The 60,948-nt window shown below is 40.9% G+C and overlaps 2 protein-coding genes across 4 annotated transcripts; both read left to right on the forward strand.

Moving 5' to 3' along the window:
* Positions 1 to 2,971: 2,971 nt before the first annotated feature.
* On the forward strand, positions 2,972 to 31,558 carry cep350 (centrosomal protein 350). 3 transcript variants are annotated; one of them, XM_028402902.1, is made up of 38 exons: positions 2,972 to 3,303; positions 4,865 to 4,953; positions 5,084 to 5,127; positions 5,274 to 5,382; positions 5,482 to 5,647; positions 6,038 to 6,642; positions 6,758 to 6,871; positions 7,320 to 7,448; positions 8,856 to 8,975; positions 10,294 to 11,021; positions 11,148 to 11,266; positions 12,267 to 13,228; positions 13,324 to 13,477; positions 13,789 to 13,955; positions 14,141 to 14,315; positions 15,976 to 16,127; positions 16,220 to 16,383; positions 16,563 to 16,673; positions 16,783 to 16,923; positions 17,101 to 17,240; positions 17,358 to 17,465; positions 17,582 to 17,799; positions 18,037 to 18,254; positions 18,365 to 18,643; positions 18,747 to 18,896; positions 19,070 to 19,230; positions 20,353 to 20,475; positions 21,969 to 22,222; positions 22,355 to 22,548; positions 22,834 to 22,978; positions 23,549 to 23,709; positions 23,822 to 23,949; positions 24,026 to 24,087; positions 24,178 to 25,997; positions 26,515 to 27,036; positions 27,299 to 27,445; positions 27,854 to 27,976; positions 28,200 to 31,558. In XM_028402902.1, the coding sequence occupies exons 2-38, from the start codon at positions 4,869 to 4,871 to the stop codon at positions 28,365 to 28,367; spliced, it is 9,366 nt and encodes a 3,121-aa protein (XP_028258703.1). In that variant the 5' UTR covers positions 2,972 to 3,303; positions 4,865 to 4,868; the 3' UTR covers positions 28,368 to 31,558. The 3 variants fall into 3 exon arrangements, with proteins under 3 accessions (XP_028258703.1, XP_028258704.1, XP_028258705.1); XM_028402903.1 differs by having other exon boundaries at positions 13,798 to 13,955; XM_028402904.1 differs by lacking the exon at positions 20,353 to 20,475.
* A 913-nt stretch (positions 31,559 to 32,471) lies between these two features.
* qsox1 (quiescin Q6 sulfhydryl oxidase 1) lies at positions 32,472 to 54,481 on the forward strand. The gene is made up of 13 exons (XM_028404420.1): positions 32,472 to 32,963; positions 33,708 to 33,808; positions 34,748 to 34,796; positions 35,056 to 35,158; positions 36,287 to 36,377; positions 36,509 to 36,654; positions 39,316 to 39,450; positions 39,538 to 39,667; positions 45,284 to 45,406; positions 47,027 to 47,165; positions 48,238 to 48,414; positions 52,622 to 52,783; positions 52,905 to 54,481. Exons 1-13 carry the CDS (start codon positions 32,672 to 32,674, stop codon positions 53,729 to 53,731), a joined length of 2,475 nt encoding a protein of 824 aa, XP_028260221.1. The 5' UTR covers positions 32,472 to 32,671; the 3' UTR covers positions 53,732 to 54,481.
* The last annotated feature ends 6,467 nt before the right edge of the window (positions 54,482 to 60,948 follow it).

Raw genomic sequence — 60,948 nt, forward strand, 5'->3', positions numbered from 1 at the left:
ATGAAAATATGTGTGGTATAAACTGCAGCAAACTTTTTACAAGTAATTAATAATGGCACATTAAGGAAATAGCTTGGCTTTGATGGATTGTACCATTATTACATAATTTATCAGATACCAAAGGAAATATTTCAACATGAAGCCTAAGTTGGTCACTGAAATGTAAAAGATGGCTGCAATTACCTGTTGCATACATTGATGAGATCCAAACTCAGGCCAAGCCATGACAGAAATATGGTACTTTATGCTTATAGTGACATTTCAGAGTTAGGAAAACCACAGGTAGATCAGAGGAGGGTGTGGCTACTCTGAGGTACTGCCATAAAAGTGACAGTAACAGTCTGAAGACAGCCACAGTTATAATATGTTTTGTTTTCATGTATTATCACTGAGTATCTAAGCTTCAGCCAACTACACCTTATGACCAGCACTTGTGCTATTCATTTATTTAAGTAATTAAAGTCTTCATTGCACAGCTTATTTTTCTATAAGAACGAGTTCAAGAGGAGCAGTTTCAATTTTGTATCAAGCAGAGGCACTAATTTATACACCATGAAAAGCAATTTACACCCAGTGGTGTTATTCAAACAGGACAATCAGAGCACTTGACAAGAAAAGATTAACAAAAGGCATCAACAGGAAATATATAGGCAAGACTGGAGGCGGTAAGAAGCGCTAGTATGGTGGTAAAATAATTAACAAGACAATCAGGAGGAGAAGAATTGATCTGAGAAAAGGCTGCTCATTTGCTCTTATTCATATATAGATCATTTGATCAATTCTAGCTGATTGAACTAGCAGGAGGTAACCGGATGAACGGCTGCAATTTAAGGCTTCAGCTCAGGACAAAAAGAAGATGTGAAGTGGTGGAGTCAACTGCCACTGCAGCATTCCTGTCATCTAAAACACAAACCCTGAATATTCAATCTGCCTCTCCCTTCACTGTCAAACTCTCATGACTCTGAGAAAACAGACTGATGGGTTTTTCTGATTATTGGAATACGTCACTGAAGGCCTCTATGATGGCTCATTCTTTAAGATAATAGTAAGAAATAGTGGGCCATAGAAATGTAAGGTCTGGGACATCTTTACTTATTTTCTCCCTCACTGACGTGATGATGGCTGCCTCCTGCAACCTCACAGACTGAGATGCAAGGATTTCCTTTCCCATGTAGGAACTCATTAGACTCAGTTAGTAATTAGCAGGTCCTGATTCAAGTTCTAATACTGACACCTGCTCTGTGACTCTGTGAATAGGAAGATTTGAATCTTGTTAGAGGTTTGTGGGACTAATGAGGCACTCCTTTCTGTTGCACCCATAAAAATGATCAAAACAGAAAGAAAGTTAAGAGCTAATGTTTCTGTAGAATAAACATGCACAGTGAGTGATGGGTGGTGGCACAGGATGAAAAACAATTATCAGCTACCCCTACAAAAAAGTTAAATACTGTTTAACTGTAACATAAAAATAGCTTTAATATCACAACCCTGTACTTATTATTGATTTGCATTATCAATGAAGACAGCAGAGGGACTCATCATTGTGGATTTTTTCACCATGTTTTATGCTTGGCTCACAAATAGCCCCCCCCCCCAACAAAAAAAATAAGGTTGTCTCCCCTATAGTTGTCAGATACATGCTCCATTCTATCGCTTAGTGATTTAATTAACGCTCATTTGACGTGATATAAAAACGAGATTTCTTACCTGAAAATAAAGAACTCCTTTCCATTTCGTTTCCTTCTCCACAGAAAATGAAAAATGTAGCGGCAGACACGTCCGCTGTGTACTGCCTCCCTGCCAGTCCGGGGGGAGAGAGAGAGAGAGAGAGAGAGAGAGACAGAGAGGGAGACGGTGGCAGGTTATTTGCCAGGGGGGAATCGGAGCAGCTGCCAGTTACAACACATTTTTATTGAAAAGACGCAAAATGCATGTAAAGCCAATATTCCAGTGTGCATGACACGCTGAACCACATATGACATAACAAGCTACATAATGCTGGGTGTCATCACAGGTAACCTACTTGTTGCATTCTGCATAATCAAACATAGCAGCCCTAACCTGCAAACCTGAATCTATCCATGGACTGCTCTGCACTTTATGTATTCACGGCTCACATGTTAACAGCTTTCATTAAAATATGTATTCTCTTTTTTTTACAGTCAATTTGTTGTCATAGACACTGACACATATCTACCCAGATAGAATCAATCGGAAAAATTAACCAATTTCTTGTTATGGAAATGGCTTTAAAAGTAGTGTTGGGTTTAGTGAGTTTTTGTTTTTATCGGAGCATTATGAGGTTGCAGAAGTTAACGTGTCTGTTTGTAATACACAATCAGCCCACACGAGGGCGCTAATTTCCTAGAAATCTGTGGATGCTCACATTAAAAAAACTTGCTTTTACATAGGGACACTTCAGCAAAATGACGAGCCCAGTGAAAGGCTTTTTAACAGATAAAACTATTTAAAATTCGAAGCCCACCAGTCTTTCTTTGACATAATAAAAGTTTAATTTGCGTTGTATTGCTCGTTTTAATCTCTTATACCTTTATCTAGGACATGCACAGGTCAAGCGTGTGTGAGTCTACAGAAATTAAGTGTCATCGCCTTTGCATACTGCAATAGATTACTGACACTTTTGCGATAACATTTACATGTATTATCGCCTGTACCTTAATCTCCTGGTGATGAAGTCAAGCATTACTGCCACTGAATGAATGAATTATTTCATTTATAAGTTAAGTTAAAAAAAAATACAGTAGAACAACTAAACAAACAACAAATTATCTTTTTCTTAGATTTCATTCTTTATTTATTTTATGTATTTTTTATGTAATAAAGGTATTTGTACCGTATATTGCACCCGCGTATTGACCATTGGTATTGACGGAGGTGGGGCTTCCCAGCGCATGACGTGTCCTAATCTCGCGATACTTAGTTCTCAGTTACCTGCCTGGATGCTCTTGTTTCACCGTTGGAAACATCAACATAGCAACCCGGGAAAGGCGACCTTTGAGGCGGGTGACGATATATTTTTCAAACAATCTCTTGGTTAACCTGGAAGTGTGGTCATCCGGACAAACACCAGAATAATGAATAGATGTCGCTACAAAAAGTTCCCTGCTTAGTTGGAACAACTGCTAGCTAACATTGGTTTGCTAACATTAGCCGGCTAACGCTAACGTTAGCAAACAGACAGCTCAACGAAACTGAAGTAGTCCAGAGACGTTCGGTTTTTCTGATCATGAAGACGTCAGTGTGAATGTGGACATCTTGACACAACGGATCATTTCACTAAAGGTATAAATCATATGTCTTCAAAGAGTTGTTTAGCTAAGTTATTCGTGGTTTTCCGGTCAGCTAGCGTTAACACTAACTCTCTGGAGTAGGCGGCTCCGACTAATACCTGGACCGAAAACATTCCGAAATAAGTTATATTAAAGTTAGACTTTTCAATGATTTAGAAACACGTTTTTGAACGTGTAACAATTATAGAGGAAACGCAACACAGATGTTGATAAGCTGAAGATGTTATAACAAATGATTTATTTAGAAAAAAAAGGTTATATCCTAGTTGCTTGCTCACACCCTAAAGTAGATTAAAGATGCCTTGAGTTGGATCATTGCACAGGCGACTAATTCCTGGATATTTATTAGTTATACTAAGAGTTATAATAAGATTGACCGAGATCTTGTTATTTAAACATAGAACTCTTAGTTTTTGTTGCATTTATAATATGTTTGAAATAAAAAAAAAACCCAGTCATTAACAAATGTTTGATTGGTCTTATAACATTTCAGATCCTGACTGTGATACAAAAAGTGTTGAAAGTACGAGTACAGTCCGTGATCAGCCCGGCGTATAAATGTGATAACATTTGGGTTAAAGCAAAAACACGACTTACTACAGTTGTGTGAATGAGATTTACTTTAAATTCACAATGTCAGGCTGCATTCAAATGGCCAAATTCAGTATGCCAGTACACTTAAGCGTTCCGCAATCAACACTTCTTCTTTTTTCTTTTAGCACATCCCCCTAATATTACATGAGTGTGCATGTATTGTAGATGCAATAGGCATGTCACAACATGGCAGCTTGAACTTTGGCCCTGTTTGTCACATAATATAGTACTGTAAATTAAATTGTTGTGCTGCATTTGTTTTAGTAATAGTTTGACCGGCAGCCATAGTTTGTTTGATCTTAATTTTTAGCTGCAGTAGATGGCTCCTCTACCATTTAGTTTAAGTCTTCTCTAGATTCAACTAACAGGGAGGACTCGGATCACAGTGAAAATATTCAGGTCTTACAGTTTTAATTTAAAGGGTCCTACTAATTTCACATTGTCACTTGATTGTTGGAGGGAAAAGCTTGAGGAACTTGTTATGGCTCAGTGTTAAACAAGAGCAAAACCTCACTACTAACTATGCTCAACTTGCCATTTGTCAAAGTCAAGACAAAACGGTTACATAATTGTATTGACTTGATGATAGGAGTGCCTAGGTGAAAGCAGATATGTGACTAGGTATTACAGGTGTTTTAAGTAAACATCACATGGCTGATGTGTAAGGTGTGCTTACCTTTGAGGAATGTGCTGTTGTAAAACCAGTTTTTAATGGCAGGTTGACATTAATATGTGCTGACAAGCTGTAGTGTTACATACATATACTCTCAGGAATTAAACAGGATATACACCATACTATTTAATGCGCATTTCAGTTTGTTAAGGTACTGGCATGGACTACAATTATGAGCTTCTAATTGTCTTATTCATTTCTATGGTTATTCTTACCTACAGTATATTACCTTTAACTTTTTTAGGGTTTGTTTTTATCATGTGCCTTTGTCTAATTTTGGTTGCAGGTGAATGAGAGAGATGAGGAGCAGCAGGAGGACTGAGGTGTCTTTTAAAAGCTCCTCTCAAGAACTTACTGATCGTAATATTGGCACAGGTATGAAGAATAATTTCTGTCTATTGGTTTGTCTTAAAATATTTTAAAAAATAGTCTTTAATTATATCATATTTGTTGTTTATTATTTATTTATTTGTTTGTCCTAATTATGGATTTTACGTTTTCTTAGACTTGACTTCTGCATGGAAAAGTTTGGCTCAGTCCAAAGCTGCTGTAAGTAAACTTGAAACACATTTTGCTGAATAGCCATTTTTTGTCAACTTTTCACAAATGACTGCCAATTTGTCGGAGCAGTAAATGCCATGTGCAGTATGATGACAGAATATGAAGTATCTGACACTTGTATTCCCTCTTTGTAGCTGCGGCACATAGAAAACCGTATAGAGGCCACTCCAGGAGCAGGAGTCCTCCTGGAGTCTGTCATTGACCTCCCCAAAAAGAAATCCTCCAGGACTGTTAGCAGCAAGGGTCAGTTATTAAATATGTATTATATGTATATATATATTATATGTGTATATAAAGCAAAGAAATTTTATTGTGATTATAACATTGCTTTCTTCACCACAGATGGACGACAAGTTGATGACTTTGGAGGGTCTTCAAAGTCCACGAGTGGAAGTCACCAGAGTCCAGAAAAGAGCAGCTCACGTAGCCCTTTGAGAAATACCACCCACAATAGCAATGTCAGAAAGAGTAACAGTGTGGAGTTCAGGGAACCACTGGCCTCATACAGGTACAAATAATGCTCTGAAACACTTTCATTAAACACTCTTATGCCCTTTCTAAACTCTACTCCTATATTTTTGTATTTCTGTTTGCAAAAGTAGATGTATTCAGCATTCCACAATATGCAGTACACTTTGCATTTTAATGTTTTTTTACTAAAGAGAGATATCTGTGATTCTATTCTGCAGTCAGAGAGGGGCTGCAAATGATTTGAAATACCCTATATTAAAAATGGAAGATCCTCACTTCATTTTCATTTAATAAACATTTCGATTAAACACATTCACTTCTCTTTCTATAGACTATAGTCACCCATAAGTGTTTTCATCTGTGAGCAGTAAATTAAGAGAAAATCTTGATCCTCTTCCTGATCCCATGTAATCTGGTTTGTGTTCAGAGAGGCCACCCCTCCACCACATCCATCCTCTCAGTTGGAGGCCTACAGTCTGCAATCAGTGCCAGGGTCTTTGCACCCATCCTCTCCACCTCCCTCAGATTCTTTGCCCAGCCAGCTGGTCTACCAGAGAGACAACAGAGACAAACAGACAGACAGGGACCTGGACAGCACACACTCCTCAGCTCTGGAGAGCACTGAGGTGCGCTACCTCAATGACCAGCCAGCCCTGGACACTCTGAGAACTGAGGAAAGCACTTCCAAAGCACAACTTGGCATGGATAGCCCAGATTCAAGCCCACACATAGCTGTTACACCAGGCTCTGTACAGCGAGGGGAGAGCACTCCCTCCACCAGCCCTGGCTCAGTTTCCCAGCGTTTGGAGAACCTAAGGCGACATCAGCCTGATGATAAGCTGGAGAAACTTAAGGAGCGCATTCGAAGACAGAGACAACATCTTGAAGAGACTGCAGAAAGAGAGAAACTGCTGGGTTGTCTGGAACGGCCCATAATGGGATTTTTAGAGAGTAACAATGCTACTAAAAGCAACATGCCCACAGCCAAAATACGCAAAGTAGCAGCCGCACCACCTGCACCAATATACAAAGGTATTTTAATCTTAAGATTGGTCCTGAAATTTCTGACTTTATTTCTTTTGGATTTGTTGTCATGTATTAGGAAACAGGAAACTGCAGATTCACCTTTCTTCTTTCTTATTCTTAGGTTTTAACAGTACAGAGACAAAGATCCGGACTCCAGATGGGAAAGTTTGGAAAGAGGAAGAGTTTCATAACCTTAGCAGAGAAATATACAGAGACCTGTCACGGCAGTTTGCTGGTAAACACAGAGCACACATTTAGATTACTTGGTGTTTGAATTTTCTGCCTTTGCCATGACCTCCCAGATTTGATGTTTATTTTCTACTGAGCTTATAAAAATCCAAATTATGCATGGCGAATGGTAGTGATTGGACATGTTTGAGTTCTTGTATGTTTCTAGGATCTGATCCAACATACAAGACCATTTGGCATTGTGCATGCCTGAAAAACCCATAGAATTAACAGGCTATTGCTTGCACATGATATGTTGTTGGACATTCATCTGCAAGGGATGTTTTTGTTGTGATTGATCAGTCACAACTATTTTGTTATCCTGATTGATCAATCAATTCTGTTGAAATACTTATATGCATTATAGCCATTAGGTTAAATGTTTAAATATGAAATGCTACTGGCAGTGTGTTTTGCAGTGTGTCTTATTCTCTATATGTCTGTTTTGTGTTTAGAGAGCACCAAATCCAGGCATCAGCAGCAGACAGACCAGAGAGCAGGCCGGTCTAAAGAGAGTAGACCCAATAAACCAGTCAGGAAGGTCCACAGAGCTGCCCCTGCGTCTGACCTAAATGCAAAAGCAGGTATAATAATCCTCTTTTATGTGTGAGGGCCAACCCACCCTCTGATCTATTTTTAATTAGTGACAGTAGAAAAGCTAAGCATGTGGAACAGTCTGGCAGGATTTTGTCATGGGTCAGTGCACATGCTGCAAAACCAAGAACCTCAGATGTTGAACCACCTCTTTGGTTATAACATTCTTCTCAGAGCTTAGCTTAGCTTTTCTAATTTGACGGTGGCAGCTGTACTCTTATTTTCTTCTATCTTCTATCTACTTATTATTGTGTTGTTTATTCATGCACAGGGTTTCCGTTTTACTTAACTGAAAACATTTCCATTGGGTGATGTCAGTTAAGTGGTTGTTCATAACATAACCCATGCTTTTGATAGTATGCATACAGGCAATGTAATGCAGCCTCAAAATGTGATCTGTTGACATATGCAAGCAAATCATCAGATAATCCAAATATGACTTGTTCCAGTTAGGGCAGTAAGAACATTAATTGGGATTCAAACCAATCCATCCACCTAAATCTGTAAAAGCCTATGTTATGTACTTTCCAGTTTATGGCTTACATGAGCTTACATGTGTCTGCCCATTCATGATATGTTCTTTAGGTCTGAAGGTATGTAATTTAGAAAAGGTGTCCAAATGTCTAAGAATGAGTCATCTTTACCTTTCAATACAGCTTGCAGTCATTTATGGGGAAGAGTACTAAAGATTTCTCTGCATCAATGGGTCTTGTGACCCTTTTAAGAGCTCTGACAGTATTTTGATGTATTTTGATTTATCTCAAAACATACGTGGGCTTTGTATACTCAGGTAGCACCAATTACTGTAAAATATCTCAGTGCCTCTCAATTTCCTCTGTTCCTGGTGTCTTGTGTTTCTTCCTACTTGTGAGTTGTCACTTAAGTCTGGCTGGTCTCTATTTCATGTTGGCACAGGACCATAACTAGCCTTCTGAAATCTGTGGCCAGGTTCAGTCAGCTCATCCATGTGGCACAAACAGCAGCTGGGTTTGTTGATGCACAGCTACATTACTGTGAACTGTTCTTCACGAGAATGTAGTGATAGTGGAAAGTACTTGGAAATATAATTCCATGTACAGGAATGTTGTGTTGTACTGGGCAGAAAACAAAGCTGAGTAGAAGTTAAACAGAATGATGTTGATGGCAGTATACAAAAAGTCACATATCATTAACTTTTTAAAGCAGACACGATGTCTGGAAGCTAATTCTTTTTTATAATAGTGGTTGATGACTCTCCCACTAAAACTATGTGTCTTGTCTATGAAGCTATATTCCAGTTTTCTATTTTTTGTCTATGCATAGCTATAGTCACAGTGAAAACTGGCACAGTGAATGATGTTTAAAAATGCAGTGCTCTTAAACGACAATAGCTAAAGTGTAAACTTTTTTCTTTGCAGCAATAAGTCCCGCATCTTGGCGGAAGGGCCAGAAGCTAGTAAATATGGTACTGGGTCCAGTTCCTAAGCTTCCTAGAGAGGAGGGCCATTCCTGTTCAACTGACAGAGTGAATCAAACAGGTGGGGCTCAGAATGTGTATATATGTATATATACATAGATATTAGGCATGGGGTGGTTTAGAAAAAAAAATCAGAACCGTTCGGTACACGGTACACCTTCATTGTTGGGCAAATAAAGGTGTTCTCAATCTCAATGACCTTGACCTCAAAACCGTGATATCAGCCGAACTGTGAACTGTCTAAACCGTTCAACCCCTAATAGATATGCATAACACAGTACACCGCCATGTTCATTAAACAGAATGTAATGGTATAGGATGAAAACAGCCATTAACGAGCCTCAGAATGTGTCAGCTTGATGTCAGAAATCCACTGACATCTATAAAAATATAGGAAAACTATCACTAAAGGGTAAATGAAATCTCCACCTTGCCTCACCCCTCCTATCAAACATGTGATTGTGTTTTTCTTGAATTTGCTTTCACTGTTTGCTGTAAACCTTTAATCTCTAAAATGTATAATCCAGGTAATCACATACACTGGTATTGTGTGTGATGGAATTGATCTATGTATTTGGAAGATGTAAGATAAATCATAGGCATGTCTGGACCTTGTACGCAGACAACGAGTCAGACAACAGACCCAGCCAAAGAATATCAATAAATAATTAGTCCATAGTTGCTGCACACTCACAGGCATACTCTCCCACACACACTATGTATACCTCCCTCTGCCTTTGCTACCTGTGCCTGTACTGAGTGCCACTGACCGGAAGGAATAGAGATTGACTGGCTTTTCTGGTTGGATGCACACTAAGACACGGCGTGGGTTTCAGAGGCTGTTGCAAGAGCATGTAGCATTACTGTGGGGAATGGCAGAAAAGGGCACTCACTGCTCACTACTGATATGTACAGAGAACACTGTAAATTAGGTAGTGGTGCCCATCCCTCAAGCTTAATTTGTTATGTGTACACTGTGTGGGTCTGACAATGTATCTCTGGAGATGTCTGGAGTCACTAGATATATATATTGTGTGTGTAGTTTTTTTAACCAGATAAAACCCATTGAGATTAAGATCTCTTTCACAAGGGTGACCTGGCCAAGAGGTCAGCAGCACATGTCAAAAGAACAATTACAAGAAGTGACGATTAAAACACAATTTTACAATTGGAAATGGTGTTTTGGACAAGAAAGTGCAGGAGCTCAACAAGACACAATAAGTTTAACATTTAAAACACAGACATTGTTCAATGGTGCTTTGCACATACTTACCTTTGTGTAGTATTCTGCTGTGTTTTTATTTATGCATCTAGATCATCCATTAACATGGTTAACAATTACTAGCTGTAACATCTTGCTTTTCTGAAAACTTTTCTAGCTGCCCGTCATCGCTCAGACACACATTCAGAATCAAACAGACGATCTCGCTCACGCAGCACAGAGAGGCTTCATGGAGGACATCAGGGGCAATCCAAGAGCCACTCCACAACCACATCTATCCCTCTGTCTGCAGCTCAGGACAAGGCCCCAAGGGGAGCAAGCACAGATCTCTTGTCAGCAGATATCCAAGGGATACTTGATGACCTCCAGCTGGAGTGCAGTGCAGATGAGAAGGAGAGAGCTCGGAAAAGGTCGCGGGGTGGTAGCATTGGAAGGAGAGGGGGCTCAGGGTCACGAACGAGAACGCCTGTCTCTACTTGGGGAACCACTGTGGCACCAAGTAGCTATTCCAGAGTAAGCCGCAGTGCCAGCCCCACTACTCACCGACCAGAAACAGCCAACACAACTGAAAAGGGCCACAAAAAGCGACACTATGATGCAGACACAGTTCGTCAGTACATTGCTCGACAACAAGAGGAGAGGAAGAAACGCCTGGCAGAAGAAAAGAGGGCCATAAAGGAGGAGGCAGAGAAGAGAAACCAGAGATTACAGGAGCTGTACAGGAAGCAAAGAGAAGCTGCAAAAACTGCTGTCCCTCCTATGGAGGCCCCTGTGTCCCCTGTACAGAAGAGATTACAGGAGACCTACACTAAACTGCTGCTAGAGGAGATGCAGCAGGGTGAGGATGCCACTCGGACACACAATGCTATTCCATCAAGTCAAATGGTAATGTATACAGACATAAAACACATGAATATTGTTTAAAATGAAGAATTAAGTGAAATTAATGATCTTATCATCCACGTGAGAAATAACTTACTAACCTCTGTTTTATATTAAATTTTTTCACAGAGACCAATGTACCAGCCCTCAGGCGAGTCTGACAAAGAGAATAAAAGGCAAGAGGCACCACAGAGCCCCTCAAGCAGTGATAGGTCTTTAAATGATCCACCTCTGCCTATGTTATCCAGGTACATGCACACAGTTGAACACAAACACCTACTTCACACTTTAGCTTTCTACACTTGAAAATGCAAGTCTGCAAGTATACTTATTCCTGTATCTCCTTTAACTGTTGTTCTAGGAAAACATCTGACTCTGAAACAGAGAAACTGCTTGTTCACAAATAAATGTTGTTTATAGACCTCCCTTCATGCCCCAGAAGCCTTTTAGCTCTGAATTTTCATTTAAGCGTAACAAAAATGGGCTATGTTTACGCTTGTTAAATGCAAGCAGTCATTGTCTTTCAACGAGACTGTACTGCAATACATATATACAGAACAGCAAATACAAATGAAAGTTCTCTTTGCTTAACCCATAAGCTAACAAAACATGTTACATATGCAAAGTTATGCAAAAACTTGTTGTCTGAGAAACATGAGAAGTCCCAAAATGTCATGGAAAATAGTTATTTAGTATTTTTTCAGTTAAGAGCAAATCATCAAACTGTCTTAACGGCTGGCAATGATGTTTGGGACGAGCTAAATTTAAAATTACAGGATGACAGTCTCTGCATCCAAGTACTCTGAAAGGATTTTGATTACATCACAAAGACAGCTTGGGTGAAGAAAGCATGCACAATAAGGTCAGATATTACATAAAATCACTACTGAAATGAGGCCAAAGGAGACAGAACTATAACTGAACAGATCATTGACATACATTAATAATTTTTATTCAAGATAGATAGATGGATACCGAAAGGCTTGTGCACATTCTGAAGTTATTAAGAATAGACTGTACTATTACTACAGACTACTGTATTTTTAAAAAAGAGTTGCATAGACAGGATCTTTATGTCAGATCATTGGTTAAACCAGTGTTATTCCAGGAATGGATTTTTTATTTTTGATTGTCCTGGAATATTGATTCTTTATACTGATATGTTTAGTTTGATTATGGTTTTAAACAATGTACCCCTTTGTCTCATTATTTTAATGGAATCATTCCATGTTGAACTAAATTTTGCAGGAATGAGCTTGATGTTGGAGTTTCCTCTTTGCTTGAGCCAGACCATCTTTGTCCAAGACCCACAACATCTATCAGCAATAGTGAACATCTTCTGTCACAGCTTCTACGGTTGGAGAGAACAGTGGCTGCTAGTGACACCCTGCGACCACCCACAGCCCTCTCCTACAAGTCACAATCCAAAATGTCTCGCATCGAAGCCATCAAGGCCAAGGCTGCATCCCTCTCTAACCGTATAGAAAGCGAGGCCCGGAAGCTTGCTGGAGAGGGGATCAACTATGGCACAGCAACTTCAGTAGATGCAGATACCATTTTGATTCCTAGGGCCTCTGATAGCGATGTCTGGGCAGAAACACCTGCATGTGCTATAGAAAATAATGACATGTCTCTGAGGATGCAGAGGATTTTGACTAGCACAGGTCACAGCTCATACAATGGCACAGCGCTTCCAGGAGCAGACAGTCTGCAATTCCTCAGGGAACAGAAAGGAAAGAATGACACACACGCCTGTTTCACCAATCTACATACAACTTCAGCTGACAGAACTGATCCTAATAGTTACATACAGGAAAAGAGGAAACTAGTCAATGGTTTGGAGAAGGAAGGCATATTGGACAAAGTAGCACAAAGGGTACAGTATGACAGGGAGGAGAATCAGGCAGATCTACATGACTCAAGTACTGGTTCCATAAGCGAAGGTCCTCTGCTTAGTGAAGGGAGTTTCTCTGAGGATCAAGCAAGCCCTCCTCCCGTCTTAAACAGTTGTGCACCTAGAGTAGCAGATTGCCAACAGAAGAATTTCCAACGTCTCTCGGAGTTTCAGAGAGAGGCAACAATGTGCCCAGCACTCAACTCACCCTTGGCACAGCATGACAGCAACAGAGCAGCCTGGGAAGACCTGAACAAAGGAAGCCCGCTAAGTGTAATCAACATTTTTACCAGAGGTCTTCATAGCCATGTTAAGGGTATGTTCACATGATTATCTGATTACTATGGAAAATTATATCAAATATGGTGTTAGTCTAAAAAATGTCTGTTCTCTCTCTTCTTTGCCCTCTAGTGAATGAAAGACCTTCAGAGAGGAATTCTCCCACTGCTCATTCTTTGCACTCTGAAAATGTCCCTGACGACGCAGCAGTCTATGAAGATGACTTTGTGTCGTCACATAGCAGCAAGGCCAGTGGCCAGTCAAAAACAGGCCCCAATTCTCCAAGGTAAAAAAAGGCTTTAAACTGACCACTGGGTGGCATTCATGTCACACAGATAAAAAAAGCAAACCATTTAGACAGTAATATTTGCCTTGGTGGACTTTTCAATTGATGAATAAGCAGGATAATAGACAGATTGACTTTTGAGAATATAGAATTCTATTTTCCCCCATATCTGGGGACTGGTGTGTTATGTCTAATGCTTTTTGTTCTAATTATGTGCCTTATTTGTTTTACAGCACCCAAATGAAATTAAACTTTCAACAGAGGGTTTGACGTTAAGATATTCATCTGTCCTTTTTCTCCTTCTCTGTTAGCATGAACAGCCACTTTGAAGAGCTGGTGAGAAGGTCCCCTTGTGAGAAAACAGGAGGTACTTATTCCCAGCATTCATCTTTTCATTCGTCCATTCAGTCGCCACATCCTTCCACTGGTTCGGCATCTGGCTCTTCACCCCTCTCCAGACACTCATCCAGAAGAAGAGGTGAGAAAGACTATTTTTGCTATATTTTGTAAGATTATTCTAATTTATAGTTACGTTTTATTATATTTGAATATGTTTATCAACCTTTTTTATTTCAGGATAAAATTTCAGGATATGAAATATTGCTTTTTTGCAGGTACATATACAATATGTAACTACAGTATAATTATGCCATTCCTCTGCAGGTACAGCATCTGACCAGAGTGATGCCACTCTTGTTGAGGAGCACAGAAACTCTTGCTCACCGCCATCAGAAGCTCTCTCTTCTGACTCCAAAAAAAGAGGCTCTGACAAAAGCTCTGCACACAGCCAGGCCAAGAGTGTCCACTCTAATGACACTTCAGGTCATTCTCATCTAAGGTAATTCTAGACAGACTGCAATAAGATTTAATGTGTTGGTTGGTTTGGTATAGTAGAGTGGTAAAATAGCAAACATATACCACCTGCAATGTTTCCCTGTGTATTCTTCTGTTAAAATCATCTATAAGCTGTACCAAATAATTAGAAAGGTGGATGAATTGTAAATACTGCTCTCAGTTAAAGGTAGGGTAGGAGATTTCATTCTGATGCACTTTTTGTTAAATTAGTGTAACTTCTCTTTACAATTTGATAGCAACCTATTAGTTTGGCAGTTTCGCTTTAAAACGAAGAATATTAAAATTAATTAAAATCTCCTACCCTACCTTTTAATGTGATCCTTGCATCCAGTTTCCTTCCCTCCTGATGTCCGGTGACTTTCAGTGCTTTGGCGTAGTAGTCATAGTGCTATTGGCACTCATTGGAGTATTTTATGGTGTACTTGACATGGGAGGTTTTAAGAGACAATTCCTTTTCAGACTGGAGCAACATGGTTTCTTTATTGCTGGATACATGTTTATTGCAATAGTTTTGTCATAAATGGAAACCTTTTTCACTTGATACAGATCAAGCTTCACGTTAATTACACTATTTCCTTCCCTAATTATCTATAAGCTAAACTAAAATGGACTTCTCTGTGCCCTTAGGGTTGTACTTACCAACTCAGAAACCTCCACTTGGTCTATACTGGTAGCTGTTATCCAAAGTAAATTTACTTGGGCTTGACTAATTACTAAACAACTCTTAAAAAGGACCCAGTTGAGGCTGCCAGTATAAACAGTCTTGTGGCTTGCTGTCTTGTTGAAGGCTTGGGGATTTAAGCAGCTGTGTAGTCCCCAGCAACAGGAGCTGCAGTTTGACCAAAGACAGAAAACACTGGTTATTTTGTTTTGGGGGCCCACAGAGTGGCTGGTTGGGTCAGTCAGTTTCACCACAGCTTGGGCTTGCTGCCAGAGGAAATGAAAGAAAAGAGTTTTTTTCTTTTAATCTCAGTAGTGACATTTGAGCCCACTAATGGTATACTGAAGCCCAGGTGGTAGATTCTTGGGATTCTGTAGAGTCTGTGTGTGTCTTCAACAATAAAGGCAAGACATTCTGACATGATTATACAGTATATTTTTTAACAGTGCCACTTGCAGAGGGTTAGATAAAAAAAATTCTAAGAATGATTTATTCAGTGACATTCCCCATGCTACCAGGTTATTAGCTTTTGGCAGATTGAGTTCATATCTTTGTGCATTGACAGCTGTTTTAGCATTGATGTTGGTGGTAGTGTCGTTCTATAGTAATAAGTTCATTGAAATTGTAATGATAATGACAGAAATAATAATGTGTATTGGAGGTAGAGTATATTGTGATCTTTTTAGACATCGTCCTTGGCCTCTGATGGCCTCTTGGCCTCTCCAAGCAGCACAATAGAGCCATTCATGTTTGGGGCCTCTCACGGCAGGGTTCTATATCTGAGTTAGGTCTAAGGTTTGCAGGACCAGGGGCCTCATCCTAATTACTTGGCCAGCCCACTATCTTTACAATTCCCAACCAATTCTGCAAAGAATGCTCCTGCAACAAAACTGAATAGCTTATTTTGTAAATTACAAATGTATATAGTCATGTCTTGTTTCAAACACAAATAAAGTAGTAATTGATATTTGTTTACTTGTAGGCCCAGACTGGCTTCTCCTTCTACCTCTGCAGACCCTGGTTCTCCTGAGTCCAGAGAGCCTGTGAAGAGGGGCTCTCTGGGGACACATTACCTAAACACAGATACCTTAGCTCGGGAGGAGAGAGGTGGCAGAGCACAGACCAGGTCTACAGGTAAATACGCTGTGGGCTTATTTTCAGTTATGTCCCATTGTCCTGGATCAACTTTTTTTTTTTGTATTTTTTGCCTTTTCTTTTTTTTTCAGGTGAGCTACAGTATTCACCTGCTGTCCTGCAGCAGCGTATGGCAGCAGAGTTGCAATACCTGGACTCCATAGAGGAGTCAGTCAGGCAGCTAGGGGATGTGGAAAGGCTGATGAGTGTATCCATGGCACAGCAGGAGAGCGCATCATTGGCCCAGATGCTTAAGGTAAAGAAAACAATTTCTTAGCGACAGTAGTACTAATGACATGATGTTCATGATGAACATCATGTCATTAGTACTACTGTCGCTAAGAAATTAAGAAATGACATGATGTTCTTCATCTAAAAAAGGCTTCATAAAGACATTGTACTTTTGGATGTAATCTCTGATCTTTGACCTTACAGGCCAAACAAGAGCGTCATGAGCGCGAGCTGTATGAGTTAAAGATAAAGGCTGAAAGAGAAGCACTGGAAGCGCAGCTACAGCTGGAGGAAAACAGACAAAGAGTTGCCAGGGTACTGCCCACATTACCTATAATGAATCCGTTTACAAGCACCAATAAAATCTATGTCTATGAGTGCTTATATTTCTGTGTTTATATTGTATATGTATGCTTTTGTCCAGGCTCATATAGAACTGCAGGAAAGCTTGGCAGCAACTCAAAGAGAGACGTTGGAAGGCCTCCAGGATTCAACTACTAAGATGATGAGTCAACAGGCGGAGGCAGCACGATATACAGTTGATGCTGCCCGACACATCAAAGAGGTTAGCAATCACTTCCTTTTCTCTGCCTGGAAAACACCCTGTGTCTTACCATATTTTACAACATAAGCTGTTTGATCGTTGAGTTATAGTAAAGAGATATAAGTAATGGAAAGAAAGCATCAAATCCAGTATAGTGTTCTCAAAATCAAACACATGATGTGTGTTTTCATCTATCAGATGACAGAACTGGTACGGTCACAGATGCCAGGAACCTCAGCTGCCCCTCCTGTTGTAATTAATTCATCCAAGTTGGACCATTGGAAAGAACAAGACAGCTCCTATACCATACAGAGACAAGACAAAGCTGACCCTGATAGGTATGCTTAAGAACACACAGTATTTACATGTTCATTTCCTTAAATGGTAGCCCTAATTGCATTGCAGATAAGCTTAGTATCTGAGTGTTGAAGTCTCTTTTGCATATTCTGTTGTAGATTTCAGAGTGAGGTATCAAGCAGCAGGACTAGATCAGATGAACCCCTATCTTCACTGAACAGCCCGAGCCACTCAGACTCTCTACGCCATAGGAGACTCGACCTCAGGTACTAATCAGGGTTGTTAAGTTCTACAGGAGTACTTTTGCTTTTTATCAGATTTTGAGAAGAGAAAGCAAAAAATACTATCTATGTATAAATCTGCCTGTTTCTTTTTTCCTCAGTGGAGTTGACTCTAGCAGCCATACCAGTCCATCGCATGTCTCCTCTCATCACTGGAAAAGGACAAAAAAAGAGCCAGGAGAGGCTAAGGGCAGGGATGGAGGAGATGAGGAGAAACCACAGAGGGATGTGGCTAGCAGTTCCATAGAGGAGGAAGTCCCTCCAGCAGCCAGTGACTCCCTCTGCAGTGAGAAACTTCCCTGTGCTGTTGATGACAAAGGTACTTGATAGGATCATCTCACACACACATCAAAATTAAAAGTCGAAATGATACACTTTTTCTGTTTTTTCCTTTTTTCATTCAGCAGTTACAGTCTACTGTTACATTAGTATCAACATCACTGCACTGTAGACAAATGTGAAGAATGTGTCTGCATATTGCCATAAAAACTGCACCCTACAGCGGATATACATCTTTTACTGTATACACTGTGTTCATTTATCTCTGGTTCCTTAGGAGAGACTACATCAGTGGCCACAGAGTACTCACTTAAATTTGATGAGTCTATGACGGAGGATGAGATTGAGGAGCATTCCTTCCGCTCTCTGCTACCATCTGAGGCGCATCGCCGTGAAACTATGGAGAAGTCTCGTCATCATGAAGAATCAGAGGATGATGGAACAAATCATAACTCAACCCTGCTTTCAGCATCAAGGTCAATTAATACCTTAAAGGTAAGAGGGCAGTGCAGTCATACAAATACTGGCTAACATTTATGACACAGTTGGTAGCCCTTTTTCCACCCTTTTAACTTTTCACTCTTTTCACTGAATTTACTCTGCAGTCTCATGATGCAAACATAGCCTTTTCTGGTGGACAAGACAGCTTTTCCCAGTTTACTATGGACATGGTGCGGCAGTACATGAAGGATGAGGAGGTAAGACTGCAGCACCAGAGCTCTCTGCTACGGCTTCGCCAGAAAGCTCTTAAGGAGAAGACCAGGATGGAGCTGGCCTGGCTTGAGCACCAGAGAAAGAGGTTGAGGGACAAGGGGGAGGATGACAAAATGCCACCAATCAGGAAAAAGCAGAGGGGCCTTCTTTTGAAACTACAGCAGGAGCAGGTACTTGGTCACAGCAGGGGACATTTGAGCTTTTTCTGGCACACTGTTGTCCTACTTATTTCCAACAAACCAATGTTCTTTTCCATTCTGCTAATTTTCTCAGGCTGAGATTAAACGACTTCAAGAGGCCAACAAATCAGCGAGGAAGGAAAGGCAGTTGTTGCTGAAACAGCAGGAGGAGATTGAGCGGATGAGAAACTCAACACTTAGGCTGAAGCAACGTCTTAAGTGTGCTGGGGTTGAAGCACCACCTGTAAGAACTGCAGTCATCACTACAAGCTCCTACAGAAATCAGACATTTTAGTGTTTTGTTCTATAGAAACAAATACTTTATAAGATTATAAAGCAAGAAAACATCCTTTACTCAAAATGCATGTGTTTTACTATAAAAAATGAATGGTTTTCCTCTATGTGTCAATGATCCAGGAGACCCTAGTGTCAGAGCCCACAGAGTCTGAACCTGCTTCTCCCAGCATGAGGCATCCTGATGATATTCGCAGCCCGTCTCCTTCGCTCTCCATTTCTGGAAGTGAGACTAGCAGCATAATGCAGAAGCTCAAGAAGATGCGTTCTCACACGGATGAAAAGTAATTAACTTATATTTATATCTGAATTTGTCTTTATGGCTTTTTGCTTGTTTTAATAACAATATGAGAATTCTGAGTATATTATGTTCCTAATTGGAAGTTTAGCAAAACTGGTAAACCTTTCATTTATGATATTTTATAATTCTTTGTCTGAAAAGTCAGAAATTTAGCCAAACTTACAATGAACCTGCTTGAAACTGATGGTAACATCAGTGCATACCATCGGCCTCTTACTTTTCAAAGTGCTGTAGATACGAAGATAAGCATGCTCTCTTTAGTACACATTCTGCAAAAACATGCTTTAGATGGCGGCTTTCTATAGTTTTTGAAGTACAAGAACATCAGAAAAATGTAATACTCCAAAAGAATTTTCGCACCATCACATTTTTTAGTAAGACAAAGTGATTGTTCATTTGATCATTTTTATTACACCTGTCTCCTTTTTTTTGACCAAGGGCTTGGTGCTCCAGTATGTCCACTGAGAGTTTAGACTTGGCTTCAAGCCTTGGTCAGGTGATTGTAGAGCCTCTCATGACCGAGTAGCTCAGACAAGTCTGGTAATTGTTCTGGGGTTTTGGATTTGTAACTCGGCTATAAATCACAGGCCAATGTTGGACAGCAGAATTTAAGCAATTTTCAGGGCTAAATTTATTTACATTTATTCTAACAACACGATTATTAAAACAGTTTCAGTGTGACCATGGCATGTTATTAGTCATTACTTACACGTATATATGGTTTGCAAATGAATGCATCACTGAACTCCCTCCATAAGTCATGATACGGTGTCTGCCAGCCCCCAGAGCTAACATTGAGTTAAATGTTCATAAATTAGGTATTATACACTAAGAACATATCAGTACAAAGTCCTTACCTACTGTACTCAAAGTATCCATCCTTTCTAACAGACACCTGACAGACTGATACTTTGGGTGCATTAAAACCACATTTTCTCATATCACTCTCCCTTTCTCTCTACTTGTCTTTTCTCTCTCTGCCTTTGTGTCCTTTACATTCTGTGTGTCTACTCGTTTGTGTGTGTGTGTGTGTGTGTACATACATGTCCATACCTATGTTTGTGTGGATCTGTTAAATTGTGTGTTGCGTGCTTGTGTGTTGTAGACACTGTTCTCCTGTCCACTACTTCTTCTCTGTGTTCACTGCCCACCACTGGGCCTCCCTCAGTGTCTGTCTTCCCAAACTCCAACCTAAATTCCAGCTCTTTATCTACAAGCAGTTGGTCAGGTACTGTACAGTACTCTCTACCTCTCCACCGAGCCCTGCCCCTGTACACCACCACCCCCCCCCCCACCCTCTTCCCATGGAACATGCTTGTATTCATCCACTGGCACCTGAACCTTTGGGATTGGGATGGTGATTGATCAGTGATTGGATGTGTGGTTTGTTTGAGTTTTCTAAAGGGATAATATGGTTTTTAACTTCTAAACATTTAAAAAGAGTGCCCAAGGAAAGCTGCTTTATTTAAATAAAATGACTTTTTGACAACCGTATTTTAAGGAAAAAAAATTTTTATAAATATTTTTTATATTGTTTTCATTCCAAAACAAGACAAAAATGAGGTAACTTTTGTGATTGTCAAAGGTTATGTTTATTTAATTGGAGCCTTTCTTGTTGGATGGGAATCTCAGATCTGAGATTTCACAGATTTCTCTGGTGCTTAATGTAAAACTTTTCCCTGCTTTATTTCTTGCCTCTTGTAAGTAGTTCTATATATAAACAAATCTTTCAGTGCCACTGGATCTTTACATTGTGGATACTGGCACTGCAGCCCATTAAGATGTTTTGAAATAAAAACACACTCTGACATGGACTTTTGTGGAGCATAAACCAGAGACCGAGTGGTCTGTCTATTTAATGAGCCTAGTAAATCTTAACTACCCCCCTTTATTATGTAGTTGTTACGTAAGATTGGATAATAAGTACAGATGGTCATTAGCTGTAATAGAGTTTAGGAAGGCACTAAAGAACCCTCCCAGTCTCCTTCTTGACTATCTGGGTGTCATCAGTATACATTAGGTCAAAGAAAAAAGAATGTAATTTGATCACGGCTAAATAATACTGCGATGTAATGGCACCCATAGCTGTGAGAGACACCATTACAAAACAGCTATACCTGACTGAACTTTACTTTGACAGGTGCCTGCATAAGTGTATTTATAAAGGGACCCAGTTTAAGTTGGGCTAAAGTATTACACATTCTTTTTACTTTACAGGACAACAGATTCCTTGCAGTTTATTCTTGTTCTAGTCCTTGTTCTGGGGGTACAGAAAATTGTAACACCCTTAAAAAGAACACTTTAATTCTTTATTTGTGTGTGTGACTTTGCTCAAAGTCCAACCCTTGGGTATGAGTCTGAGATGCATGAATCTTAATTCTTAACTTCCTGCTTTCTTTTCTCCCAAGTGACATTTCATTACCTTTTAATTTCAATAGATACCTGTAAGTTTCTGTGTTTGGATGACCATTCTAGGCATGTATTGGATGTGTCTTTGCTTGTGTGTGTTGGACAGAGGTTTGAAGTGAGTTTGCAGCAATAACTGGATATCCAGGGGATTTGGGTCTGCTTGCTTCTACCAGTTTATATGTAACCTTTTCTAATGCTTCATGCCTTTGTGCCTCTCCTCTCTCCATCACTACATCCTCATTTCTCCTTTCAATCTGTTTCTCCTTATCTCTCCATTCTTTTCCCTTTTATTCTTACCTTCTACCTCTGTAGGTTTCTGACCAAGCGAGAGCAGCAACTGATGCAGAGGCGTCACCATGCTGAAGAGCTGCTGCAGTGGAAGCAGCGACTGGACCATGAGGAGGTGGAGGTCCGTAGGATGGAGAAGGAGGCCCTGGCTGTATGGAACCGGAAAACTCCTCAGGATAAGGATCTTGAAATGTCACAGAGTCAAGAAAAAGACATATCCAGTATTAGCTCTCACCACAGTCACCGAAGCTCAGAGCCTAGAAGTGATAGTGAGAAAGGTGAAACTACAGGATTTTTTTCATTCTCAAGTGTATGCCAATGTATTTACAGTAACATGGATACAGCATAAGGTTTAGAAAATCTGTAGAGGCAAATAACAATTCTATGATGTTCATTTGTTGAATTTTCAGACTATGTGAGTGAGGGTGACATTTCTTCAGTGACTCCTGAGTCCAGTATACACACAGAGGGACAACAACCAGGAAGTCCCTCACCAACACAACCTGCTAAAGTTCCTGACACCCCATTGACCTCTGTTCAGAGCAGTCCAGCAAATTACGCCCAGGACTTTACATCAGAGTCACATTCACCCAGTGTTCACCAAGTAAGCATAAACGTTTCTTTTCCTTTTTTTATTCCCATTTTTAGATTTATTTAATAGACTCTCAAATTTTAAATCAGAAATAGAGCAGCAGAGAGCAGTGCACTTGCGCTATGCTTTATAGTTTAAGGAACAAACAAACCAGTATGTAAGCATTAGTTGCTTTATTGTGCATATAAAATATTAATGTAAGCATACTTCTGATCAATTTCTCTGACTGTCATGTCATGTCCTGACCACTCTCTTCCCATCCTTCCTCCTCCTCCTCCTCCTGTCTGGTCTTTCCAGTCTTCTTCTCTCAAAGGCAGCCACAGTCCAGCTGCCTCTCTTGCAGATGGCAGCAATAAAACCAAGATGCACCTTCGTTCTACCTGCAGGACACCCAACCAGGCCTACACTCAGCCCACTGACCCTCCTATGGCTGCACAGACTGGTGAGTCACCTATGTTTTTGTTGTTAGAGAAAATAGGAGTGAAGCAGAGTGATCTGACTGCAGCTATACTGTTGGCACTGTATAGTCAGGCATAATGTGATGCTGTCAGGAATACATTATGCAAGCACCACCCCAATACCTAATCTAGTTAGCTACAGTCAGGTTGATAAATATGGAAACAATTATATTTTTTTTACCAGTGTAGTGGTGGAAACCAAATGCAAAAAAAGTTGTTCTGAACCTGACTGTAATTGATTGGAGGAGGAAATGCCTTTTATTGCTCTTAGTTATTGCACACGCCAATATAGTTTTCCTGGCCTAGTGTTGTATCTGAATGTGTTATATTCCTTTACAGACCACTCTTTAAAGCTGTAGTCTTCATAATTCTCTTTGTTCATTGTGTTCATAAAAATGAACTTTACACGTTCCTGGTAAAGAAAATGTACAGTAATCCCAGGAGAAATGGGTTTGAGTTTGAGTGGGCTAAAAGTTGGATTACCCTTTGCTAATCAGTGACCTGGCACTGCTTTCACATTCTAGCTGTGATTTATCATCTAAATTTGCCTTCAGAAACCATTTCAGACCAGAGTGACATAGAGAGCCGTATCAAGGCCCTGAAGGAGGAACTCAAAAAACGGAAATTTATGGCCTACCAGCTGAAGAAGGAGCAGAAGAAGCGTCACAAGGAGCGCCTGAAGGCACAGGAGGCCAGCTTGCTGAAGCAGCTTGAGGTAAACATACATGTTGCTGTTTAGGTGATTCTTGAACAGTGGATATTACAGCTTTGATAATTTAGTGTTTTTTTTTTGTTGTATTTTTACGTAACTTTTGTTTTTCTGTCAGAATTATAATCACTTCATTGAGAAAACAAAGGCAGAACTGAATAAGGAGCCAGACTCTGCACCTGATACCAACTCCCAGATTAAAGAGTCCATCTTAGAGCAGTCCAGTATTCAACCACCTTCCCACAGGTAACTAAAAACAGACATACTATGAAATTAGCTTTAACATGAATAGTGTGGTTAACAGCAATGCCCTCATTCTCAGGTCTCAAACCAACAACATCTCAGACTCCAAAAAGACACATATTGATCCATCATTAGATCACAGTAAGTGCATTGTTTTTTCAAGAAATTGTATTTATAGTATGAATTTTTACAAAAACTTTCCTGTAATGTGTGTCTCTTCTGCAATGATAGATGCTGTTCCTCAGTCAGATCACAATAGATCCACTTCAGTGTCTGAAGATTTGTCTGACGAGGAACCACTAACAGTCACACCAACCGTGGCAAGACAGGACAGGTCAGAGAGTACAACCCCAGAACAGAGGAGCCATCAGTCCACAGAAAATCATTTAGGAACTTCTTCTAAGAAAGAAAAGACTGAGTCTGGGGATGATAACATCCTCTCTGAGAGTAGATCCTATATTCAAGAAGAGGTGGAGGTGGAAGTTACCTCTAGGTTCGAGGATAAACACTCGCAGCATCTTTTCAAACTAATGAAAGAAGACACACTTGACTCACTGGAAAAGCTGTCTACTTCTAAATATGCTTCTTCCATAAAGGAAGAACATCAACCCCCCCAATCTGTTAGCCTTGGACAAGATACACAAATGAAGCAGATGGAAATATCTGAAGCTGCAGAAGCTAGTCAACCACCTTCACGTGCAGTGGACCTCAAAACCTCACCACAACCAAACAGCTTCAACTCTCCTGAACCATTTTCTTCCACCTCAAATAAGGAGGAATTTATAAAAGAAAGGGAGGCTTCTCCTACAGTGGATGGGTATCATGATGACTTTGAGTCATTGGTGGATTCTTCACCCAGGGAAGAACATCATAATTCCAAGCTTGCGTCTCACAGCTCACATTCCCCTACTGAAATAGACAGCCCAGATGAATTGGTAGAGGAAGAAATAGCTGAGGAGCTGAGTCACCATTCTGGTGTAAGTGAACCTAGCCACCAATCTGAAAGACTGCTTGATCTCTATAAGCAGACAGAGGATCTCAGACATGAGAACAGCATTAATTCCAGTCACTCCCCACCCATCTCACCTCTGGAAACTCACTCTCCTGTTATTGATGAAATGCCAGATTTTAACATTGGAGACAGGGTTCTTGTTGGTAGTGTTCAGCCTGGCACTCTAAGATTCAAAGGCCCAACCATTTTTGCCAATGGATTTTGGGCAGGTGTAGAGTTAGACAAGTCTGAAGGCAGTAACAATGGCACTTATGATGGGGTGGTATACTTTAAATGTGATGAGTGCCATGGAATCTTTGCTCCTCCAGATAAAATCAAACATCTCCCAGACAAGTTTGAACTCTATACAGATAACACAGAGGATGATGACTCATTCTTTGATGACCTGTCAGACAAAGGTGGAGAAAAAACTAGTGACAATCAGACCCAAAAGCAAGGAAATCTGAAGGGTAAAACTGAACAACAGTCACATAATGACGCTGGCTCTGGAAATAATAAAGTTAGAGATGAGTCTCTTCATAAAAGCGAGGCCACCTTGAAGTCCCACATTAATTCACTGCATCACAAAGAATCAGAGCATCCCATTTCTAATGGCAGCACTATGGACATAATGTTGGAACTCGAAGATGCAGCACACACGTTCCTCAGCTCTAATGTGGATACAAAACATCTGGTGAAGGACAGTCAGAAGGAAATCACTGCTCTTGTAGAGAGAGAAGATGTAGACTCACAATACCCCTTTACTTCGGTTGATCTTCTCCAGGATGAAAAGAGAGAACAAAAGGGCAGAGATGTACTGGACACATTTGCAGACAGGCTTCTCAACAGTTTTGTCAATGATACAGTGAAGCAGTTCGCTGAAATTAAAAGGACAAAAGATCAGAAGATTGAAGCTGCCAACCAAATGAATGGAAACCTGGTTTTGGATGGAGCCGAAGAAAAAGAATGGATGTCCTCTGTGGAGCAAAAAGATGGTCTACCATTCTTCCTGCCTGCTGAAAAGGAGGAGCTCTCCTCTCCAGAACTGTGTAATCGTCCAGTGAGTGTTTTCAACTCTGGTTTATGTTTAATTTGAAAGTAACATCTTGTCTGGTAGTTACCAGTTAGCACCCACTTTCTCTAAGTTCATAAAGGTGTATATATATATATATATATATATATATATATATATATATATATATATATATATATATATATATATATATATATATATATATATATATATATATATATATATATAATATCACTGCTAGTGTTTCCCCATAGGAAGTTTCACATCAAGTTACTGACAAACTACAAACTTTACTTGTTTATTTGACCTGGTGAACCCTTGTTTTTTTTGGATATGGTCAGCCAAAGTCCAACTTTATATTGACAGACTTTATTGAATTTGGTGGTCCCTGCTGATAGCCGTTTCTTTCTGAAACACTATAGGAAAGCAAACTGCAAGACTAATTTTAAGGATAAGACTTGTTGTGTCTGTTGTGAGGGGGTAATATTATTTCAATGTAAAATTTAAAATGACTTTTAAATTCGTTTTATTATTTTCACAACAGGAGAGTCCAGTGTTGGGCGCCAGTGGTCAAGAAGAACTTGCCAAACGACTAGCAGAGCTGGAACTGAGCCGTGAACTGCTAGATGAGATAGGCGATGATCAGGACTGGTTTGATGAGGACTTTGGTCTCAGCTCTCGTAGAGAACAGCAAAGACTCAAACAGAAGGAGGAAGAGGAAAGGTTTGGGGGAGGACTTGGTAGGTCAGCTGCACCACCTAAGGGAGGGATGGTTTCACCATCAGGTGGGGAACAGCATGTTAAAACTCCACCCAGACCTGAGCTGCCTCTCCCGTTGCCACCTAAACTACCTGAACAGCCTGCCATGGTTGTGCCCCACTTAGCCACTGAGGTGGAGAAGATGGTCTATGCAGCCACACAGGAGATCTGGAATAGCTGCGATCTAGGAAAGGACGGGACACTAAGCCTTGCTCATATGCAATACCCTCAACCATCACAAGAGTATCTAGGTAAAGAAGCCAGTGGCCAGGACCAGGAGGCCCTTTCCATCTGCAGTTACAGAAAGGTAACCAAACCTTTTGAACAACCAAAATGGACATCCTGCTGTATGGGCACCGCATATGTGTATTTTAGCCTGATTTTAGTACTAATAAGCCTATAGCAACTGTGCTTTCACAGTAGTTTCAAACATAGCATTTAATCTATATTTGTATATAAGTTACCCTTTTTTATTCACCTAAATTGAAATTGTCAGATTAACTCAAGACACCACTTTATTTGTAATATGTTATAGTTAAGCCCTCATATTCATTGCTCTCTTTCTCTAGGCGGTGTATCACTTGACATGGGAAATACTTCAGGAGATCTATGCTGAAGACCCCAATACTGATCAACCTCAGTGGGCGAAGCCGTGTCGAGCCAAGTCTTCATCCTTTCACAGAGTCAAGACGCCCGGAGACATCACCAAAATCCAGGTACAGAACTACAGGACATACACCTACAACTAAGAAACACATTTTACCTCAGCAGTCTCTATGTCTCATTTAATTCTAGCTCTTCTCTCACCTTGAAAAGGGTTCCACTGTAATAAATTGAAAGCATGCTGATGGTGGTGTGGACGACTGGAATGTTATTTCTAGTATATATGCAGTCACAGTTTCTTTGCAGGTTTCTGTTAGGTCTGCATAAACAGTATTCAAACATTAGCAGAGTTATGTAAAATGGCAAATAAGACACTAAATGCTCAATGTTTTAATATGTTCTGGTTAATTATCTTCTATAGTTAGGCAGGAATTTACAAGTTTTGTGTAGCAATAAAGTTGCTTACAGTCACAGAGATCAGTAATGTTGCCTTTTACACCCATACCTTATATTGTTAACAGGAATTCATCGCAGCAGATGTCCTAAAAATGTATGGTCTGACAAAAGATCAGAACCAGAAGACTGACTGGCAGAAGATGCTCAAATTTGGAAGAAAGAAACGGGACAGAGTCGATCACATACTGGTAAGGCCCAGAATTAAATGTGAATTGTTTCATATACAGTTGAATATCACCTATATATTGACCTGACCTATTGATCTAGAACATCTGTGGAACAAAATGTTTACCGGAACCAGACATGAGACGCATTAAAGGAGAGCATAATGCCAATTAATACAGTTCTGTTGCTGATAAAATGCTATTGGTCGTACAATACATATAATGGTAAACCCCGTTTGTGTACTAGGTCCAGGAACTCCACGAAGAGGAGGCCCAGTGGGTCAACTACGATGAGGATGAGCTGTATGTCAAGATGCAGCTGGCAGATAGCATCTTCGATGCTTTGCTCAAGGACACAGTAAATGTCCTCACGCTAATTTCTGACAAAAAGATGAAAAGAGACGCCCTTTCCTGACGACGTTCCTGCTGTTCAGTTTAAACTACAACTTCCAGCTTAATCTCAGTTTTTCCCCACCCCAGTGAACTCCAGCCAACCTACCGCCACTTGGGCTTCCACCAGCTGATGTGCCAACAGCAACCCTCTGATGCCTTCAGTCCCACTATTACCTCACAGCTAAAATGACGTCGGCTTATTTTGTGAATATTAATTTGCTGAATTTGCATGTAGTTTTGTTTCACACAAAACACCTCTTGAGCAATCCAGCCTTTCAAAATCTTTAACATCATGTAGTCTCAGGTCTCACCTGGACTGGTTTTTTTGTAGCTGCCGTTACTATTTTGTTAGGAGAATGAGTAGATGTGTTGATGGAATGGACTGTGCCATCAGTAAGCATGTAAAAGGACATTAATGCTGCTAAGGTTGTTGTTCCTTTGTGGAGTTTAATTTAACATCTACCTGGATCAGCAATAGGATGTTAAATTTTTATTGAATCTTAAGTATATATATATATATTGATTAAAAAAAACGATTGCAATAAAATAGCAGATGAAAAGATACAGTAAAATCTGTGATTTGACAGTGACACATTGTTAGCTTTCATATCTGGTGATGAGTGTAAGAAGTACTGGTCTGTTTAATTCACAGACTCCATTCAAAGATCTGTCAATTTGCCTTAAATGTAAAATTATGTGATGTCTTTTGCTCTCTCCATTTCCTGCTTCTCTGCAGAGTTTTAAAATGGTGACTGCTCAGCTGGGCTGAAGTCAGGGAAGAAAAGTTGACTTTTTGGCCCCAAGAGCTTCTTGTGATTGTAAGTTGAGCATTGCATAGTTTTTTTAAGGTTTAAAAAATCCAGCATATTTTATCATTACTTTCATTCCTGAATATGAAAAAAGCAACAGGAACATGTTAACCTGCTTAATTTCACACCTGGAAGTGAGCTTAAATGATGTGTCACTGATCAGATATGGCCAGACTTCACTGTAATGGAGTCCAGATATTATATAAAACATTTTGCCTCCTTAATTATTTATTGTGTGGAAATGTTCGATCAGAGGAGAATAGAACGTTCAGAATTGTAAATGATTCTTGATTATTTTAATATTGTGTAAAGAAAATTCTGATGTTATTGTTAAAGCACAAACAGAAATGTGAATGTGAATATGGCAATACATAATATTGAAGAAACCAGAAAAGTTTAAAGTTAGTAGTATTAATAACTAATTGAATCTGTTTGATTAACTGTGCAACTTTTATTGTGGCCACAACTGTCTAGTGTGTCAAAACACAATCACTGTCCTACATGCCTACTTTATGTTAATATTATGAGGCTGGCACAGTGTGCTAGTGTTGAAAGGTTGAGAAGAATCTGGCCAATGTTTTGTGCTTCATCAGATTTTTCTAAGCATTAACAAAAGCTGTAGCTCTATTAACATACATTCAATGTTTTTCTTAAACAAATCTCTATCAGAGTCACACATAAAACCTAATTTTGTGTGCATGATGGTACTCTTTCTTGGGTTGAAACAGACCATACAGCTCACTCATAAAGTATGCAATGGGGACACAGAGGACTGGCAGCAGGCTTAACTTGATATTTTTAGAATCCCATTATGGGACAGTACTAAAATGCTGGATGTGAGCCTTGTTTATCCTACAGTCCACTGACTTTCTGACCTAAGAAAATGTCTGTGGTTATCTCATCCTTTATCCTTTGTCCCTTCCATCAGTAGCCATAGTAAAGGTTGTTAGCAGAACACTTGCACCCAAAAGTACAACAGCAGCACAGTTACATGCTCCAGTTGCTGCTGTCAAACATTTGGCTTTGCGGCAAACGTCGAGCTGAAATGACGTGTTATAATGTTGCCTGCTAATGTCTGATCACAGAGGCAGTTGTTCTCCATAGTTGGTTTAAGTGCCTCTTTTGAGCTTCTAAAAAAATCTGTTGACGTCTCAACATCCTTTGGACCTATTTTCTTTGAATGTCTCTCTTATCTGCTGTGTATTACCATTTTGTAAATGATCCTCAAGTGGCTGCTCTTCCTTCTTCTGACCAGTTTACTAACACTTCAGTTTCTGCCTTATCAATCTGTGTCTGTAGTAAGCAAGTATTCCAAACCTCCTTTCCCTGTGCCTCAGCTTGAGGAATTGTTTGTAAAGACTCTCAAAGTTACCTGCTTCTTGACAGGCCATACGTGCCTCTGTGCATGTAGACACAGTTGAGTCATCCTAAAGTAATTACTGTATCAGGAACTATTTTGTGGGCACTCCACACACAGAGTGGCGGCACAGTGAGTCATTGAGCTGATATGGCTGAGCACGTAGGACTGTATCCAAGGGCTTATTTCAGTCCAACTGTCAGTGCTGCTTTGATCAAACTAACTGTGTACAAACTCATTGTGGCATGTGTGACAGAGCTTGTTAAACAAACACTGACTGTTTGGAGATAAAGTGACCTTAACCTTTTTCTACTGTCAATGTTTTAACCGTTGCTAAGGTGTATGTTCATATTATTACAATGAAGAAAAAAAGGCCAAAAAAAAAAACATTTGATACCAATCTCTCTGTGCTGTAGTCTGGTCTGTAGGCATATGTAACTTTAATGGAGACATTCATAGAACCTGAGAAAGTTTTCTGCAAGGCTTTATTACAAACCTGCTAGCATCGTCCTCTTGAATTGATTGTAGGTGGGAGGAAGTTTAGTTCTCCTCTCTAACTATGCAGTACTTGGTGGTATTCAATGTTTTTGTATGTGTGGACCAAACAGCCTAAACATTTGCTGTAGACTGTAGACAAAATAAATCTAAAAGTAGCCGGAAGCTGTTCGATGTAGGGAGGGTTTGCTGCTCTGAGCTCAGCTAGTAGCTTTACCTTCAATAAAAACATGTGGTTTGATCCGAGTAACTGCAAAAAAAGTAGGCACAAATTATTTGGTTGGCACATTAACCCAGTCAGACTAGATTTCACTGTTTGAAAAGTTTATGAATATTTATAATATTGTGCTGCGAGTGTGTGCAAAGTGCACTTGAGGACTTGTACAGTTCTTTTATGGGTGTAAATATACTGTCTCTCTGATCTGACCCAATGTTACTGTAACCTGAATGATCATTGTAAAATAAACACTTTGCAAATATGTACATAGTATATATTTGTTAACTAAAAGTAAATTGAAACTGTAAATAAAGCTTTCATTGTTTCTAAAGGAAGATGTTGGCCTGTGATGTGTTCTGATTAATGCTGTTTATATGTGGTGACTATGTGACAGCAGACCAACGTGACTCTCTGTTATGTTTAGGTATGTGACTAAACACGGATGTTGAGGTTTGTCAGTTTATGCAAATCTTGATTATATATGTCTGAATTTAGGTGTTAACATTTAAAGCTACAGTGTATCACTTCTGGTACACTGTCTGACAGTTACACAAACACTGATGGGTTATATAAGAGGCTGAGAGGGCAAACAAGGAAAATATCATAGTTCCACTTAAACTGCACCACACCATCCCATTTTCTTGAATTGTCTGAGCAGCATCAATTTGAAGGTTTACGCAACAATTAAAGAAGTTTTCATTCTGGAGGTACACACACAAGCATTAGAGCTTTACTTAAGGGTAATTCTTTGATATGTAAAATGCATTTTTTTTTAAAGAAAATGAAACTTTCCCTATCTTTTTAGATCCCAGTTATTTAAAAAAATGCTCTGACATCTTTGGTCAGTGGGTGTGTGTTAGGGAGAATTAATGGTGTCTGTGTAAACTCTTCCTCCTCCCCTGGTAAAGGGATGCCTTTTAATACAAGAACAAGAACCTATTATTGTCATTTCCTAATACATCTTTTAGTTTGTTCATTTTAAAATGGGAGAAGAAAATACATGAGGAGAAGTGTCACAAAAAGAGATCTTCAGTAAGACATAATAAATATATTTTCAGAGGAGGACTATCGGATGAAGATGGATGTTTAGAAAAAAATTAGTTGTTGCTATAAATACTTGAGTCCATAAACGCGCAGTTATCATTGATGGACCGCAAACTTTCGCTCTGCCTTTGTCATTAATTGTTATTTCCTGTATGAGAGTCATGACGCGTCACTTTAAATCGCCATCATTTCATATCAGACTCCGTTTCAATGAGTTGCGGTGAGCGCTGTTTGTGGGGCAGGCTGTGCGCGCTGGGCGGGGGGATGGTCCAGGAAGCCTGCTGGCCATAAAAAAAATTAGGAGAGGGAGAAAAAGTTGTGTCAAGTTTTGTGACAGGAGAGCTGGAAAAGTGCCTGCGCTCCGACTGTTAGCGGCGGCAGCAGCAGCAGCTCGCAGGGGGAAGATGGCGCGGCGCTGTGGCCGTGCCACGTCTCGGTTTACTGAAGAAATACACATTTATCCAAGAAAGAGAGTAACGTTGGCAGTTTGGTTGTGTTTGTGTCTCGTTTTCTTGTCCTCTGCGGAGGCCGGACTGTACACCGCGTCGGACCAGATCGTCCTGTTAACTCCGGAGAATGTGGAGTCGATCTTGGTGAACTCCACAGCTGCGATGGTTGTGGAGTTTTACGCTTCGTGGTGCGGACACTGCATCGCCTTCTCTCCGGTGTATGTGAGCCTGGCCAGAGATATCAAAGGTTGGTGCGGACCTGCTGTGCTCATGTGGCTGCAGCAGCGTACACTGACAGTTAATGTTTAACCTTTTATCCTGTGTGATCACTCAGAAGCTGCTGCTGTTTTACTCTGTTTGTAAACAATGCTCAGATTTACACTTTTTTTACATCTAAAAATTATATATATATTTTTATAATTTTTTTAAAATAAAGGATTCAAATCTATAATTCATCCTCATATATTTGGGCTGTCTTATCTGCATGGAAACAGTGAGAGAGAGCTCCAAGCTGTTCCCATCTGTTAATTAGAGCATGTGATCTAGTGAAAGTGTTTTCATCCTCCATCACATCCTCTTCTTCACTGAGGCCAAAGAAATACAACACAGCCATGACGATAAACATAATTAGAATGATAGTTATGGCCAAATTTTCTGATGATGGCAGAGGGCCTGTCTGCACAGTCACAGAGTATTTCAGTCCTGTGTTTCTCTCTCTCACACACACAAACACACACACACACATAAACTCAGAGACAATAACAACTAATGGCCTGGTGCAGCCTTTAGAGACAGGGAAACATTACAGGACTTGAGGAGAAATGTGGTGCACACATTGGTTTCACACGGGGAGTGTGTTTGTATTTTTCTTGACCGGACTCCCCTGTATTGACACAAATGGCACTAAGATAACACAGGACAGCCCCCAGTGTCAGCAGACTGCACAGTAGACGGGTCACTAAATATTTACTGTGATTATCTGTCTCTTCAGAGTGGAAGCCGGCTGTAAACTTGGCGGCCATAGACTGCGCTGCCGAGGAGAACAGGAGGGTTTGTACTGGCTACAAAATCAGAGGCTATCCCACCATCAAGGTATCTGTTCAATATGAGCTGTGTGCACAGGCCCATGGAGCTGCAACATGCAGGGCTTTAGTCACTAAAATATAAGATTTAAAGTCAAATTATCCCCCTTTTTCCATAATAAGGGTTTTAAGGAAAGATGGCTGAGTTAATCATGTGGATCTGAAAATCTGTGCAGGTATACTTGTAAAATGTTTAGTTTTTTTACAGTTGTAAATTTAAAAAAAGGCAATTTAAACATGTCATTTCTTCAGCTGGAATATGCATCTGCCTGATTAAAAATGAAAAGAAAAAGCCCAGGTGCTGCTTTCTTCAACATTAAAACACACCTCATTGCTACTCAGCGATGTTTTGGGCAATTTCTAATTTTTTTGTCCCATTTAAATTCATTGTCTTGATTTTAGTGAACAACTTGTACAAAACGTTTGTGAGCAGGAAACCCTGGCCTACTTTGTCTCTACTACTCATCCAAGTGAAAACGACCATTCTGACTACGTCTTACAATATAGTAAAACAGTGCAGGGTAATATTCAGTGCAGATGACTTCTGATGTCATGAATAATAATGTGAGTCTGACAGGTCGGCTTGATGCAGAGTTAACTTTTGCATTGTCAGCAGCCACACACCAGAAATACTCCCATTTCAAACATCTGCATTTGTATTTGTAACATAACTCATTAGTCAGCAGAAGTGTGTGTGTGTGTGAAGGCTTCTTCTCTCAATAATTCAGTGAAAGCCATGAAACAAAGAGCTCCTTCTGTTTGAAACCTACAGTGGCACTTGAACATCTGCAACTCATTTGAACCAGTGAGGATTTTGGGGTCAAGGCGGGCAGAGTGGAAGGATGCCCCCCTTCTCTCACCCAAATCCCCCAACATTACACAACCTCGCTCTGCTTCTCTCGGGCTCATGTGAGGGATGTCTAATGTGCTCTCTCCTTTTACCTCGCAGTTCTTCCATGCCTATTCCAAGGCTGATTCTACAGGACAGGCCTTTAAAGGTACGACTGCACGCACTGCTGCAGGTTTATTTACCTTCAGAAAACATGCTGCGCTTGTCTTGGTGCAGTTTCCACACGTCATTATCAGTCAGATACATTCTGAGAGGTGAAGGGCGGCTCCAGTATGTGACTGTTTACACGGTGCACTGTTTATTTCACACGTACCCAATAGTTCAGTTGCCCCTGGAGTTGTTTGTATTTTTCCTCAGGATGTGTCTCAGTAAATGATTCTCCAGCTGGAGTTCTGTCTCACTTTCAGATTTTTCCCGTAATGTCCGAGGTCTCCGGCACAGAATCATCGACAAACTGGAAACGCACGTTGAGCCGTGGCCCCCCGCCTGCCCACCACTGGAGCCCACCAGGTACTTTGATCAGTCTGTTCTCTGTCTTGGTATCACTGTTTAATCAATGAACTATCAGTGGATGGAGTTTAGAGGTGATTGATAAGTTTGTGGCCTGGGGTTGAAAGACTGTATTTGCAAAGTGATTATACAGAATATTTGAAAACAGTATCTTGTGTAGCAGCTCTGTTTCAGGTGATTAAAAAAAGCCACAAGTCAGCACTGTCTGTGAATCCCTGTGAGTGGGAACAGTGGAAAAAATACATGTTAGGATTTCTAAAACTGACATCTTCTACCTTTGGCTGCTAACTTCATCAGTCTAACTTAAAATAAGTGTTAATAAATGATCCTGGAAATGCAGTCTAGGAAAGGATCCTTCCTTTGAGAAACACTGAGTGGCTGACAGACTTTCTCTTCCTGTTGTTCCTTTACTGCTAAAATATACTTTATAAATATATATATACATATAATACTTTCAGTATTGCAGTCATATATGACACACAGGCTTCTGTACAAGAAGAAAAAAAAGTCATAGACAAACTAAAATAAGAACATGTACCTATAGAGGAACAGTAAATGTTACCATTGTTGTAATTTAATATAACACTGTACCTGTATTTTATGTGCTGGACTGCATGTCACTTGGCTCTGCAGTGTTTATTTATCAGCAGCTACAGGACCATTTTCCCAGTGTTGCATCATTTCATTCCCACGGACTGCTACAGGAATTTATACAGTTTAATTTATTGTGGATGAATTGTTTTGACAAAGCAACAAGAAAAACACAGTGAGGCTTCAGTTTATTTTATTGAACTGTACTGTCGGAGTGAGACTTTATGCTGGCTCCCTGTTACTACTAGGCCTCCCTGCACTGCTCACTTTATATGCACAGATTACTATGATGGTTGTACAGGAAAAAGAAGCAGGAAGTTGAGGTTACTTCCCTTTTTTAGATTTAAAGTACTACCTTTCTATTTCACTTGTGTGTCAGAGCAAGACAAGAGGAAGGAATTCTTACTAAAGTTTATATATATTAAGTAGTAGATTAATATATGAATTGTATATGAATTGTAGATTCTGCTTCTTTTGCTTGTTTGGAGTTTCTTTAACCAAATATCTGTCCGTTTTTGTCTGCTTTTCTCTTTTCAGCCAAGCAGAGATTGACAATTTCTTTGAGACCAATAATATTCAGCACTTGGCTCTGATATTTGAAGAAGCCACATCCTACATTGGCCGAGAGGTAACAGCTAACGTGTCCCTCCACCTGTGCTGTGTGTGTCTTTCTCTCTGTTACCTGTTATTCTTCTGTTGTCTGGACAACAGAAATAAATGAATACATCATTTCCTTTCTTTATGTGCTGTGTACATCAGGTGACCCTGGACTTGTTACAGTTTGAGAACATTGCTGTGCGCAGAGTCCTAAACACGGAGGAAAGTCTGGTGACCAAACTGGGAGTGACAGAGTTTCCATCCTGCTACCTGTACTATCCTGGAGGGAACTTCACCAGACTCAGAGTGTGAGTACCTCCCCTGTCTCTATTATCATCACATTATTATCACTAGATAATATTCAATACTTCTCTCTCTCTCTTCTCTCTCTCTGGTGTCCCAGATGATGATAATATCACTTCATAAACATTTGCTTGTACAAACATTCAGATAGAGTTGCTGACTGCTTGGGGCTGTTTAACCATAGGTTGTGACAACATTTGACTGACTGGTTGGTTAACCTGAGGGCTGACACACACTTATAAACTGCAGAATATGACACGAGAGACAGCCTGCACTGAGGTGCATTAACACACTTCTCTCCAATGAATCATCTGGCACCATGGATATATGTCAGCCATTACTTATGTGCATACTTTTCCCCCTTTTTTTTATCAATAATACGAAAAACAATATGTGTATACTGTATATTTAAGCTTTAAGACATATTTCTGTATAAGACATGAAAAAAAAATATCCTGATCCCTGAAAATGATGACTTTTAGTATATCTACTAGTAGTCTACTCCTTAAAATAAGTTTTCTACTAGGGATTCATGTGTGTGTAAAGATTGGGAAAAACATTTTCTGGACATTCTTCATGTTTTATTATCAAATATTTGAAGTTTTTACATTATTTCATAAACATCAAAAGACACTGTGGCATGAGCCTTGTTCAAACATGTGATTTGTCTCTTGGTTCTTTTTTATTACAATACTGTGAGTGAGGGATACGCAAAAGAATGAAGTCATCACTTTTTGGCTTTATTGGCCACCTGCAGTCCATGTTTGCAGTTCTGTGTCTCCATTCAAAATAACAGGAAACAAACAGATTGTTATAGGTAACCGTAACAAGCACGAGCAAAGATCGAAGAAAGAGTCTGGTGTTATGCCGGGTGTGCTGGACAGTTACAGGGAAAACAATGTGGGTCCTGTTTGTCCATTTAAAGGGATGACACAATGGTTCCTTGTTATCAAAACTGGAAAATTCCAAATTCCAACAAGGAGACATCTGTTATCGGACAGAGGTTTGAAATCCTTCATCGCCGGTGACATTCAGCTGGTTTTTGTATTCATTGCTAACATCTTTAAAGTTTATCTTGACCTGAGTTACACAAGTATCAAGTTTATTCTGTTTCTGTTTCCATTGTTCGCATGCAACGCCTTTGCTTCCCTCGAACAGGCCCCGCCGCGTGCTCATTATCTGAACCCTATTCATGAGAATACTTTTAAACATCTGGCCTCTTAATGGGATCAGAGCATCAAAATCGCACCCATTATTCACTATCATAAAGCGGCGCTGATCATTCCTCACCCAGCAAATTCATCTGCTGTTTCTGCCTCTTTGTTTGGCTGTTTCAATAACTTGGCATGCAAAGAGGACTCTTTTTAGTTGACAAATGCAAAAAGGAAATGATTTATTGCTGATTTATTTATTCACCCTCCATCTCTCCCCTTCCAACCCCCCTCATCTCCATCACTGTACAGAAGGGAGGTTTTTTAATTTCTTGCATGAAAACAATGCCATTGCTTTTCTGGCTTCACCTGCCAAACAAGCCCCAGCCGCACGCGGCGACAGATGGCCTCCCATCATCACTGAATGTCTGATTGATCCTGGGAGAGCAGAGCGTGCCTGTGTGTGTGTGTGTCTGTGTGTGTGGGAGCATGCACATCCGTCATGCATGTAATGTGTGCTGGTCCCAGGCGAATGCATTCTCTCTCAGCTCACCCTGATGCCTGCCTGCCCGCTGGCCCTGGGGATCACTGGATGAATGGCTTCCCCTCCACATCTGTACACTCCCACCAGACATGCAGGTGTAATTGAGTCCCGGGCTGGTGTGAGTGAGCGCTGGCCCAGAGTATCCATCCTCCTTATTACCATCCTGCCCCTGTTTCATGAGGCTCTCGCTCTCTCTCTCTCTCTCTCTCTCTCTCTCTCTCTCCCCCTCTCCCCCTCACTCTCTCTCTCTCACTCCCTCCCTCTCTCTCTCTTGTGACAAGGAGAAAAAAGAAAAAAGCAAATGAGAGGAGGAAGTGAGGGGTGGAGGTGGAGGGCACATTAATGGTTGTGGTTCCAGGGTTATCACATGGCTATATGATCAGCAATATCTCTCGGTTCTGTGCAACTCTGGCACCATCTGCTCGCTATTTAAAATGTGTTCCTGTGTAACTGACCAGAAGAAAATACAAGTCATAAAATATTTTTATGGCAGTGGACTGCTGAAACAAAGGGTTGGAATAAAGGCTGAGGCTTTCTAGCTGATTTTCGCCCATACTGCACATACAGGCTTCAAGTGTGTGGACCCTGAGGGGGGGTTCCATGTAACATTTATATGTTGCTGTCACATATAGAAATCTGATTAGAGTTTTTTTTTCAGTCACAGGATTAAGTGAAGTAGGATGCTGGTTCCCCCTGAAAGAGTTGGAGGTTTTCTTTGATTAACATGCAGACCAAAACACACCTGTTCATCCTGCCACTTGTAGGAATTCAGTTCATTTCAGTTTTGTTTGTGCATCTTTTACGAACACAATTGTCTCTAAAAAAAGCACTTGATGGCAAACAGTAGTTCACTATCACTCAGAAACAGGACATTGCATCCTGCAACATTCAGGCTTTGCTCAGTTGACCGTCAATATATCTGGGGGACCTAAGGCTCACAGTCACACTTTCTCTCACCTTCTGTCACACAGCAACATTGAGGCTCGCACCTTCTACTCTTATGCCCTCCAGAGGCTGCCGGGGGTGGTGCGGTCAGGGAAGCCTCCACCGGTCTCTTTACATATTCTCACTAACAACACAGACGAGCCCTGGAGGCAGTTCAACAAGTAAGGAACGAGACACACAGAATGTTATCTCTCTCGGTTGCTGCCATTAACTCTGCTTTGAATGTGTGTTTAAATTTGTTTGCCCAGGTCCAGGGTGTACATGGCAGACTTGGAGTCAACGCTGCACTATTCCCTGCGTGTGGAGCTGGCTGCTCATACTGTCATCAAAGGAGACGCCCTGACTTCTCTCAAGAATTACATCTCTGTCCTGGCAAAGGTATGAGCAGACGCTGCACACAGAGTGATAAGTGTGGGTCAAATGTCGAGTCTTTGTATTAAGTGTTCATGTTCTCTTAAAACAAGCTGTGCAGCCATATCTCATGACCATACTTAGGCTCCATGAAGCTTCAGAGGTTTCTGTTTAGTCCACAGTGTGCAGTTGCAGCAGGTCACCACCAGATGGAGAGTGAGACAGCAGAATTATTAAACAGCACCTCAAACTCTAGATTTAAGTTGTGTTGCAGCATTTAGCTTATGTTTCCTTATGTTAGCATTTATTAAATTATTCTAAATTGGATAGATTATATATACACTGTTGTTTAGAGTCTCTCTCTCAAACAAACAGTGAAAGCAGGAGTGGATGCCTTTGAGTAGAACAAGAGACTCTCGTGGGTATTGTTGACCCTCTTTGCTGCTGCTGTGTCTCAGGGGGATTGAAGCGTGGCTGCCCCCCACCCACTCACTGCCCGCAAACAGACGCAGCCTGATTACTAGTAAGCATTGTCGGGATGCACTTCTCTTTCTCTTTGTGCTCAAATCCTGGTTACTCACCAGTATTTCTGTAAATACTGGTGACCATGCCAGCATCCATTTCCAGTTCTGTTCTCCCCACTCTCACTGAAATCCTGCAAATCTGCACTTTTCATTTCATCCTGTATTTACGTGTAACAATAACTTTCAGTCCCTCTGTCCTCTGTGAAGTGTGCCAGCCAGGCAAACATGTTGTGATGATGAGGCCTGACCTGCTAGCCTTGTCCCGATTGGCTACACACCAGGCTGTTTCACTGCCCTAGTCTGCCACCAATCTCTCTGATTATATCCCGCTCTCTAGGGAGGCGTCATGGCGAACAAGTCTGTATCACTGTGTGTGTGTGTGTGTGTGTGGGCCAGCACACTGTGGCCTCCCATTAGCTCCAGTTTGTTTAGTCAATAGCGGCAGGTCCCAGTGGTATTTTTAGCCTGCCCCCCCACCCAGCAGAATGGAGCAGGCACTCTTCAGGGCTTTGTGTGGCTGTCTGAGGACGCTGTCATTGTTACAGCTGACCGCCACTTGTGACAGTCCTCATTGACATTTGACTGGGAGCTCCTTCACAAAGAGCCAGGATGCTCACAGTCAGCCAGCTTGTTAGGAGCATGTAATGTATGACAAGCAGAGGGTTGGAAGGAGGGTAAAAATTATTTGGACGTTTGGATTTTAAAGCAGCATATAAAAGTGACCTCACTTTCCTCGTAATCACTAACACAGGTTGTGAAAACGTGACACCTGAACTCACTGTGTGAATCATGTGATTAGATTATAGTGAAAGTGACTATGACTTGACCTAAGTGTCACCATCACACTCATGGGTCACATTACCAAATCATGAGTCATCTTTTAATTTTGATTGGATGAGTACAAAGTGGATTTACATGCATGGGCTCCACAGACATACCACCAGAAAATAACAGTATTGGAAGAATTTTGTGGTGATTGAAACAACTGGTGTTTCGTAGCTTTATGCCCCCTTGTGGTTGTGTGAATAAGTGCACTAGGGCAGAAGTAGTTCCTGTGGTACCCATGTTGCAGTGCTGTGCTTGTTGCAGATGGGAGAAGATTAGTGATTTTTACTTTATCAAAAAGGACAAGAGTCAAATCAAAATCGATCAGTCATGAGCAGAATGAGCAGGCGGTGGGAGGGATGTAGAGGGGCAGGGGGCAGGGATGGTGGGAAGTTGAGGAGCAGAACAGCTCTGGGAATGAAGGCTGTTCTGCATCTGGGGCAGCGAAGCCACCGACCTTAGGGAAGAAAGCATGTAAGGTGGTCCTGCAAGATCCTGTGTGCTGTCCTCAGTGTCTTCTGCTCACACACTGTGTTCAGTAATCTGAGTGGAAGTCCAGTGATTTTAGATGATTTTATTATTAATTATTATGAATTCATAATAATAATAAAATTATTATGTTTATATCCCAGTGATTTGTAATGAATATGTTTAGCATAATGTTTGTAATACTGGCTATAAATATTTATATTTGAATATTTATTCAAACAAATATCAGGTCCACAAAAATCACAATAATCATTAGGATACAGCTGTTTATGATGCAGGTGTTTGCTTCAATATAGAAATATGTACGGAATAGAAGGATAACAGGAGGTCTGAAAACTCTCCTAAAGAAGTTCAGTTCACAATCAGACTGAAAAAATGTGCATATTTTTTGCTTGAACATGACTTGTGTGTAAATTTGATTTTGAATTCTAAGTAATCATGTCAGCTGATGTTTGTTGTGTGCGTCTTAAGGAGTCTGAACATTAATATTCTTTCATCCCTTTCATGTTGACATCTTTTAACGACATCCTCAAAAATTGCACCCTGCTCTCTTCAAGACTCTTTAATTTCATGAGTATTTTGTTCCTGTGTAATCATCCCATTGTTGTGTCTCTTCATGTGTCTCCGCCCTTACATGTAAACATGTAACATTTTTTTTTTCTTCTTCTGTTTTTTTTTTTTTTTTTTTTTAAACTCCCGATCATAATATTACTAGATTAACTGTCTTGTCAGGCTGAAGCCGGATTTATGATTCCTCTACATGTATATGAGGATTAAAAAAGTGGATCTTGGGAAGCATGAGAGCATTACAGCGAGGTTTTTAAGGATTACACCTCTATCCTGCTTTTCTTGAAAGAAGCCCTTCAGCCTGGAGGGGACAAAGGGGCAGGGGAATGAAACAAAGAATTAAAAGGGGGTGGTTTTGGCCTAAAGGAGCACAATCCTCAGCCTTCTCACGCCAAGGCTTGGGATGTAATATCCACATAAGTGATTCCATATAATTAAGCTGATTTCTTCAGCAGAGTGAGTTTTAAATAGTAGCTTCCTGTGTGTATATTTGTAAAGATAAAGCCGCTGTTTGCTGGTTTCTGTCTTGCACGTGTCTGCGGTGCCCCCCTATGCCTGACCGTGTGGATTGAAGTTGGATTATAAGTGAGGGGCTTCACCCCTGTCTTGTCCCAGCCTGGCCTGCCCTGTAGCAGCCAACAGATGCCCGCCCCCCATTCAGGACCATCACCACAAGGAGCTTGTGGTTTCTTGAGTGCTGCCTGATACTAATCGGATCAAGGATGACATATTGCCAGGGTGAATGGGATTGTCATGGTCCAAGTTGGGATGGGGGGCATATGAGGGGTGCTGGGTTAAAGGAGGAGAAGTGTGTGAGTCTGTGTTGGTGCAGGTTTTCTCCAGATAACTGAAGCAGAGACATGTAGAGATGATAAAAGTCATAGCAGGAGAAAATCAATAATTAGTAGGGATCCCTCATACAGAATTCTGTCTGCTAATGAATCACTTTAATGGTCCTGTCAGCTGAATATCTGCTATTTTGTTAAAATACTTGTTCACTTAAAGTTGGGTGGTGACTGTGATGGTTGTTGTAGATACTTATAGAAGTATCTTATTTATTGAATGTAAAAAAAAAAACAAAAAACATTTTTCTGTTTCAAAGTCTAAATTAGTTCCTCTGATAGTGCCTTACTGTTGTAACTTGTATCTGGAATCACTTTGATCACTTTCCTGACCTCAGCAGCTTTATTTTAAAGCAGCTATTACCACAAAGGGTTGACTGACTGGGACTGTGCAGCATCAGGTTAAGGCAAAGATCAACAAGAACAAAGTGAAGGCTAATGTGTGGGTTTTTTTTTTTAGCATTTATCAGGCACAGAGCGGTCATGAATAACGTTGCTTGGTGATGCTAACTTTAAGCCCATTAGTGGAAAACACCTGCGTTTTCTCCTTTGGTTAAATTCATATGGCTGTTTAATGAGCTTTTCTGACTGCTTGGCATTCAGACCTCAGATCCACACCTAAACCTATTAGATCACTCTGCCACCAGTGAGCAGCAGACATCACAGGCCTTTGTGTGCTCTTAACATCTCAGCTTCAGTCCCACGGAGGCTAAAGGTTGTTTCAGGGGAGGCTCATTGGAAAATATCAGTGAAAGACATGAGCCATAAACAGGAGATCATGTAGAGGAGAGCTGTGGACAAATAAACAAAAATAATGTCAACATAAAGATTAAGATTAAGATTAAGAAACCTTTATTAGTCCCACAATGGGGAAATTGAATTTTTGCAACAGCAGATACAGACGGCAAAGGATAAGTTAAGAAAGATATATACATGATAAAATAGACTGCCAATAAAATATAGAATAGAATAGAATCAAAAAACAGTATACATATTAACAGTTATTGCACAGGTGAGTGGAGGTAGAAGGTAGAAGTGGTCTGTAAGAAACCTGTACATAGTGCAGCAAAAACTAAATAAATAATTTATTGTACACTGTGGTGGCACCTATCAGAAGTGTTTATTATACAGTCTGAACACCTAAACACCTCTTCTTAACCTGGAAAACATCAGAGAGATGTGAATAAGCGTTATTACGAAGAGACAAGAGGCACTAAGCCTTTGGTGATTTAGATGTAGATTATTTGATGATGATGATGATGATGATGACAGCATCACGCCTCCTGAGAAGTATGTAGTACAAATATAAATGGGGATATTGTTTAATTGAAGTTGAATGTGTTCTTTAAAATATTTAGAGAGAAGAAGCTTAAGTTAATAGACCTGAACCTGAACCTGAAGTGTAACATGGAGATCAGGTTCGAGTTTGATGAATAGAGGGCTGTAATGCGTATGTTTGTGCAAATGTAGGAACAGATGGTGGAGGACACATGACTGATAAACGTCCACTGTCCACGTTAGATGACACTAGAGCTGTGTTCTCTCTTCGTCCTGCATTATGTGTTGTGAGTTTTTCTTCTTTTTTATTTTATTCTGTTGAGGATGGAGTCTGTTTATCTGTTTTGGAAAAAAGGCTTGATCCCCCTGCTGTGTCTGTTTCTGAGAAACAGGACTATTAACACTGCACAGACAGGCTTACTGTAAGAAAAGGAGGCACATTTAGCTGAAATGTATGAAAGCAGTCTTCTCTGTCTGACACTCAGCTGTTTTTCTTGTCTGCACCCCGTGTAAAGAAACCTTTGTCTGTGCCTGTCTTCAGTCTGTCATCACATCAGCCTCAGACAGGCATCAGCTGGATTTCCTCTTTCTCTTCGTGTACCCACGTTGCTAGTTACAGTATCATGTTTCCTCACAGCTGTGGTGGTTGCCACGGTGATGCTAGTGTGACAAGGAGTAGATACACAACAGGAGAAAGCCAGAGCCTAAGTGGTTGTTAGTGGCTTAGGATATGGATCCTAATGAAGGAAGAGGCTTAAGTTCGGCTGTTGTCACATTTACTAACATTCTTTTAAAGGTGCTGAGAAGGAAAACAGTCAAACCACCACATTGTGCAGCATATAAGCCGTTTGCACACTGCTGGGAATGTGCTGGTAACACATAATCCAGTGTTAGGGTGGAAGTTATAAACAAAAAGATTTGGCTTATACTTGCCACTGTTTGAGTTGGTGTATGTTTTGGCACTTTTTGGGCCTTCCAGTTATATTATATTGAAGAGTAGACAGAAATCCTTACAGCTGATATCTCTAACACTGAGGTGAAATATTGTGGATATATTCTAGTTGTCTGTTCTCGTTTTGTTTCACTGTAATAAACACCTGTGTCTTTCTTGTCTGCAGTATTTTCCAGGCCGTCCTGTGGTGATGAACTTGTTGAGGTATGCAGACTCCTGGTTGCAGAAGCAGACTGCAGATCAGATTTCCTATGAGGCATTTAGAGACATATTGGATAACAAAGCACAGGTAAGAGAAAATAGAGGCATGCTTATTTTGTCTGTGGAATCATTAGCATGTTAGGAAACTGCATGGATGCAAATTGAGCTCACAAACAGGAGGCAGGAAAGTAAGAGAGACAAACCAAGAGTAGCAGGCAGATAAACAGCTGTAGGGAGAACAGAGGGCAGGTCATCACAAAATGCACCCAGACTGATGTGAGGATGTTTGTCTGCGAGCGGCCTCATCACTTCTCTGAGCTTCAAGGTGACCTGTCAGTCTGGACACTTAATCAGTTTTAAAACCACCTCAGAACTAACGCAGTAAAGCCTGGTCTGTCTAAGAAATGTATCAAAATACTAACTTGAATGTGAATATCTAACATCCACCCAGCACGAGTTGAGGAATATATGCGTCTATCTAAAGGTAAACATGCAGATATTTCAGGGCGTACTCTGCCCTTGTGTCAGTGCCAGCACATACAGCGGAGGATCTATGTGCTGTTGTCTTTGGAATGAAGCCTGCATGCCTCCAGTGTGCGGCCCCTCGCAAATTGAAAGAGTCACTTACTTACATCATTAGCTTTTAGCAAGAAAATCAATGGATCAATGAATCAATGGGAAGGTATGAACAGACTCCGCCTCAGAGGAAATGGACTCTCACACACACACACACAAATACACACTCCAAATCTTTACTATTGACATGTGAGTAACCCTGTCAATCAGAGCAGCAACTGCGAAGCAGTGCGGCGAGTGAAATGACTTTATGTCAGAGAAAATATGTTGTTGGATTCAACTGCGGCTGGTGGTTAGAGATCAGGATGGCTTCTGTTCATTAGTGGAGGGCTGAGCTATTAACCTGAAATTGACTTCTCATTGATCAGGAAAACTATGTGGAACAGCTTTCATTAAGTTGAACAGATTAGGAGACGATAGCGGGACATTTTTACCTTTTAGAGGGGCTTTGGAATTTTGTCTCATGTGAAGGACAAATCTGCAGATATTCTGCATGTTTCCTGGTCTGAATAAAATCAATAAAAAGACCACAACTGAGCATCTTTTAACACGGCTAGGAGCCCACGGCCTCCTTTTCAATTCTACTAAACTTAATTAATTAAATGATGTAGTTTCATTTTTGTAATACATTAGCTAGGAATTATTATTAGCACATATTACTCAGAGTTAAATCATGCTTTTGTTGGGAGCTGTTTGCATCTGCAGATTTGCTTCTTGCCCAGATGACTTGTTTTCCAGTCAGTGTGCAGAGTAGTTAAACTCATTATATTGTGGTGAAACTTTATTTTTTTATTCCTTTGCACCACAGCCAGAGGTGTTATCTTCATACATTTCATTTGTGAGGATGAAGACCTTTGCTCCTTTACCAACAACAAAGCCGATGTGGTCTTTCATCGGCCATGTTGGTGTAACGTAGCATCAACGTCTTCTGCGGCTTATTCTCACAGCGCTGGCTTCGCCCCTCAAACAGCTATTGGTTTGGCTCTGCAGTTCTTGCATGGATGTGTTACTGCTCTCTAACAAATAGGCTACTTAGACTTTACAGGCTATATTTTTTTCATATTTTTGTCACATTAGATGACAGTAAAACATAGATAACCAGCATCTTTGTTTCTTTCTCCCCTTTTTTCAGATTCCAGACGCTGCATTGCCTGAAGGGGTGAGGTGGGTGGGCTGCCAGGGTTCACAGCCCCACCTCAGACGTTATCCCTGTGGGGTGTGGACTGTCTTCCATGCTCTCACTGTTCAGGCCAACAGTGGTGGCAGCTCAGGTACACACACACAGTTTGTATTTCTATGAATGAAAGGGCCATTGAGAGTTCAGGGAGTCAGACAAGGACTGAGGTCGAGGGCTTTGTAAGGCTTTGTAAACAAATTAAGTGAGGAATGCCTGGACTGTGTGTGTGTTTTTTTTACACTGACCTACCTTAACACAGAGACACACACACACATACACATATGACAGGCTTACACATAATTTTCTAAAGTTCTGTCAGGTTTTGAAGATGTTGATTTGAATTCTATATTTTTCAACTGTAGCAAAAATTGAGCCTAATTGTGACTGTGTGAAAGGGGATTAGGTTAGATTAGTGGAATGTGAGTGGTTAATAAAACAGGCAGATGACCAGAAGAACTGCTCCTGGCACGGACTTTAATCTCCCTTTAACACACACACATTCACGTACACACGGAGGTTAATCCCGAGGTTTACGGACCATCATGTGACCTGCAGATGCACCAGCCAAAAAGGGGTGTCCATCTGGCCCCCCACAGGCCACCAGCTTAATGGGTGTGCTCACAGACACACACACGCTGCACAGTCTTGACCACAAGATAAACAGAACTTATTTATATCTACACTGATATACCCACTGAGTTAAAGATGTGAATACAGTTTAATGCAGGCACGTCATTATTTTTCATAAACATCATCCTCACACCTGCTGCACAGTTCATCTGAAGGTCCTGCTAATCTGAGAACAAAAGCAAACGCCCCATGGAAAATATGTTTGTGGACTGTTGATATCCTGGGACAACAGCATGGCTAGTATTCACACAGAGCGTTAACAGCATTTAATCTCCAGATTGGGTTATCCCATTCTCACAGATTATTCATCTCAATATGGGGTTAACCCTGCTCTGTGTGACTCGGGGCCCACAGAACCGTGGGAATCCACTGTCTGCTGAAGGCAGGATCTCAGGCAGGAGCTCAGGTTTATGGTAGATTGGTAGATATGGTCAATGCATCCTGATAACGAGGTCTGAGTTGATGTGAAATATGTAGAGGGATAATATGTTCACATTTACTGACATACACTGGCTGACATACATGTTCTTCTCCAGCTCCTCGGGAGGTTCTTGGAGCAATGAGAAGCTATGTTCACAACTTCTTTGGATGCAGAGCGTGTGCTGAGCACTTTGAGAACATGGCCAGAGAGAGTGTGGCGGAGGTGGACACACTGTCCTCAGCCGTCCTGTGGCTATGGTCCAGACACAACCGCGTCAACAACAGACTAGCAGGTAAGAGTCAGAACCACCACCTGAAGCGACATTTACCTGGATTCTGGGAGATTATAAACCAGTGCTTTTACATTTTTGGAAACAAAAAGTCGAAGTTAAACACTTAAGGTCACTAATCCATTTACATCCTGTGTCCCTCCCACTTTTCCTGTCACATACTTGTCTTTGCCTCCGTTTCCACCCACCCAGACCAATTCCAATGAGTAATTCCTGCAGCTTTTCTGGGGGGGGGGGGTATTCCAGCTTCCTCTCATGATCACTTAGTCTTTGTAATACGACTAAAAGAGGGTGCGGGGACAATGGACGGATCCTCAGAACAGACACCAGCTGTCACCCCGTCTTAGCCCTCCAAGTATCATTTGCCTCTTCCTCACCCATTTTCTCCTGAAGACTCCCTCTTCCATCCTTCACACGCTGTGATTTTCTTCCATACTTCATCCCCTTTGATGTTTTGGTTAAGCATTTATTCCTTCTCCTCCTCAAATTCTGCTCAAGATTTTTCATCCAAATCATCCTTTTACATTCTACTTAACCACCCAACATGCCTAAACACATCTTCACACTTTTTTTGTTTTATCTCTGAGTTTCCACTTGCTCTGATGCTGATGCTCTGTCAGCATATTAGACTTCTTCAGTGCTAAACAGCTCCTGAGTGCCTCTCCTCCCTCCTTTTGTGTTCATATCATTTTGTTAGGCACTGACCTGTCATCATTAACAGCCTACTTTGTTAAATCACTATCTTTTGTTTGTGTTTTGTTGATGGCCCCTTCTTCTATCGGAGGGACAGCTTGTGTCCTGAACAGCAGGGGCCAGACGGACACCCGCTCCCTGCATGTGTCTGCTCCCCAGACACTTAAACACTACCCAGCCTCCCCCCTCTCCATCCATCCATCCGTCTTCCCTCTCTTCCTCTATCCCCGTGGCCGTCTTTCTGCTCACCCTCCCCTGAGGCTCATATCCTCCGCTTGACAAGTAATAGTGCGGCATCCTCACAGGATAGGTCCCTCAGGAGCCAGCCCTCTTTGCCTACACACACAATTCCCAAGGTATTGTGTGACAGCAGGTGGCAAACACCCTGACACAAGCCACGCACGCTTCCCCTGCTTTACTCTCCCCCCTCCCTTCCACACACGCACATCCTCTCTTCCTTTCCAGCTCGGGTCAAGTTGTGGCGTGTGGCAGGGGGCGTTACTCATAGTGGAGGGTGACTTGGGGTCCACAGGGGATAAGTCGGGTGAATCAGAGGCAGAGAGAGCTTTGGCTGTGTTTGTTGCAATGAACGGCGGCGTCTCCCTGAGGAAAGCACGCTCCATCCCTTTATCCACTCAACCCCTCCTCTCCTCTTTGCCTAAAGTGGAGCTCTTTAGCAAGCCTCCCCACCCCTCTTTTCAGAAGCAGCCATGCATGAAAGAGCAGCTATTTGTAAAGCAGCCCAACAATTAATTTAGCTGGCAACAAAGAGGCCCTAGGGCCCTAGGCCTCCCTGCACCGGCTAAATTAAGACTGGTGGCAGCTCAGTCCTGTTGCTGCTTGTCAACAGCTGAGACTGATTCACATTTCTGCAGACAGAACAGCACTGCTTCAGCCTTCAGGAGTCTGCTTCAGGTGCTGCCCTCCTCACAAGCATCATATGTTGTCATTAAATGGTTCACTGTCGATGCTGATACACACTAAGGTTTGTCACTAGACAGTTTATTGTGTGTTTATCTTAAACAGGGTTGGCTGGCTGGAACCTCTTTCTCTTCTTAGATGCTGCCAAATAACCACAAGAGCAAAAAATGCTGTCAAGTCCAACAACATGATAACTTAATTTTAACAATACAACTAAGACCTTTTTGTATTATAAAACATTTTTATAACACTTTTTGGGCTAGTAGCCAGCCAGTTACTGCATTTTCTTTTGCTTATTTTGCCAGTTGCATTGTGGATGGCGACCAGTGTTAAGCTGCATTACCACATAAATGAGAACCAAAAGTGAGACCTTAAGAGGCACTGGAGTATATGTATTTGAAATATTAATATGCTATCAAAAATGTATTTGTAAATATAACACAATCAAATTAAAACTCTCTTCTTTAGAACTAACAGTCAGCTTCCAGTCATTGCTGTTGAGATCTGATTTATTCTGGAGATACACTGACACTGACACAAGGAATTTTCCAGCCTCTCCCAGTAAACTCAATGCAAAGCACAAATATACAGGATGGCACAACTACAGTAAGGAAGTATAGTTAAACAATATGCATTTAACTTATTTAACCTTTTATATACAAGTGAGAGCTCCATTATGTAGTCTCTGTTTGCAGAAACAATGCTGACAGATGTCATGTTAAATGCATTTAAAAACAGAAACAGAAACAGACAGAAATGTGTTGCCTACAAAAATTTGAGATGTTTCTACCCTCACTCAGTTAGAGAAAAATATGAAGTAACATGCTTCAAATCTGTAAAATCAGAAACGTTCTGATCAAAAATGAAAAATGAAAAAAAGAAGTTGAAAAGCTAATTTTATTTGACAGTTTTTGCTACAGAAACATTTTAATGATTAAGTGGACGAAATATTGTGCTGTATTACCGATCTGTCACTAATTCTGTGGCAATATAAACAAACTAAATTCAATCTTGTCTGGAATCTAAAATCTCAGGCGTCAGCTGCCTTCTCTCACAGTTTTGATAGCTCGGTGCTGTGTGTGATGCTATTTGATCCTCACTTACGGAATAAGTGCTGAGGTAGCTACTTTGACGTGCTGGACAATACATATTTATACCTGATGAATATGTATGCCAGGCGGTGATGACATCCCAGTGACAGGCCATTGTGGCAATCTCAATATGGCTGGTATGGCTAAAGTCACCCTGGCCGCAAACGTGGCAAGCTGATTAGAATAAGGAAGGAGATGCACAAACACAAACACACACACAGGCAGCCGCCCATCCAGGACACCGTAAAATTGATGTATCCTTTATGTAAAGTACCGTATGCAGAGTGCAAACACACACATGCATATGACTGAGATTAATCTTGAGTGGTGAAGGGGGTGGAGGTGGTGGAGGATGTAAATTGACAGCGTTGTAAAGTGACAGACCTGCTGCTGCTCTGCTTCTTTTTTCTCTTTTTTTTCACAAACACATACACACAATGGCCTGTTGGTGACAACACACCATGTGCTGTGTGTGTGTCTGATGAAGAGTATTAGTGGGCAGTGGCTACATGAAAGAAAACATGTTAAAGGAGAAAGTTTCTAATTCATTAGGAGGGCAGCTCCCCTCTGAGGTTTCTTTTGGTCTTATGTTCACTTTGGAGATTGGACTTTGCTTTCAAAGGGGTGTAAAGAGACAAGACAGGTGGTTCAGAGCACCGAGGACTGCTGCCTCAAAACAGGGATTGTGTGTGTGTGTGTGTGTGTTTTGATGTGTGAGAGTGGGGAAGCTGTCCACTTTGGCCATATCTATTATCTCACCATCCCTCCCGCTGGGACATCCCAGAAGCCCATTGATCATTGTTAGACCCTGTCATATGAACACACACACACAAGCACACACCAAAATATCAATCCATAGATTACATGCACACAAACACAGACAGATGATTTACATATACACGCTTAAACGCATACGTACACATATGCATATAGGCACTTAGTTTTTACGAGCACTGTGACAAGATCAAATGGGTTCAGCACAGATTGCATCCAGTTCTCACACTCGCAGCACTCACACCCTCCAGCCAGTGCCTCAACCAGGAGAAGAAAAGAAACAACAATAAATGAAGCAACTGACTGGAAGCTTCCACGTTCTGTCCGAGCCTTTGTGTTATCTTCCAGGGCCAGTGATGTACTTTAGTTAAACTACCAAAGGACATTTCAGACAAGACACAAAGTGATGTTTGTCAATCAGAAATATTTTTGTTGCTCAAAATAATGTGCCATTTATTTTAATGAATTTTTAATGTTTTTTTTTAAATCCATAGTCTAACAAGGTGTGACTCTCTACTTAAACATGATCTTGTTAATTGAGGAACATCATATATAATTCAAGAAACAATTAAATCAAAATCAAAGAATTGTTTCACTCAGTATTTTTATCCATAGAAGTTTATGGCTCTAATAATAAAGCTGCATTAGGTTATAAAGACATATAGGAAATGACTGCACTGAATATCTTTTCTTTTTCTCATCCAACTATGACATTTCACCGTTTCTTGCAGGTGCATTGAGTGAGGACCCCCTCTTCCCAAAGATCCAGTGGCCTTCACCAGAAATGTGCCCTGCCTGCCACACAGTGAAGGACAACGGGGAGCACAGGTGGAACATGCCGCAGGTTCTTCCCTTCCTCATGTCCCACTTCTCTTCCAGCAGCATCCTGACAGGTAAAAATAACAGTATTTCTGACCTGAAATAAGGTTTCTTATTAAACTCAAGATGATCAGAAAAATATCAATGTTATTGGATGTGATTGTAAAATTAGTGTTTGTGTCTCCTTCCTGTCAGATTATCTTGATAATGAAACCCAGGTTCTAGAAAAACAGCGGGAGAAACATGCCAATCAGCAGCTCGCTTTAGCGCAGAAACCTGTAGAAAGGAAAGCCAGGGAGGCCCTGGACGTAATACAAACTTCAACAACACAACCAACAGTGCAAGAAGAAGAGGAGGAGGAGGAGGAAGAGGGGCCACAGGACGAAGCGGGGGCAGATGAAGAAGAGGAAGGTGGGGAGGAAGCACCAGCAGCAGCAGCACCGGATGAGATGCAGGCCTTCAAGGCCAAACCATCTGAACCAGCACGCTGGACCAAGCACACAGTGGAGGGGGTCCGTGGCCAGTGGCAGGTCCACAGGAAGCCGAGCATTGTGGGAATGAGGATGCGAGAGATGCGGGAGGACATTGTGGATCTGGACTCATTTGTCAACCAGCACTACAAGGCCAAGGCCCTGCGGGTGGCTGCCTCCAGCCGGGTCAAACGGCGCACCCTGCAGCGGGAGAAGGAGCAGGAGAACGGGCCCATGTTTGGACTCGGCATGGAGCTGGACGCAGGGGTTGGGATGGTGGGCCTGCAGCCGATGGAAGCAGACTTTGAGCTGGATGTGGGGCAGCAGAGGAAGCAGCTGCAGAAGCGAGATCTGACAGGCCAGTACTTTGGAGGGGAGGCCGAGCTGAGCCAAAAGAAACGCTGGATGTCTGTGCTGAGCATCGGCTTCTCAAAATTGGACATCAGCCTGTGCGTCATTCTTTACTTCATGTCCACCATGTGTCTCCTCGCCATGTACCTCTTCTTTAAAAACCGCCTCAGGCTACGACGGGCTAAAACAGCCTTTCCCTGAGCACCATCATTAGGTCCATGTTTGGGGATGCTAAAAAGGGAAGATTAGGGACTGCAGTCCTAACCTACAAGCCAAAGTAGGACATTTTCAAAGTGTTTGGGTCTAACTGGAGAGGAAGAGAAGGGAAAAATAGCAGATTAGTTTTAAAATCTGAAGCTTCGCCCCCCCCCCCCAAACGTTTCAGGCTGCGCCTTAACTGTGGAAAATGTGTCCGTATACTGTAGATGTATATTTTGTTTAATAGAGGATAATAATTTTGATTCTGTTTGACCACTGACGGATTAAATCAAACCCAGTGTGAGCTAAAAGGGTTTCTCTCATTTTTAAGTGATTATTTTTTATTGCTTTATTCATTTTTTTGATCAAATAGACGTCTAAGAGACTACATCCCTGTGTATTATGACAATTTTTATATATTTGCATGTAGAATATTTCAATCAGTTAATGCAAAGTGTTGTGTTAAACTTCCCCCAGTTAATCACTAAATGTTTATTAACTCTAAAGGATTTTTGTGCTCTTAAGTGGTTGCATCGTGTTTTTGAATACTGTGGACTGGTCTCACCAGACATCCGCCCTCATGTTTGGTCAACATTACACTGAGCTTTTACACACCGTCTGTGAATATTACATCACACTGCTGAGTCCACACAATGAGCTGTTGTGAGGCGATGAAGATGTTCACACTGGTTTTAGCAGGATTTGTTTTTTAGGCTTGTTTCCACAATCTACTGGTGATCTCAAAATGTGTGTGTGTGTTTTTTTTTTGTCTGAATCAATAAAAATATTTTTGATAAGGATTCTTCACTTCAGTCAATGAACTTCTTGCTTCAGCATCACATTGAACGTGGTTTTATTTTAGGGTTAATGCCATCTGTGCTGGGTTGTCAAAAATATGTTTGGGAGTAACAAGCTTCTGTTTGTGTTTTTGTTTTGACCAAGACTCCCAGGACACAAGGCAAGGAGGAGCTGGGTGTAGAAATGGGGGGTTAAACCAACCAAGGTTGAAGGAAAAAGCCTGTTGCCATCTGCTGTGCAGCGCAAGCTAAATCCTAACAATTTCATTGGGATTATAGCAAGTGAGTAATCCAGCTTTCCTTTAGGACTAGAGAGGAGAGATTACCCTTGAGGATTAGCTCCCTGCAGATAATAAACTTTATTAAAACGCAATCGGCTTTCATGGGGCTTCTTCCATCCTCGCACACACTTGAAGGTGGGCTCTGCTGGAGGAGGGGGGGTTGGGGTGGGGGGGGACCCTCAGGGGTGGTAAGAGGGGATCAGATGAAAGAGGGAGCCGTGTGTGTGAGGGATAAATGGATGGAAGGATGGAGGACGAGGAGTTTGATGTCGAGATTACAACAGGCCCATCTGAAGGACAACCAGTGCTTGATCTTGAGCTTTGTGTTTTCCTGGAACATCAGCGTGAATTCCCTTGACTCCTGGCCCTTACCTCCACCCATCAACACTGTCACACACATACACACACATTGCTCACATCTCTGAACCCCACACCACCCTCATCCAAACCACATGCAGTGTGACACAGTATAATGGTAAAACAGTCAAGATAAAGCAGTCAGTCCCACACACACACAATAGGCTGATTAATAGCCTACATTAAAGCAGAGGAGCATTGTGGCTGAGCAGCTGTGGTTTTGTGCCTTAATCAAACTCTCATATTTTAGATAAGAGCCTCAATGACTCCAGATTGCATTAAGAAAAGTTTATTGCAGGCATGTTTTTTATTCATTTTTCAAACATTATTAAACAATTAATCACCTGACACATTCTAATATATGCTTTTTTAGTTGGCAAAGTGTCAAACTAAATGAGGAATAATAAATGTGTTTTTCCAAACTTTTATGCATATTATTTTGCACTTTTCTCTGATCTGTTAATCTGTTTAAATGTTTACCTGTTTGTTATAGGATTGGAGTCAGCCACTCTTTGGGCTGCTTACTCTACAGAAGCCCTTTATCAGGTGTTGTGAGCCTCAGTGAGCTGTGAGCATTGTGCTGGTTCAGACTAACTACAGTTAATGAGGAAGTTGGCAGCAGTGTAATTTCTGTCTGCAGCTTTGCCAAGGCCGAGGTGAGCAGTTCACACTGAGGACAGAGTCCTCAGATCTAAATCAGGGCACGTTCAGAGCTGCTTGTGCTTATTGTGACCGAATTCAGGCGCAGAAACGGTTTGACTTTACACAAAGAAGGAATTTAGTCTGAGACCCAATTTATTTATTTATATAAATTATATATAATTTATATTATATAGCATATAAATTTATTCGTGGTCCATTTAGACAAAGTTGAATCATATTCATGACAAAATTAACATGAGAAATCCGGTCTCTGGCTCATAGGTTATTGTACCAGTGCTCTGCCTTCATGACTGTATTTGTAAAGGTAAAAGTAGGACCATACCATTGGTATAAGAGTAAAGGGAGAAAATTACCAAGCAGCTACAAACAGAAGCAGAAGTCCTCCTACATATGAAGCTCCAACAGAAGTATCTCAGAAGTATTAGCCTGGTCATGGAGACGACAAAACAGATGTGATGCTTGTCGATGTGGGGTTGCCAGGCAACCAGGTGAGACTCCAGGAAGTCATGCTCATTAATCTCTGTACAAATGTAACATTTTGTGAGCATTAGAAGTGACTAGAGCAGTAGCTGCTTTTCATGTTTTTGTTTTTTTTTGTTTTTTTTGCAAAGCTAAGCAAATCCAGTTCAGATGAACAAGCAGCTTTCTGTCTGATCGTAGAGAATATTTCAAAAAACTTTTCTTTCTTTGTAGCATGTGCCACCAGCAGGGAATCCACATTGGAGCTCCAACACCTCCCCTCTGTGTCTCTACTTTCACTGTACTTAAGCATTCAGTGGCTGGTTTGTATGCTGTTATTCACTCCCTATCCAATAACCTCAGACAGCAGTAAATATAATTTTTACATTTTAAGCATTCAGCTGTCACCAGGGTGCATTTTATCCAGAGCAATAAAATGCTGTTAAAAATGAACATACTTGCATTAGATAAACAGCATTCATTTCATGACATTTGTACGTAAAATGCTTAAAAAGTTAAATCTCTGTATCTGCGTCGTGCTGTTTTCATGACCATTTATTCAGTTTTCTCTTTGATTTGTCCTCAATGACGTCTCATGCTTCTCTTACTTAGTTGGGTCTTCGTTAATTGCCAAATACTAAATAATTGGACCTTGAAATGACACTGCCAAAGCTCTGCTCTCAGGATTCCAGTACTGGAAATTACCTGATCACTTCCTTTGAAACTTTTTTGCAAGTGTGTGCTTTGTTGAAAGCTGATGTTGTTGCACTGTTGTGTTGTGAAGCATTAGACTGAAGGGTAAAAACCTCACCTTGCTGCCCTGTTGTTGTCTTCCATAAATTAGACAATGCAGGGTTTTATAGTCACTCCTCTCCTGTATGCTCTCTGCCTCAATGTTTATTACCCCTCCGGTATTGATATTAAAATGCAGGAGGGGCCTGATGCATTTTTCTGTCATCTCTCTTTCTGACTTTAATAATACTATAAAGCTTCCTGCTGTGGACCAAGGCAGAGGGATGAAGAGGAGGAGGAGGAGGAGGAGGAGTGTGTGTGGGGGGGGTGAATAAATTATGAAAAAAGACGTTAATATATGGTATTGGTATATATCACATCCAAACTAAGCCAGATCTCCTTTCAGGTTTTAAACATGCGGTCTTTTAAAGGCAGGAGTCAAGTAGGGTCAGATCCATCTCATTTTACTGCTGCGGTCCCTCCCCCTTTCATCTGCTGATCTACCAAACATCTCCTCTCTCCGTCTGTGAGCTGCTGCTGCTCGTATGAAAGGGGCACAGAGATGACTGTCCCTTTACAGCAAGCGAATGAAGCCGTCACATGCACCATGATCATGGTTGTTCTGTATGTTTGTACTGCTGCACGCTTACAAAGCCACAAATGACCCTATGATACCTGATGTTTAACTGATGTGAGTCCCTGTGGTTCAGAGGACTGAAGAAGAGCTGCTTGTATTTGTTGTTGTTTGTAATCATCTTTGATTGATTGACACATGCTTTGGTTGTTGGTCATGGTGTAAATTCTTTTCATTTTTCTTAATATTTGTGTGTGCTTAAAAGTGTGATTCACAACCTAAAATTAAAACTTGTTTACTATCATGTTGGTGTACTTCCCAGCATGCATTGCTGTGAATTTAAATGTTATTTCCCCATTTTTTCTGACATCTCTCTACATTTACTAAAGTTAAATTTTTTTCCAAGTGTTGTGTCATCATCATCATAAGGGAGGCAAAGCTCCACGAATAATTTAACTACTAACCACTAATAATATGCTCCACTGCACTATTTTAATTTCAGCTCAAACCTGACATGCTGCTCGTAGCTCTGGTTCCCAAAAGACAATGTTGGTCCCATTGTGAGTCCTTACAATGGACCCTTGTGGATGCTTTTTGGGAAGCAAGGCCGTGGTCTGGTGTTTTTCTTTTTATACCTAACCCCACCCCCTCTACCACCAGAGTCAGGACAGGGCTTACAGGAAGTGCTTGTATAATGAAGCTGGAGAAGATCCAACACTTGTCAGTCACTGTGCTTTAATTCACTCAGCTGACACCGCTGCTGTCAGTGAGCATCCAGAGAAGATTCACCTTCTGGCTTTCTGTGGAAACCAGGGCTTTAGTATGGTTTTATTTAATGTCACTTCAAGCTGCTATCTGTGATAAAAGTGTGATCTTTTTATCTTCATGTTAAATATCAACATCAAAATACAGTGTGAGTAATGTTTTCAGGAAGGATGCACACTGATATCGACTACTTACCTGCCTTTAAAGGCTTTAAAATGACAAAATGAAATCAGCCTCTTGTCATCCAGCTGATGAAATCTTTGTATGTTCTCATGTGTAAGTTAAAGCATTTTTCTTGTTTTTGTATATTTTTTCCTCACCTATTACCCTGGTGATATATGTGCATGGATGTACTACATCAGATGTTTTTGCAGCAAGTTAAAAAGATTTTCTGGTTCTTATAATTCAAAATAGGGTTAGGCAATGTCAGCATATTTGATATCAGCACAAATTTGAAATTGTGCATTAGTTTGTCATATGTCCAAATGATTTTAATTCATCTTATGTGATGAAATACAGGTGACCAAAAACAAGCCTGTGATGTACAGTATTACATGTGCTGCACTCTGTTGAGTCCTCTGATATTTTAAAAAAAAGAGTCAGATCTTGAATGAAACAATGTTCAGATCACACACTACATTTTAAATGATACCACATTACTGCTGCTGCTGTATTGTGGTATCATTAAAATTAAAATTAAAATTAAATTAAATTTACACGAGAAGCTTCGGGTGCTGATGTTCATGGAGGTCTGGTTTATCCCAACATGCTGGGCAGCAAGCAGGCGGAGCAGCACCTTGAACAGGTGCCAGCACATCACAGGACCTACAAAAAAACTGGACAATAATTCACCTCAATAATATCTGTAAGTAGTAGTAATAATAATAATAATAATAATAATAATAATAATAATAATAATAATAATCTGTTTAAGGGTATTTGTGTACATCCTGGCTCACCTGTGTTTCTATAGTTACCGCCTCAGCACGGCAGGGTCAGGTTCAATCAGGGAATTGGAAAATATCATTTCTGACGGGAATAGATTTCGTTTGTTCAACCAATCTCTTCTACTAATTACCCAAATGGACAGGAGCTGTCAGGAGACAATAACTATTCCCTAATAGAATTTGCCCCCCAAGTGCAATTTAATTTTCTCCTCCGTGCTCCCTCCTGAAGGGTTCCCCTCTCTCCTCTCTCTCTGTTTCCTCTCCTGCTTTCGGACCAAATGCTGAAGAGACGCGGTGCCATCGCTACCTAATGTGGTTTTGTCAATGGATGCGGAAGAAAGTGTGGACTGACTGACTGTCTGCTGCTCTGCGAGCTCCGGCCCATCCTGCTGAAACAACCCTGAACTGTATGGAGGAGTAAAAGAAAAGGAGGAGGAGGAGGGGGAGAAGGAGGTGAGAGAGGAGACTAACTGACTAGGTAGGTCTGCGAGAAACACTGGGCAGCAGTTCACCTTAGGAGGAGAAAACTAATGTACAGGGTCATAAAACATATCCTGCATGAAGCCGTGTCACTGTGAGATGGGGCATTTTGCTCACATCTCTTTTAGTGATGTTTAGTCACCACTGAGAGGTGCGTTTGCTGCTATTTAACTGTGTGCGTCTGTTGTTTGAGCACACTGACTGCATTTTTCTGCACACATTTGATGCTGTCTGTCTGGTTACACCAGGCCTGCTGCTGAGTTTTACACTCCTTTGTCACACTCCACTACAACATGCTGCAGGGCGGATGTGTGTTTCTGTTTTTCTGACTCCCTGCTTATTGAATCTGTGAATCGCAGATGTCAATGAAGTCGTCCACTGAAATATTAGATCTAATTAGAGGTGGCTGGGTCAGCGGCGGTGCCAAAGGAGTCGCCCTCTGCTTGAGTTATTGCCCGAAAGCTGCTTCCAGTCTACACATGATTTTTCATACCTCCATGCAGACAAAAATCATTCATCTCACCTCCTTTGGAAAATGCGGTTATAATTTATAATGTATAAATATATATATAATAATGTATAATCCCTTCCTTGTGTTCCTGTGCGTTCTTTAAGAAAAGAAAAATAAATGTGAGAATCGCCTCAGCAAACAATAGTCATATCAAAATAATTACTTTTCATGTGTTTGTCATTTCGCCCTTCATTTATTTTCTCATTGTGGTGCTCTATGCAGATTTTTTTAATAGATCCAGACGAGCTTTATTTTGCAAATCATTCAGTAATAGCCACATTTCTTTCCCCATCTCATTTAAAGATGGACATAAAAATAAATAAATAAAATAAAAATAATACCACATCATTTAGTGTGCCACTAAAGCAGATGTGCGCGCTCACATCTTTTCTCTTTCTGCATTTTGCATCCGTCAATTATTCTAATTGTGTTGCCCTTTGCTGACAGGTTAAGAGCATTTTTATCTGCATTGTTTTCCAGGGCAGCTAAAGGGGGCCTCGATACCAACAATCAGAGTAATTGAATAGTCGAATAAATTGAATGATCTTGAGGGGAAAAGTGTATAATGAAAATAAAGTAAGACCATATGATTCCATCGCCAAACATACACACAGACAAACACCACATGGATGGATGGATAGAGGGTTGGAAGGA

Source organism: Parambassis ranga, chromosome 4 (genome assembly GCF_900634625.1).
Source record: "Parambassis ranga chromosome 4, fParRan2.1, whole genome shotgun sequence".
Taxonomy (NCBI): Eukaryota; Metazoa; Chordata; class Actinopteri; family Ambassidae; genus Parambassis; species Parambassis ranga.

Bases quoted from the DNA above. Each gene is read 5' to 3' on its own strand.
- cep350 (XM_028402902.1), top strand. From the start codon at position 4,869: ATGAGAGAGATGAGGAGCAGCAGGAGGACTGAGGTGTCTTTTAAAAGC. The intron at 6,643-6,757 runs GTATTTTAATCT...TCTTATTCTTAG, and splicing joins ACCTGCACCAATATACAAAG to GTTTTAACAGTACAGAGACA. The intron at 11,022-11,147 runs GTAATGTATACA...ATTTTTTCACAG, and splicing joins CTATTCCATCAAGTCAAATG to AGACCAATGTACCAGCCCTC.
- qsox1 (XM_028404420.1), top strand. From the start codon at position 32,672: ATGGCGCGGCGCTGTGGCCGTGCCACGTCTCGGTTTACTGAAGAAATA. The intron at 32,964-33,707 runs GTTGGTGCGGAC...CTGTCTCTTCAG, and splicing joins CCTGGCCAGAGATATCAAAG to AGTGGAAGCCGGCTGTAAAC. The intron at 48,415-52,621 runs GTAAGAGTCAGA...CGTTTCTTGCAG, and splicing joins CGTCAACAACAGACTAGCAG to GTGCATTGAGTGAGGACCCC.